The sequence below is a fragment of the Myodes glareolus genome, chromosome 2, assembly GCF_982192425.1.
Source record: "Myodes glareolus chromosome 2, mMyoGla1.1, whole genome shotgun sequence".
In the NCBI taxonomy this organism is placed as follows: Eukaryota; Metazoa; Chordata; class Mammalia; order Rodentia; family Cricetidae; genus Myodes; species Myodes glareolus.
In genome coordinates this window covers 34,146,110-34,218,198 of record NC_142027.1, presented here as the reverse complement: position 1 = coordinate 34,218,198, position 72,089 = coordinate 34,146,110, and the positions used below count along the sequence as shown (strand labels likewise).

The 72,089-nt window shown below is 35.6% G+C and overlaps 1 long non-coding RNA gene across 1 annotated transcript; it reads right to left on the bottom strand.

The window, feature by feature from the left end:
- Window positions 1–20,424: 20,424 nt before the first annotated feature.
- LOC146895684 (uncharacterized) lies at window positions 20,425–39,396 on the bottom strand. Its single transcript, XR_015735052.1, has 3 exons — window positions 39,290–39,396; window positions 33,040–33,147; window positions 20,425–20,809 (listed from the first exon to the last, which is right to left on the bottom strand). It is a non-coding gene; the product is annotated as an uncharacterized LOC146895684 (long non-coding RNA).
- Between the last annotated feature and the right edge of the window lie 32,693 nt (window positions 39,397–72,089).

The window sequence follows — 72,089 nt, the reverse complement described above, 5'->3', positions numbered from 1 at the left end:
TTCCAACCACGTAAAAGATTTCAAAAAAAAAAAAAAAACCCAAACTCTAGATGGCAATGAAGCATGGCCAACATTTTGATTTCAGGCATTGAAAGAAAATGTAGCTAATTTCTTTCCAGACCCTCACCTCAAGAAAGTATAACATTATTAATCTGGTGTTTGTCCAGGTCCTGAAAGAGCTGTCTATGTGTGCTGCTTAACTAATATAACAAGGGCTGGAAAGTTCATAATAAACAGACATGTGGGTCTCACACCTGGGCCTGGAAAGTGTGAGATCAAGGGCCTAGTAGAAGCAATTGCTGCTGAGGACATGCTTCCTTGTACATGACCACCATGCCTGTGCATACTCCCATGGGAGAAAGGATGGGAGTTTTGTGTTCTAGTATCTTATCGACATCCACTTGGGTCTTAATGACCTAATAATCTGAAAGAAACTTGTATCTTAATACCATCACATATATACACTTTAAGAATTCAGTGTATACATTTTGGAAGAACACAAATCCAGAGTCCGGTTTACAACAATTTGTTCTATAACTGAAAAAGATTGTGAAAAGAAAAATCATTTCATTTTTGGTAATATACAGACTTTATCATATATCCATATGCAAGCACTTATGTATATGATTTCTGATAATCATAGTGGCGAATAATCACAGTAAAGTTCAAATAATTCAGTTCAAAGAGGAATTTTATTAAAAGACAAATATGATTTTAAATGCATTTTTCTTCTTCTTACTCTACCCCATATTTTCCATAATATGATGTCATCAGTTCTTACTGTATGTATCAGGATGACAGTGAAGGCTGTGTGGGACACTGCAGCATATATCCTATTCTATTACTCATTTCTTTTATCCCAGAACAACCATCTGCATTGTTTCTACCTTCTTCTTACAGAGCAAATAATGATTTCAAGCAAAAGATTTATGTAAATGATATTTCTCCCATGCTTGCCACTATGGATACAAAGCTCCATTTGATCCATCTTCATGTTTTTAAAAACTTACATTTCTAGCACTGATTGTATAAATTCTGTATAATTATTACAGTTTCCATTGTTTCATCCACACTGTGCATTCCTAATATCATACTGACTTTAAAAGAAACCTAAGATAATACAATAACCCACTACCACAGGTACAAATTTATTGCTTCATAATTACAAATGAATTCCAGAGAAGCCTATTGTCTACAGAGTGTCCAGAATTTGGAGAGAAAAGTCATAAACTGAATTTGTTTTCATGCTATAGTACAATAGTGATGTTTGCCTTTAAAAGATGTGAATTTAAAATACTTGTGTCAGTCTGTCTGTCTGTCTGTCTATGTGCGTGAGTCGAGGGCATGGTGGGGGAGGGGGAGACTAGAGAGAAACTAAAGGCCATGAAATTAGTGAATAGACTTAGTGTTTCTGGAGTTTATAACGATTTTAGTGTGGAGTGGAAATCACAGCTCAGTGTAGACCTTTTCCATACAAAGGTTCTTGTAAACACTAGAAGTTCTTTCTCAAACATCCAATCCATTTTCTTCTCTAATTTCTGTCAGCTTAGATGAATGCCTTCTAGACATGAATGAATGAAGTACCCCTTAGTAATTTCCCAAATTGTTTGCCTTTATGTAGATCTATTAAATTTTATTTGATATTTTTCTTTAATATTTGAAATAAATGTCATTGTTTCTTTAGGCAAACCATTTTAGTCTGTTTTATAGTGACAAATAAAACATTTCAAATGAGATGAACAGTATCCTAATTGGGTTTGTTTTTTGTTGTTTTTGTTCTTTTTTGTCAGCTTAATAAAAGTTAGAGTTATTTGGGAAAAGGAATCCCAGGTGAGATAAATTACCCCCTCAGATATGTAGACAACTCTGTGGGCATTCTCTTGATTAATGTTTGATGTATAAGAGCCCAGTCCTCTGTGGGTAGTGCTATCCATGGACAGGTGGCCCTGGCTTGTATAAGAAAGCAAATAGGGCAAGCCACAAGGACCAACCCGGTAAGAACCATTACTCCATGGCTTCTGCATCAGTTCCTGTTTTGAGGTTCCTGTCCTGATTTCCATTATGGTAGACCCTGATGCGGATATATACTAGATAATTAACTCTTTCCTTCACAGGTTGCTTTTGGTTGTGGTCTTAAACACAATAATAGAAAAACAAACAAAATAATAGTATTAACAGTAGCCTCATGATTGCATAATATATATTGTGGGTATAAGGCTTTCACACTTAGTTCACAGATTAAAACTCTATTCTAAAACATAATCTAAGTCCCAATTTTCTTTCATAGAACACTTCCTGTCATAAGCTACTATATCATATTTTCTTTCTTTGTTTCTCACTTTCTTCCTTCCATCCTTCCTTTTATGTTGCCTTTGTTTGAGAGGAACTAAGAGCAACTTTCACTGCTTCTTTTTTTCAAGGAGAGTTCTCTGTCTGACAGGTCAGAACCACATTATTTTTCAGCATCGTAAGAAATTTACTGTCTTTTTACCTCACAGAAACCCAAGGATTCTTTTCTCTGATGGTTATACATAACCATCCCTGTCCCTGCATAGACCATTCAGTAGACATCATCTGCCTATTGCTTCTCTCTCAGTAACCTTCTTTTAGAACCTTCGTATCATCAGTTCAGTGGCATAACCATATACTTTTTGGTTTCTACATCCTTGCCCTGATTAAAAACAACAACAACAACAAACAAAAAACAAACTATTGAATTGCCTACTGGTGTGTGCTATGTTTACTTTCATTGTTGGAATATTGACATGGGTTTCTTAAAAGTTTTATATTTATCAATAGCTCACCTTTGAGCTAGGTGATGGTGGCACATGCCTTTAATCCCAGTACTTGGGAGGCAGAGACAGGCAGAACTTTGTGAGTTCGAGGACAGTCTGGTCTACAAGAGCTAGTTTCAGGAAAGGCTTCAAAGCTACAAAGAGACTCTGTCTCAAAGACAAACAAACAAACAAACAAAAAAACTAACCAAACAAAAAAAAACCTGCCATAGAAAAGGATTTGGAACTCTCTGTACTTATACTTCAGTTTTAAAGTATTAATGACAATTTTATAACCCTGACTGCTCTTAGGGATGGAGAGGGAGGAGGAGAGGGAATGGGGGGAGTGGGAGGGTGGTGGGAGGAGGGGCGGAAATGGAAACTTTTATAATTTAATAAAATTACAAAAAAAACAAACTCTGTATTGAATTTTGTTTATAGAAGGAAACCACCAAAGGTTATGTATTTCCTTGCTGTTTAAGATAAGAGACCATATTACTATTGGAACAATATATTTTGCCTAAAGATTGTAGAGAAAAAGAAAATAGTGATGGTTGTTGGAACAAGTTAATAGATTTGGTATATTAAAATAATAAGGGATAGTCTAAACAGCAACAAATTTTAAAAGCAGTCACATATTCAGTGTTTATTTTTTCTATATACCACTATTTGATTTTTTAATTCAGTATCAGAATCTGTTTGATATTGTGGTTTTCCATCTTACAAAACCATGTATTTGACAACCTAACATTCCTGATAAGTTTCTACAATGTTTTATAACAAAAAATATTGAAGATGAGTATTAAATATTGAGTGTTGCATATTTTAAGAAACAAGACTTAATTATGTTTCTCATCAACTGAACATTTTTGTAAAGGAAGCTTTGTGGTCAGACAGAGAAATTGGCACACTCCAATGGCAAGGACGTTGCACAGGGAACATCGTAGGGACAATGTAGGAGGAGAGAGGCAGCTAACTATCAGTGAAAGAAAGTGGTTTAAGGCAGACAAGAACACAGCACACACAGACAAAGTACTCTGCAGCTCACTATGTATAAGCTGTAAGAAGTGTGAAACAAAAACCCATGTCTCTTGAGATATGTCTCCAACAGCTTTGGTACCTCATTTGTAAAACGTTGTTCATTGTGCCTTGTTGATTGGAGGCCAACAGATATCTGGGTAAATCTTTGGTTGTATGCTATCAAGCATTTCACAGTGTAAATACCTAAATTTAAGTAGACACTTGGCTGTGGAGTTAAGCACACAGTTCGAGAAGTGGGAGCTATGTCCTTTGAAAGGCATTGCTATAATCTGGTGAGAAATCAAATGGGAACTTTTAAGACCTGCTCAATTTATTTACTCCTTTGGGAAGTTTCTCTCTTAATTAGAACTATTTCCACTTGTTTATTTAATAAATGTGAACATCACTGCCCCCTGCTCCTCTTCTTCTGCTTCCTCCTCCTCTTCTTCCTGCTCCTCTCTTCTTTAAATTTTTTCCTTCATGATTTCCAATTAATTTCTAAAAATTATAACAAATCAGCCACTTCTCATTTGAGCTAAGGAGTATACCTTAGGAAGAAAATACTTGCCTAGTTTGCACAAGGCCATGGGAGCGCAATAAGGAAAAACAAAAGCAAAAAAATGGAAAGTTAGCTCCAGTTTGACTCTATTTTTTTCTTCAAGTTGTAACTTCATAATAGAAGTATGATGGTCTAGGGAAATGGTATATGATAGCTCAATAGTTAAGAGCACTTAATTGTGAAGTAGACCTGGGTCTAGTACCCAGTACATAGATGGCCATTCAAAACTGTCTCAATTCCAGTTCCAAAGGATCTGTTGTTGTCTTCCTGACCACTATGGACACAGGGCATGCACATGGTGTGTACCTATGCAAGTAGGCAAGACACTCATACGTATAACATAAATCTAAAAAGTTGTTAAGAAAAAGCTTAAATAAAAAAATAAAACCACACAAGTGCCATTTTGATATATACATTATAACACTTTCTCCTTCAGACCTCTGTTAACTTATTTTAAGTTATTACTATTTTAAATATATTTATCAGTATTTTCCATAAGCAAGTCTGTACATAAATGACCATAAACCAGCATTTCAAAAGATATGCAATGATGTGATTAAGTTAAAAGTGCCAGAAATTCCAAAACTGCAAGATTATGTAAACTTCTGTTGAGTTCAATGAATGAGTATTTTCATTTTTGATGTTTTGTAACTTGGTCCTTGTAGGAAAAGACAGCTCTTTAAAACAATCGTTTTATAGGATTAAGAAGTTTGCTTTGGTGTTTCTACAGTTAATTTCAAATAACATAGAATCTACTACTCCAGCTGCTGATAAGTTCTGGGAAATAAGTGGATATTAATAAGATAGATCCTCTAAGACTGTGATTTTATACATACTGCATAACAGATAATTCAACAACAGAGGAAACTATAGAAATAATGGGACAAATCGTTCTATATTTCTCATTATTTTGAGCCCAAGTTTTAGTTTATTTAACAGAATCACAAGGACAGATAAAAGAGAGCAGAGAATGTCTTTTTAAAGAAACGTGTTTTCCCTAATTCATAAAATTTTAAAACCAAAAAAGAACAATTCAAGAATATGCCAGAATGTTCAAGGCCATTTGAATTTTAACTTCTTAGCAATGATAATAGATGAAATGTTATTTTCCATTCCAAACCTTTTCCAGTATTTACTAAGACAGCTTTTATACTGAAAATCTGACTTACATAGGGAAATAAAACAGACAGCTCATAGTTCATTATATTTTAAAAACCAGACACTCTATAGAAGAGGTTTATAATAATTTAAGTTTACCTAGTAATAAAATTGTATTAATTTGAATATTTTAAGATCAGATGAAATTAAAATTTGAATTTTATTATGTATTTTAAGTTTAATAGTTTTCCTCTGTGCATTTTAAAGAAAAAGAAACAATATGACAAACAGCTAACTGTACAACAAGCTCTTTCTTGTTTCTCTAATGGTAAAATACATATTACATAAATACTTTGTAATGTACAGTTGTATAGTCTGAGAAATGGATCTGTGCTTGTCATTAATTCACCACTAACGTCTTCAGAAGATATAGTGTGTTTGCCAAGGTGACTAATCCCTGTCCTACAGAAGTGTTTTTAGATTCTTCCAGGCTTTGCAAAGGAGTCTTTCTTCTCATGAGTTCAGAATCCTTTATTGCTATTACCTCATTAATCTTCACAGCATCCTTGGGAAGAAGACAACAGGTATTATCACTGCTCTACACACAGAGCCACAAATAATAGAAAGGTCAGCTGCTTTCTCTGGGCTGATAGTGAGGCAGTAGTGAAACTGAGCCCATATAGATGTTCAAAAAGAGCTGAGTGTGTGCTCTAAGATCAGTCTTTCAGTGCTCCGCTCACTGATATGGGGAAAATCATCAAGAAGGTTATTAGGGTGCATACTCATCACTCATAAACACTTTCAAGAAAAAAAGATTAGGCAGAAATAGATTGGGAAAAAAATAAAAAAATATAAAGATCAAAAATATTTTGTCATCTTACTACCCAATGTGATTCAAACAAACGCATGATGCTTTCAGATAGCTAGAAAATTCATTCGAAGAGTTCTGAGCTGTTTAATAATATGTGATCATTTTGGGTGGAGTTTGAGGTTTGATGATAGTGTAATGATTATATGTTCAGAGTAAGTCCTGTTTATGTGGTACACTCTGATGTAGATGGATGAGCAAAACATAGTGTTTGGAATTTATCTTAAAAATTGCCTAGAAGAGAGAGATTCTCTTATCTTGCATCAGCATGGATTGGTAATTTCATAGCTGATTGGTCAGTGAAAGTGACTTTATTAAGCCAAGCTTTTCATTTTTTAATTTGCATCTCAAATTTCGCTTAAAGAGGAAATATATTCTTCCTGACACGACTCTTGTGGAATAGATTTCTTAGCACATAGGTAATCTGAGTTCCAGAATTCAATTCCCACCATTCTTTTCCTGAGTTATGGAAAGACTGTCATAACCAGCCAACTGGAGGGGCGGTGGTGCTTCAGCGGTGCAGAGCACACAGTGTTCTTGCAAGGCACCCTAGCTTCTTGACGGTTTCACAGACACTTAGAACTCCATTGCCAGGGTAATGTGAAGCCTCTGCCACCATGGACACCTGCATCCACATATCATAACCCCTCCACATATGCATAATTAAAATGTGATAAATAAGTACATTTTAAAATTCAAAAGTTTAACATCTGTAATTTATTTATTTGCATGCAATTTTTACTAGTGGAATTTTGAGCAATGGAGGCTAAAATAACAAGAATTTTATGTTCTTTTTCCAGGTTAAAGACTAAATCATTGTTTTAAAAATAATGTAATAAAACACGCTATTTTTCTAAAATATTGTTCCTTGATGAGGATATGTGAATCTAAAAGCAGAATTTCTTGGGAAAAAATGATAGAAAGATTTACCTTTCATTAAAATTTTTCTACATCAAAGCAAGTTGCTTGCATAAGATTAATTCTATTGGAGTAGAATTTAGGTTGTCACAAGGCCTTGCATAAAATGATTGCAATTAAAAAAGGAGAAAAATGATGTAAAGAGAAAAGTCTGTCCCTTCGTTTTCAGTTACGCATGAGGACTTAGACAGCTGTGACATAGCTAATGAATCAGCTAGTTCCAAGACAGGCTCCAAAGCTCCACAGAGAAACCGTGTCTCAAAATACCAAAAAGGGGGGGGGGGGAATTATCTTGAATTATTAAGAAGCATATCTTAAGAAAGAAGCAGTCTCTTGTATTTACACAACAGCCACACCCTCACACTGCTGTCACACTGCTAACTGAAGGCAATTCCGCTTACTGTTTTGGAAATCTTACACATTAAATCAACCTTAGTAAATTAAACTGTAATTAACTGATGCTCACTTGGTGACAAGACTTCTTCACTTTACTAATGATGTTGCATATGATTTCCAAGGTCTTAGATTTTTGAAGAAATCATTCAAAGGGGCTCTACTACCACCAGATAGCCTCTCAATTTTATCACCATACTTTTATTTCAGATTTTACAATGTGTCTTAACTTTCATATAATTTCTAAATATATACCAGTACTATATTGTATTTCAAAAGTAATTATTATTTTTTTAAATTGCTTTATTGATAAGAAACTACGATGGACCATTAGGTAGAATATATTTTCAGTAAGTTCACTTTGACTAGAAACAATGATATGGATTAGTCTTATAATGCTTTTTGCATGGAGATTTATTGTAGACGTTTTATAGTGCAGAGAGACCGATTATCCTGCTTCAGCATAAATTGGTAACTTTTGTAGCTGAGCAGTCAATGATAGTACTTCCTGGAAACGTAGGAATTTAAATGACATTATTTGTGCATTTGAATCATCTTATTGTCGTGTGTTAGTATAGAGAGACTGCTTTATTCTCCCATACTTTGTCTTTTTCAAGCTAATTCTTCATGCTGTCCTACCTCTTAGCCCCATTTTGATCCTGTTTCATCATTTTGAATCAGGAGAGCTCTGCCAAGTGGCTGAAGTTGGCATACAGGGGGAAATGCCAAGTGCCTGTCTCTTTCTGTAGCCAAGAACAGGAGATTCTACTGTGGCTTCAAAATTAAATTTGCCTATTAACTAACCCTTCATAAATGTGTTTTTTCTGATAATTGGGTTGCTGAAAGTTCCATGTCTATTCTTTATATCCTTTGGCAACAAAAAGTTCCTAAGACTTAACATATTGTCAGTCTTGTGTTTGCCAAATGTTTTTCTCACAAGTCAGCTGAGATGATTCAATGGTGAGTTGAATCCTCAGAGTTCGAGAGATGTCAACATAACCAGTTTGTGTACTCATATTTATCTCCTAAAGGCTAGCTCTATTATGAAAACATTGGGAGTTTAGGATCATAATATAGAACTTTGAGAGGGCATAATTCATTCCATAGTATTTTTCATTTTTGTTAGCATTAATTTTATTGGTATGTTAATTGTACAATGTAAGATAAATGTGTTTCTACACTTGTGCATACTATTTGATCATTCCTCTGTTGCTTTTCCTTAGCTTTCTCCCTCTTATACCTTTTCCCTTTCCACATCCCTAATTATATCTCTTTAATTTTCATGTTCTTTATTTCTTCCTTCTTCTTAGTTGCCCATTTGAGAGAATATGAGAAGCACATGTTTTGTTTTGAGCCTGGATTATTTCACTTAACACGATTATATCCATGTCCATCCATGTTTTCTGCATCTGCTCTTCACCTACACTAAGATGAACTTTGCCTCAAAATAGTGGGAGATGGTAAGAACTGGAGCTGTAACATGTCTAAGTGTAAAATCAGAATGACTACTTGATTACAACCCAGCTTTATCACCATATTAATTTTTCACTAGTCACGTTGTCTACGACTTAGTCTTCTCACCTGAAAACTAAGATAATAATGTAGCTACAGATATATTTGACTACTGCTATTATTGCATTTATAATTAGGATTCTCTAAAACCTCAGAGCATTAATAATTTACTATAATGATCCAGTTCTCATTTTTGTAGATTATGTTCATATCAGCATTGTTAATAACAATTTAAAGTGGAAATAACAGAATGTCCTTGAACTGTATAAAAAAGTCTTGCATATGACAGAATACTGTTTAGCCATAAAAATGAATGAAAGTACTGACACACACTTCAATATTCATGAGCACTGAAAAAAAATCATACTTGGGGGAACTATATGTACAAAAGATCTTATGCTGTACAATTCTGCTATATCAAATACCCTGAACAGGAAAATCTATGCAGAAACTAGACTAGTGGTTTCCAGGGGCAAAGGAAAAGAAGAAATTGGAGCAACTGCTAGTGAGCATGATGTTTCTTTGTGAAGTGAAGAAAATATTCTGAATGAGATAACAGTAAAGTTGCATAGCTTAAAATTGAATGTTATTAAAGGACAATTTTTGTGTGCTATTTAAATTATATTTTAATAAGGCTATTATTTTTCAAAAGAGAGAACAGTGATCTAGAAATGTCTAATCTAATCCTTTGCCTTTCACATTTTTTTGTCATGAAGATTCAATTACAGTTTAAGATAACTCCCTATGTCAAATGGTTTAAAGTGGCCATGTCTAGAGTTTAAGTATGTTTACCATACTTAGATCAAAGGTCCTAACAGAAAGCATAAACATTCTATAGGCACCCTTCGATGCCAGCTACTGTGATTAGTAGGATTTTTAAACCAAGTAAAGGTTTCTTTTATTTTCAGATATAAGCATGTAACCAATTATATAATTTGCCAGAAGAAAACGTATCTTCTAGTCTGTCTTCGTGAATATGTGTGGCGGTTATACACAGTAGTCTAACAAAATAAAAGTATATCAAAGTCATGCAACTTGGTCTTCCATTCATCAAATCCTTTGACTACTACACAAACTTCTCAATGTCCCATACAATAATTACTGATACCTGTCTAATAATCTCTTAATGACATAAAGACCTGAGGAAACATGTGACTGATATGTAAATCTAACCAAGACCCCAAATATGAAAATTCACAGGTCCTAAGAGTGAACCTATTACTCTGATTCTAATCAAATAACTTAATACCAAATTGCCTTCTAGTTTGCATCTTTCCACTTGTAGTTTAGTGTAGCTCACTGACCCGCATCAGAGAAGTCTCTGTTCATTGGATGGCAATTACTCAGAATTATGAACTTTGCAACTGGCCAAAGTACACAGAATATGTGTTAGCAGAGTGTTAAACCATGAATAGGATATCTATACCACATCCTCTCCTCAAATTTAGAAACCATTATGGAAGAGGGGGCACAAAGATTATAAAAGCAAGAGGTGAAAGGGGAATTAAGTAAAACTGTTACTTGGACATGACAAGACTGCTGCCCCCATAAACTCTCAGCAGATGGGTTTGCTTGATAATATTAAATTAGTTGATGGTGTAAGTATGGAGTAGGAAGAGCGGTTCATGAGTCATGCCTCCATGACACACACCTAAGAAGCTATGGATGGCTTTTACTTCTGGAGAAGTAAGATTCAGAATTGTGTTGTTTTGTTTTAAAGTTGTAGTTGTTGGTAAATTGATCTTGCTCAACTGAATGTCCCACTTTCTAAGCACAGATGAATTATACACGGATAGTCATTTTCTACAGAACTTAATGGTCGCTCTCACTGTGACTTTCATTCCTCCCATTGACAATGAGGTAGAGAACAAGCAAAACTAGTTTCTTAATATTTTTGTGTTCTCAATGTCGAAGAAAGAAAACACAGTGAATATACAATTGCATTACCCAAAGGAGATGGCTTGCATTAATTTTTGAATATATGACTGCTTCGGATTAAGTGATCAGAGAATTTGCTTTTAAAGCATTAGCAGTAAAATTTAACTAAATCTGTAAATACTAAGCAATCATAACATTCAATGTAGAATATAATGTCCTTATCTTAAGTAAGATACATTTATTCTACCTCAGTTTCAATTATATCCATATTTTGGAGTCAATATATCCCAAACTCTTAATTCATTCCAGTGTCCACATTAACATTTCAAAAGTCCAGATTTATCTAAAAACCTTCAAAATCGTACTAGCCCTTCATATGTGCAAAGTACAGTAGTGGTCAGACATACAATAGATAGCATTAATCACAAGCAGAAAACTATAAAAGAAGGAAAGACTAATAGGACCCACATGACTCCATAACAGCAAAGCCAATTAATTCCCTGCAAACTTCATGCTCAAAAGAAATCTTTTTGGTTTGGTTTGCTGCTTGATAGGCTCACTAAGATCATACCACTATTCTATTCCCCTTTAAAATGTCATGTCACTGTTCTTTGTGAGGATATTGCTTTTGACACTGTGGAGGGAACTGCCTTGTCTCCTGGGTGTGTGGTAAGCCTGCACTGTGAAGGTGTGTCACCTTTGGGGTCTTTCTTTACTTTCTCAAGGATAAAGCATGCTCTTGGTACGTATAGCTCCTTCCTCGTTTCCCTCCTCATAAGGTCTCTGATGGCTAATAGATTCCTCCACTTTGCTCCTGTCTATTTTACTTCAAAATGGCATGTGGTGTGCTCAGGAGAGTAACTATAACGGCAAAATTTTCAACTCACAGTTATATGATTTATTTTTGTCAAATGGCTGTTAATCCAATCCCTTCAGTTTTTTTCCAGAACATGCCTTACCTTTTAAATCAAATTTTGATACAATCTATTTGATCGTCTTCTCTACGGGTAGAGGAATGATAATCATCTGAATCTCTAAATTCTGTATTCTTTGAGTTTGACAGACCACTGTCTCTCTCTCTCTCTCTCTCTCTCTCTCTCTCTCTCTCTCTCTCTCTCTCTCTCTCTCTCTCTCTCTCCTTTCTCATTTTCAATAGCAGAGAGTAAATCCAGAGCACGGATAGGTAAACATTCTATCACTGAGCTCCATCATCACACCTGTAAGTTCTTCAGCTCATCCCTTTCTTCCTCCACTGTTTGCTAAGGCCACAGGAAGAGTCATTCTGCGCTTCACATACTTTGGAGAGTAGTCTCCTAATAAACATGACCAACTTCATCACTGAAATATTTCAACTTCCTTCACACAACAAAACAAAAATCAGTTCACCCAAGTTCACTGCACTTTTATAACAAGGACTGTCTTTCTTATTTTCCTGTTTTCAATTATCTGGTTTGGAGAGTTTATATTCTTGTCTTAGACTTGCCATGATGGTGTGATAATATTACATTTCCACTAACATTCTGTCCCTGTTTATTTATGTGTTATGTGCTCACTAACACAATTGAGGTTAAGATATTCTTTTTGGCCCTTCTCTTTGTTTCAGGCCTCACCAGAAGAATCTATTTTGTCTCTATCTGCGATATGCATCTAAAATCTCCATTCATCACCTAGTTCCAAAGCCACTTCCATATTATTAGCACCCATTTTCACTGCAATATATGTAGATAACTATGTTCCCTTTCCTTTTACTGCCTACAGAGAGCTGGTTTCTTCCCCCAACAAACTCTAATTCAATGAAAAAAAAAAGTAAACAAGTCACAGTGGTGACTTTGAGTAGGCTAATGCAAAGAAAATGATTGCTTAGAAAATATTTCTGTATCATATGTTTAAGAGCCTGTTGAAACACTTGAAAAAAAACTCTACTCTTCTTTAACCTCTGCAATATATTTACCTTTCCAATATCACTAATGTATTTTCTTTTAGAAACATCAATAGCAATAGCAACACGTGAAGGAGGAAAGAAGAGATGGTGGGTAGTTTCCATATTTATATTTTGAGTCCTCCCCAGCATTTCTTATTGTGTGCTTATATAATTGTTCTTTAACACTAATTCTATTCTGTTAACATCTTCTTCAGTAAATATTCTGGGGTTTTGTTTAAGATGTGTGTTTAATTTACTTCATTGCCCACTCCATTCCATCTCTTTTTCAGCCTGGGAACTGAGCCTCTGATCATTGGACCTTATGTATCTACCCTGTGTGATAGGGTGTATACAGTAATTTCCAGCATCTACATTTCTGATCCTTTTCACATAAAACATAAACACTGAATATGCCACTGGTAATAAGAACTAATTGACAATATTTTTTGTAAAATTTAAAAATTACAACTATCGAACATATTGCTTTTAATGGTCATGTCACTATTTTAAGGAGAATTTAGTAGATCTCTGTAACCATGGCCAGTAAAGTAACAATCCCCAGGAGGCAAGATCAAAATGGTAGTTCTGTTCAACACAGCTAAGTAGCCAGTATGAATTCAAACGTTAGGAGTCTGATCCAAAGTGGTGCATTTTAGGCCTGTTTCAGCATAGCACAATTTGCTGAAAACTTTTCTGTTTATAATTATCTCAGTTTTGCACACACAATAAAGCTTAAGACATGACTATGATGTGCGATGCCCGTCTGTATGCTGTGAATACCAATGGTGAATAAAGAAATTAGGCATGTTGATAGGGTAGAGCAGAGCAAGGTGGGAAAAACTAAATTGAAAGCTGTGCTGGAGAGAAGCAGGATTTAGAAAGAAATCATGTAGATCCTGCCAGAGACAGACTCTGGATGGAACTTGACCTGGTAAACTACAGCCTCATGGCGATACACAGAATAATGGAAATTGGTTAAGTTAAGATGCAAAAGTTAGCCAATAAGAAGCTTAAGCTAATGGACCAAGCAGTAATTTAATTAATACAGTTTCTGTGCAGTTATCTTGGGCCTCAGCAGCCAGGAACAAGCAAGTGGCCCTTCATACAACAAATTTGTGCTCCAACATGATCAACTAAATCCACATAAAACCTGAGAAGGTTTGGAAAGGAATTCTATGCACAGAAAAGCAAACATTAGCCTTTAGCCTTTTTTTTTTTTTTTTTTTTTTTTTTTTTTTTTTTTTTTTTTTTTTTTTTGCTGGTGGCATGCTGCAGCTCCTCTATAAGAGGTTTTCCTGATTCACCAATAGCAGAAAATAAGATGTTTTGAACAGGCAGCTTCCTGAACTCTGCTGCCAGCATAAACATTGACCATTGACCAGGTCTGGCTACTGAGTATTTAAATGAGGTTTGTGTGCAGCCTGCTACATTTGCTTAATAGTAACATAGATCTGCTGTGTACCTGAAAATGGGACAATGCACATGGCTCTTAGAGGCCATGAACAGCTCAGCCATGCTGAACTGTGTGAAGCAAGCAGGAAGGTTTGTATTTCCCCTAGCATTGCCACAGTCTGGGTTTTTAAGAAGCACTTAGCATTTTAAGAAACACTTCTGGACATAAAATAATTACAGATATGCAATAGGACAGATTCAGACATAAAAGAACTCTAAATGAGTCATAGTGATAGATAAATGTATGTAGGCTTGGATGAGAGAAGAAAAAAGTGTAAACATATATAAAAGGAAGTAAATGGTTTTAAAAAATAAAACCAAATCTTTAAAGTGACAGAGTACAGACAGTCATAGATTAAAGGAGTAAAGATAATAAAATAAATATTAAAAAATAATAGAGTAAATCAAGCCACATAAAGATGAAATATGCACAGAGAGTCTGGATTATGTATTTTATTGTGTTTTATTTGAATTTTTTGATTATACATGAACTAAGTACAGAGAGACATTTCATTGTACAGACTGTTAAACTAAACCAGCATATATACTCTAAAGGTATCTTGGCTTCAAAATTTGAGTCTAAGGATTTGTTGCTTTGGAAAAGATGTCCTTCTTTTATTTCCACAGAAGATGAGAACCTGTGGAATCCTTCTAGACTAATGTGGTTTGATGAACCAAGACCCCCCCCCAAAAGGTCATTATGAATACCCCAAAAAATACTTTACCTTGGTATGGATCTTACATTACCGATATAAATTTAAGGTCAATCTGCTATGTGTGTATTTCTGCTCTTGATCACGGTATTGTGTTCATACAGCTCATTTAAAACTTCAATGTACAATTAGGAAATATAGGTTAATCGATAATCATCCAAGCTTGTAGTCATGTTAGTTAGGATTTATAGATGTATAGAGAAGTATTTCAGATGGATAGGTGTTCTTCAGACCTTTCAAAATCTACAGAATATGGCATTTAAAATGTTTTAGAACTTAGGACATTTTATAACACGAGACTCATCTGCTCCTGACAGAACCAATTACTTCAAGAGGAAGATGGGCACCAAAGAGGCTCTTTATGGCATTGGCCAGCCATTTGGTCAAGAAACTGCTCTTGCCTGAACTTCTTGAGTTGGCTTGCAGAACACTCATTGAAACAACTGCTGAATTTGCCTAACACATTCTTTTTAAATTTTTTTTTAATTTTTATTTTTCCATTCAAAAATTTTCACTACCTCCTCTCCTCCCAGTCCTCTCCCGCTCCCCCACTCATCTTTCTCTCTCCCCTCCCCCCAGTCTTAAGAGAAGGCAGGGTATCCTGCCCTGTGGGAAGTCCAGGACCCTCCCCTCTACATCCAGGCATAGGAAGGTGTGCATCTCAATAGACTAGGGTCCCAAAAAGCCAGTACATGCAGTAGAAATAAGTCCCAGTACCATTATCAATGGCTTCTCAGTCAGCCACCATTGTCAGCCAGATTCAGAGTTCAGTTTGATCACATGCTCGTTCTATCCTAGTCCAGCTGGATATGGTGAGCTTCGACTACAACAGGCACACTGTCTTAGTGGGTGGATCAACCCCTCGCAGTCCTTACTTCCTTGTTCATCTTCTCCCTCCTTCTGCTCTTCAACTAGACCTTGAGAGCTCAGCTAAGACATTATTTATTTACCAATGATATTCACAGGCCCATTGATAGGGTAGAACAGAGTAAGGCATGGAAAACTAAACTGAAGGCTGGGGGAAATAAGGAGGACTTAGAAAGAAGCCATGTAGCCCCTGCCAGAGACAGACTCTGGACGGACCTTACCTGGTAATCCACAGCCTCGTGGCAATACACAGGTTAATGGAGATGGATTAAATTAAGATGTAACAGTTAGCCAATATGAAGCTAGAGCTAATGGCCAAGCAGCGATTTAATTAATAAAGTTTCTCTGTGGTTATTTCAGGTCTGAGCAGCCAAGAACAAACAAGCTGCTCTTCATACAACATTACTACATCAAAACTGTTTTAAAACATTTGTGCCTCCTCCCATAAAGAAAGGTTCTGTGGATTGAGTGAGAAATACAGGCTTACAATCAGGGTCTGAGGGAGGATCCAGTATGGCCTTTCCCGAGATAGATAGCACAAAGAGTATCAGGAAATTTACCACTTCCTCTCTCAGCCTTCTTTGTTGACAAGAAGCTATGCATCTTGCAAAGGGTCAGCTCTGCATGTTCAATGTTCCAGGCTCCTTTAGTGGTGGTTTGTGAGCACAAAAATGTCTGTGCCTCCTACAGTAAATGTCATATTTTGTATTTGATAAATACCACAATTAGTGGACTGATCACAACATGATCAAATTGAATATTGCATTTAATCCTATGATAGAAGAGTGCTAGAAAAGTATTCTTTCTTAGAAATTAACCTCTCATTTCAGTAAATTAACTCTGATTGGACCCTTAATAGTGTTCAATTATGACCAGACTGCTTGTATCTTTTAAAGGAGTAATTTGCTTCAAATGAACAAAAATTTACTTTCAGACTCCAATGCTATTTTTTATAACTCAAATCAATTCTAGTATCACCTGGTGAAAGATTTGTATCTATGATATTTTCTTTAGGAAAATAGTTGATGTGTTATTTTAAGATAGTAATGATTGATACATATTATAAAGTATAACAATAATTTCAAAGTTCTCAAGTGTATATGAAGAAAGAGAAAGTTTGTTGATTATCATTATGTTTATATCTTTGTATCTTTCTTTAATCAGTACTTGAGGAACCAATTATTAAGTACAAAAGAATCTTTTATTTTGATAATTGTTTCCCTAATTTATCTTGATTTTTGAAAGCTTTGTAGCCTTCTATTATTAGCCATAACAGAACTAGACATTAAATGCTATGATCAGGGGACAGAAACCCAGCACTAGAAGAACACTGGCATGGAGGCTGTGAACCAAGATCTCACAAGCAGACACGTGTTTATGAGTTTAGACTGCTAAGGTCATCACAATTCTCATCAATCTGGTGATTCTCTTGGACAATACACCATCATCTTTATTGTCTCTAATTATGTTTGCTCAGACTTGTGGCTCAGACACAGGCAAAATGAAAAAAGAACAATGAACTCTCAGAATATCTACATATGCTAATATCAAGAGCATGAGAATCTAGAGTTCAGCTAGTGGGTTAGTAGGTTTCTTTATCGTATATTTTGTGTAGTGAATCTAAGGGACTTGGGATGAGGTTAAAACAAGTATATTTGAACAGACAAAATAGATTGAACTAATAAAGGCACAGTATACTTCTTGTTTTCTTATCATCCACTAAATCTGTTATAAATGACACTCAAAGCAGAATAAAATTGGAATAGCTATGATTGAGATTTATGGGAAACTTGAAAAGCAAAAGAGCTTTGGACAAGAAAAAAAATGGAGTTGAAATGACTGAGTAGGCTTCAGTGTCAATGAACCAGAGAAGGGCAAGAGAAGCCTGAAGTGAATGGCTAGGTAGTGAGGAAAACATGTCAGCGTTGAGGGGGTATTAAAGAAAAGTGATTGATATGAAATTTAGTGAAAACTTCCTAAGGAAAACAAGTCTTGTTTGGTGATTTCTATTCATAAGAAAAAGTTATGTGAAGTGAAGGAAGTCCAATATCAATGGTGCTAGACAAAAGGAGAGCGGAGAAAGTAAAATTTCACTGGCATGCAGAAGGACTAAAACACAACTGCTTCCAGAAAGAGAGCCAAAGAGAGATGTTACCCCGCTTCTTCCTTATTGCAGCACAATTACAAACCGAGTACAACAGGTGACAAAGTTGTAACTACTGTCAAAGGAAGACTGCAGAATTTTAATATCATGTGAAATAGAAAAGAAGTTGTTCATACTTAGATTTATGAATGAGTCTCATGGGAAAGGAAGGAAAGGAGAGCATCCAGGATAGGGAAGAGGAAGAATAAAATGGGACAATGGGAGAGAAAAGGAGAGAGGAGAGCTAGGAGGGGAGAGCTGCGGAGGACAGAAGAGGGGAAAGATGTGGGGTAGGGAAAGGGAAAGAAGTACTTAGAAAAGGATAGGAAGAAAGGAAATGTAAAATCATGCCTTTCACATTCATTACAAGTGCAGGTTATTTGGGGTTGAAAAAGACAGGACTATCAGAGGTCTTTACCTACGGAAGACAGTTTTTACTGTCATCCTTAAAATGAAAGAAATCTGGAGGGTTTTGAGAGAGGAGGAACTTTGATCTGAGTGGCTTTTGTTTCCTACGTGGTATAAAAAATAACTTTTATTAGAACGAAGTAGATATAGATTTGTAAGAGAGATGTGCAACTTAAATCATGAAATCTCACTTGAGAACAAATTCAAAACAAATTATCCAGTATCAAGTTAAAGCAAATTGCTCTTCTGGGTCTACAGTCTATCTATTGTTCTAAATTGTCCAATATTTACCAGTGTAAATGAAACAATTATAAACATTTTCTTGATCATATATCTTATTGTTAATTGAGTAAAAATACCTCTTCCAATTTAGCAGAATGAAAGAAAGAGAGAGAGAGAGAGAGAGAGAGAGAGAGAGAGAGAGAGAGAAAGAAAGAAAGAAAGAAAGAAAGAAAGAAAGAAAGAAAGAAAGAAAGAAAGAAAGAAACTTTGACCTGTGTGTCTGAAGGAGATTTATCAGTGTGGAAATATAATAGCAGTCAGTATTTAAATGCTTGAAGACCAACTCTTAGACCATATAAGGTACAGTTCATATTTTGAATCCATACCTAAGACAGGATGAATCCAAACTGTTCAGCTTTGAGATGACTTTGAATCAATTTCATGTAACAGTTGAAGCAGAGTTGAGGCAAATTAATATACTAAGATTTGTATTTATTCAAAAAGAGAACACTCTGTGGTTTAGGTTTATGACTAGTGAGTCTTTCACCTCTATTTCAGGATTCTCTGACAGGCATTTCAAGATCATTATTTCTCATACAATGAATTTCTGTAATTAGTACATACAACAATAACATACAGACTAGAAATATGTATTTTTATGTCCTTTAGGAAATTGGAATTATACAATGCAAGTTTAAAAATTCTTGTACATGTTACAGTTGTTTCTTGTAGCTATGGAAATAAGCCTACCTTTTCATGAGCAACACTAATGTAGATCTATTATTAGTTCTATTGTTCATAGGATGTGTGCTTTAAATTACTTTCCCCAGATCCACACATGCGTGCTCTGAACGACTTCAGTCTTCTCTGCTTCACACAGATCTATGGGATAATTTTACAAAACACTTACATTAAGAATAGCTTTTATTACCATGAGCAAAAATCACTTCTTAATTCAAAGCTAACTGGCCCTTATCTGGAGCTATGACCTTGACTTCATTGCAAGAGTCTTTAACCAACTACTCACACTGCTTCAGGCCAAAATTATTCATGATTTTCTTGCAGAAAAATTTTCAATCTCAATTTAAACGTTATAATAAGGTTATTTTAATGACTTTCTGATGCACCCTTCCCATTTCCCTAGCCCCCAAGATACTGAAGATTGTTTAGTCTCTATCTTAACCCAAATCTCTATGGAAAATAGCCTAATTCTAGGATAAATCTAGTACACAATACATTTTTATTCATTAGTCACCTGCATTATATGTCCTTTTCTGAAGCTGCATTTGAGTTTTCAGGTAAGATCAATTAAACCCTAATAAATAGGCCACAAAAAATCTGAATTATGACCAAAAGACCATATATACACATACATATTCATATCTCTCTCTCTCTCTCTCTCTCTCTCTCTCTCTCACACACACACACACACACACACACATATACATATATCATATATACATATGTATGTGTGTGAATATTAAAAGAACTCATGGGATTGGTCAATGTCTCAGCAGCTATCAGTCCTAATGACTTGGATTTGATTTCTGTATTTCACATGATGGAAAAGACTGCTCCCAGTTTGCACAAGTTGTCATGTGACCTCTACCTGCATGGTGTGGAACCAAACACCCACCGGCCTCTGTGATATAAACAAACAAACATATAAACAAATAAATAGAATTGCTAACAAGTACTTTTAATATTGCTGCTTTTCTTGGGAGAATAGTTTTCATTTTCTTATTCCATAAATTTTGTTTTCTGTTATGAATAGTATTACGCACAAGTGAGTAGTATTAAATACAAGGCAAACATCATCTTGGTGATAACGCATGGCCACATTACATTAAATATTTTTAAAGTGAAACATAATAAAGAACTAATATTTAAAATTATTTCCATGAAGCTTGTGAACATTTTTTAAATTAGAGTAGATTGAATAGTAATAACCAAAAAATATCCTAAAAAAATTCCTAGGAATCTTCTAAGTGAAGGCTTAAGAATGAAGGATGAAGTAGGAGTTCTATTACTTCCGGAGGCAATAAATCTTCTGGTCTGATTATCTGAAACCAAAAAGAATTTGGTGCATTAACATAAGTTAACATCTAATATAGAAGTTACTGAACTAGTAAAATACAAAAGAAAGCAATCCCAGATCTGTATAGGTTATATTAGAAGATTTGTGGGGAAGTCAAAGGCAAAAATGGAAAATGAAATTGTTTAATATACTTTGTTTCTAAGGTTAATAAGATACTTTTGCAAATAATGTATTGGGACCCAATTGGAACCGATTAGTAACAAATAATACCAATATTAATAAATAGTATACTGTTTTTATGAAAGTTAAGAAAGGAAACCAAAATTCCAAAGACTCAGCCAAAATTACATAAAATCCATATATAAGAGATATATAGGTATAGAAATGAGGTCTTAAATTTGAATCAAATTAAGTATTCCAACAATATTCAGGGTAATCCAAATCTCATAAAGAAGTGAGGGAAGAAAGACCATGAGACAGGGTAGAGAAGTTGTGATAAAAATATTACTGCATTTTTTACATCTATTCACAATGTTCTTTGTAGTATTTTACTTTCTGAATGTGTAAGGCAATAACAGTTTGCCACATATTCGGCAAATGTGAAGTGGTGTAGGGTAAACTCGGCACCTAACCAGCAGAGACGCTACTATTTTGTTTTTGACTGGAGACTGAAAGAAATCATGTGGCTATAGATGCTGGTATTGTCTGGAACACTGAGAGGCCAAAGGACAAGAGTTGTTTCCGCGGTAGAGAAGTATTAAGAAGGGCTAAGAAATATAGGACGTTTAGGTCTGAGCATTTTGACATTGATATACTGGAAATATTTTGCAGGTGAATTGTAGTAGACAATACTACATAGAAATAAGACACTCTGAAATACATATGCCATAAAGTTTTGGAAACTACCAATGTACAGGAAAGTTAAGGAAGGGATGATGCAGGAAAGTGGATGAAATGAAAGACAATGGAGAAAAGAACACCAATTTTAGAAGGACATCAAAGAGTGACTTTGATTCTTCTCCAGGAATAACAATAAAAACCACAATAGGCATCTTTTCTTTATACCTTAAATTACATGTTTATCTTTATATTCATCAACCAAATTCTGCACCCTAAGAACATTGGTATATTGCTAAACTTATTTTCCAGCTCTATTCACATATGTCTGCATGTGTGTGTGTGTGTGTGTGTGCTAAATGTCATATTATGCTCCACAAAAGGGTTACCTGGATTGGTGTGTCTACTTCACAAGTTTGACTATTTCATTATGGACAAATAATTGAAGAATTTGAGCTTATGGTTTTGTATCTAAAGACAAACATCAAAGGGGCTGTGTAGTGTTGTTATGAAGGTGAAATAAACAGTTCATGATGAATATAAGCTGTTGGGGCTTGATTGCTTATCACTCAAGAGTCATTTTTTGTACTGTATCTAAGTTTGTGTCTTTACAGAATATTCAATTAATGTTAGTCAGTCATTAGATATACTAATATTGGCATTTGATAATTATCTTCAATCTGCTTTAAAATGATAAAACACTATTTACATTGCATCAAGAATAAATTCCTCATTGTAAATTATTTCCAGTGTTTATTGCTTTGTAATAACTAAGGCCTATACAAAATAATGGAGTTGTGTTTGCTTATCTGTATTCATTGTGTTTGTAATAAGATAGGGTGTGGAAAACTTAAAACCTGTTGTAGTGTCTCCATGAGAATAATAAGAAATAAAAGAAGTAAAATGTAGGTGGTCAGTAACAAGACAGTTTAAAAAAACAAAACAAAACAAAATTTAGTGTTGAGTCAATAATAAAGGGTGGAGGTGATCAAAAGGAAAATATCAGGCATAAAAAGGAAAGTTACAAGTAAAACAGGGTTTTATTAGGTTCTGTTACTTCTCGTCAGGGTATGCAATTGGCTAAAATTAGACTTCTACGTATTAAAATATGTATATATTGAAAACAACACCCACACATACAGATGTGATAGTCGACTCCTATTATATAATTTTAGTGAACATTTTAAATATATTAAATTATTTTCTAACCACCAATTACAAAATAAAAGGCCCTTCTTTTGTAAACTACATAGGCAATTTTATGTCAGCAGGAATCTCTTCATTGCAACAAAGCTTTGTAATTCATAGGTGCCTGTTTTTATTCCAAGCTTCAGCATGGTTATCAGAAATATTTCTAATTCTGTATTAAGTACAAAACTATTCTATAATCAGTTTTTTACCTGAAGGATGGATTATGGCTTTATATTTTTATGGAGTTTCTAAGAGTATACATCCTTAGCCAAGAAAATACTTAGTTGAATTTTTTTACAATTTTGGAATATTACAAATTCTGCAGAACTTTAAAACTTCTGTGGTCTGTGGTACATTGACACAGACCCCAGACCCCAGATATTAAAACTAAAGGAAAGAAAGAATAAAAGTTTTATAATACTGGAAGGCATTCAAGAGGAATGCTCAACTACTAAGTTCAGTAGTGGGTTTCCAAACTTGACAAGTTAAAATAAGATTCAATTTAGGTTAAGACATTGGTCATCGGATTATGATATGAATATTTTTTTTCTATTTAGTAAAGATACATATAAATTATGCATTTTAAAAAATATTTTATGTTTTTCTTGCATCATGTTTATATATCAGTTGTATGCCTGATAACTGGAGTTAGACAGCTGTGACCCACCATGTGGGTTCTAGGAATTGTACCAGGGTCCTCTGTAAGTGTTCGTAGCTGCTGAGCCTTCTCTCCAGACCACTATTTATCTCTTATCCTTGAGCTTGGTGAAACAAATTGAAGCACTTGAATGTATGATATATTCACACATAATGTCATGATAATCTCTAAGGTTGGTAGAATCATAATGTACTATTAAAATGTGTGTTTGGTGGACATGCATGTGCGTGAGTTCATGGCTGTGTGTATACAACTGTATGAATGTGTTTAGGGGTTGGAGTTCTGTGATTTTTTTTAGATAGTCTCATATTGGAACTTGAGGCTTACTCTTTAGACTGAGCCGACTGGTCTAGGACCTTCCCATTTCCTGGTACCCAGCATTAGGATTGCAAATGCATGCCATCACACTGAGCTTCTGTTCTTTTCTTTTCTGTGTGGGGAAGGAACCATGCTCCTCATCCTTGGGTGGTAAGCTGACTAAGTTATCCTCTCAGTCTCAATACTGATTACTGACAATCTTAAGAGTTTATGCTTCTCTTTTCTGGCTAAAGGCTCATTGCCTATGGTTGTCAAGTTTTTATTTCCCTGAATTTTGTATGGATACCCACTTCTTTGGTAAAGGGAACAGTTAAGAATTGTGAAAACGATCCATGTACTACCGGCCTAAAAATTTAGGTATTTACAAAGTAGGTGCTTAAAACTCAGTTATACAGTTAAGCGGTGTTCATAAAATTGAAATGTTTACTAGCTTAAATAATAGAAGAAACACAGCAACTGTACTATGGTGAAGAAATGATTAATGATATGTGAATACAAACCTGGTGCAAGTGGTTTTAATATTCAACAATATCCTCTGTCCTTTTCTCATGAAAGGGTAAAAGGATATTTCTGTAGACTTCTGAATTTCCAAGGTTTGCTCTTTGTTGTTTTAGTTTTTTATTTTTTCTTCTTCTCCTCCTTTGGAGTCTTATTTACTAAATCCTGCTTTATCCTCAGTTGCTTGATCTGGATCTGCACATCAACCCTGAGCTTGAATTTGCTTCGCTATATAGGGGATGAGGGAAGTCTCACTAACTTAAAGTAGTTCTGTTTGGTCCCGCTGACAGATACATAAACCTTCAGATGATCACAACTGATGCCAGGTTTATGCAATCTCCAACTTTTACCTTGTAATTTTTTATATTGATGGCATTTCCCAATTTTATGTCCTCTGTTCTTGTTAGTCATATGCTTTCATTCTTCATTACTTCAACACAACTGCATAGCTGTCGTAAAATTATTTGATGTCATAATCTCTATGACATAAGTAATATTGTGCTATGCACTTAAATTTTTATTTCATGCATCTATTCTTTGAGAATCTCGTGCTTGTATGCAAGGAACTTTGGTCATATTTACCTATTTCCTGCCTTCAAATTCTCCCAGATTCCCATACAACTGCCTCCCAATTACATATTCTTTAGAATCTGTTGAGTATAGTTAGTTCTGTCCGAGCGCATGGAGTTCTATTGGAGCTTAGGAAAACTAAGGTGCCACATCCCTGCGACAAACTGTTTATCCTCTCCCTAGAAGTTATAAGCTGTCAGTACCCTGCAGTTTGAGGGGAGGCCTAGAGCGTCCCTTTCCCATTCATGCTGGAACTTTGATTGCCTTACTCTTGGTTAGGTTGTCTAGAGGCAACCACATTTTTTGTGAGTTCCTGAGTACAACAGGCCTGATACTACTAGAAGTCTCTATTTACCAACAATGTTCCCCAGCCTGCCCAAGTTTTTATTCCCTCTCTTCTGTGATGTTCTTTAGACATGGTGGCAGGAAGCGAGTCTCTAGTGTACAATAGAATACTAACCACCAAGCAATAGTTTAAAGAGTAAATGTGCCTAATGAGATATCATCAGGAAAAAATGCATTATGATTAATAAAGTAAATATGGATTATAAACTCGTTCACAACAGTAAAAGATGATGAAATTAGTCAAGCAGTTTAAGGGTAAGGAAAATTTTCTAATCCAAAAGGCAGAAATGTCCTTGATTTGTCCAGTCTGGAGTCCCAAAATAGCAGGAGTGGTTTTAATTTCAGTCCTCTTTCTTTTCTACTTCCCTTTCTTTCCATGCAATAGCCATAAGTAATAGTTATTGGAAGTTATGTGTGAGAATGTGACCAAAACAGAGAGATTCCTAGACAGATCATCAGTGGGTCAATTGGACTGATCAAATCCCCTGCATGCCTACCCTAGTTTCCAACATACGCCCTATAAACAGCCCTAGACTAGCATCTCAATGGCACCCCTATGGGACCCACTCTACCCAAAGGATCTCTGTCTTCAATCCTCATCTGAAGATTTTACATGTAATTCTATAATAAACGTCTTTAAGCTCATCTTTCTGTTTGCTAGAGTTATTTTTAGAATTTTTCAACACAAAAGACCTCAAAGTCATAGGCTTGAGTTGGCTATAGTGACCATTAATCTGTTCTTTTATACTTGAGATAAGAAAGCCTTGATCACCATCAGGGACTCCCACTTTTCCTCCATTTTATTAATAACTAAAATTTGTGATTCATTTGTAATGCACTTAAATTTCATGATAACCAACAAAAACTGTCAATAATAATTTGTATAATGAAAGCATGTTTATATCATTAAATACACATTTACAAATTAATTAAATGTTATATATAAAATATATGTATAATTGCTACACTTAATTTGCATGAAGTAAAGAGGCTATCAGTTGTGTCTTTAATAGTCATTAAAAAACTATAAAAATTGAATTCAAAAGCAATGAAGATTAATTAAAAATTGCATATAATCTATGTAAATATAAAGGCCTCTACCCCTTAACTGTGGTTAGGTTATCAGTTTTATTCCAGTGCTTTATTCTTCTTAATAGCCCCACTGTTAACCTGTTTAAGGTTCAGAGAATAGGCAATGGGAATAAATAGTGAGTCTACAGCTTGAAATGCTGCCCAAAAGACCTTAATCAACAACTATTGATTTTAAGTCTAGAGGGAGGTCAGCCACAGTCATGTGCATTAATATTTATTAAAAGTTGTAGGTGAGGCATAATAAAAATTAGATTTTCTATTTATCTGCATTTAGGTAGCAACAGAATTAGGCTATAAAAGCACCGATAATTGATTTCAGTTATTTTATTCAGTTTAGTGTGGCAGGCTTCTGCTGTGACTTGTATGTGAATTCGGAGGTGATACTTAAATGAATCAGTACTGAATCACAAAACTCCAGTACCTTTAGTACAAAACCCAAGTGAAGAGACAAGCGTTATGTACATAGCAGTCACAGTGCTATCTCAGTTCTTGGTGGTCCACTTTTGACTATTTCCTTCTTTAGGGGGTTTCGGGGGAATACTGATTTTGTTAAAAGACCACTATGGATGACAAAGGAAACTTAGAATGAAACCCCACTTTTTGAAGTCCTGTGCAATTTAAATATATTTCAATCTGCAGAGAAGACAAATATTCTCCTTTGAGTTATATTATTGAAGACTGATTTAAGACTAAAGGAAAGGGGAAGAAGGGAACAGAAGGGAAAATATAAAGCATGTTTCTATTGAAATTAATCCTATATTGTTAACCACTCTGTACTCATCAAAATTTGATAGACAGACAGAAACTGAACAGAAATGTACTATAAACAAATCATTACCAACTCATTCCTTTGGACTATCCTGTGGCCCCTGTTGCTACACTAGGGCAAGTGGCAAGATCATGGATAAAGGAGTTCTGTCCATTGCTACCTTTAGAGGAAATAGGTGCTTACGTTTCATCTCTATCACCTAATCTTTCTTCCATAGAGGTCGCAGTAGTGACTATTCTTTCACAGAACATAAAAATCATTAAGATATGTTTGGCAGTTCAAGTACATACAGCTGAATGTCACCTGTTCCTGTGATCAAGATGAGGTAGACTTTGAATATTCTATCCTTTGACGAATAGGAACTTAAACCTTTAGAGAAACTGGGGCTTTTCTAAAGTTTTCACCACGACATTAGAAATAAAGAATTATTTCCAAGCTGTAGGTTGATGATAGATATCATGTTCATCATTATGCTAGTCTTCTTTTTTTAATGTTTAATGTGAGAGTTTATTTAAGCTTGCTTCTAATAATAATCACACCTTCATGTAAAGAATTAATAAAATGCATGTGCATAATGTAGTAACAATGGTGTCTGCATGGTATATCTTTTTTATTGATTTTTGGAGCTCTTCATTTTTCTCTGCTTCCCTCACCTTCAACCCCCCCCCCAAAGTTTCCATGCTCCCAATTTACTCAGGAGATCTTATCTTTTTCTACTTCCCATGTAGATTGTATCCATGTATGTCTCTCTTAGTGTCCTCATGTCCTCATTGTTGTTTAAGTTCTCTGAGATTGTGATTTGTAAGGTGGTTTTCTTTGCTTTATGTTTAAAAACCATTTATAAGTGAGTACATGTGATATTTTCTTTCTGTGTTTGGGTTACCACTCAAAATGATGTTTTCTATCTCCATTCATTTTCCTAAAAAATTCAAGATGTCATTTTTTTCTGCTGTGTAGTACTCCATTGTGCAAATGTACCACATATTCCTTATCCATTCTTTGATCGAGGGTCATTTAGATGTTTCCAGGTTCTGGCTCTGACAAACAATGCTGCTATGAACATAGCTGAGCACATGTCTTTGTGGCATGATTGAGCATCCTTTGGATATATACCCAAAAGTGGTATTACTAAGTTTTGAGGAAGATTGTTTCCTAATTTTCTCAGATATCACTGCATTGACATTCAAAGGAGTTGTACCAGCTTGAATTACCACCAGTAATGCAGGAGTGTTCCTTTTACACCACAACCTTTCCAGGATAAGTTGTCATCAGTGTTTTTGATCTTGGACATTCTTACAGGTGGAAGATTGAATCTCAGAGTAGCTTTGATTTGCATTTCTCTAATGACTAAGGATGTCTTTCAACAATTTTAGATTCCTCTGTTGAGAGTTTTCTATTTAGATCTGTACTTCATTTTTTTTAGTGGATTATTTGTTCTTTTTATAACCAATTTTTTGAGTTCTTTGTGTATTTTGAAGATCATACCTCTGATGTGGGGTTAGTGAAGATCTTTTCCCATTCTGTAGGGTGTCATTTTGTCTTGTTGACCATGTTCTTTGCTTTACAGAAGCTTTTCAGTTTCAGGAGGTCCCATTTATTAATTGTTGCTCTCAGTGTCTGTGCTACTAGGGTTATATTTAGGAAGTGGTCTCCTGTGCCAATGCTTTCAAGTGTACTTTCCACTTTCTCTTTTATAAGGTTCAGTGTGGCTGGCTTTATGTTGTCTTTGATCCATTTGGACTTGAGTTTTGTTCATGGTGATAGAGATGGGTCCATTTCTATTCTTGTCCATGATGATATTCAGTTACGCCAGCACCGTTTGTTAATTATGCTTTCTTTCTTCCATTTGATATCTTTTGATTCTGTGTCAAAAATCAGGTGTTTGAAAGTGTTTGGATTAATAGTTGGGTCTTTGATTTGGTTCCATTGATCCTACTGTGTGTTCTTATGCCAATACCAGGCTGTTTTCAGTACTGTAGCTCTGTAGTAGAGTTTGAAGTCAGAGATTGTGATGCCTCCAGATGTTCTTTTATTGTACTGGATTATTTTGGCTATCCTGCTTTTTGGTTTTTTTTTTTTTTTTTTGGATTTCCATATAAAGTTGAGTACCGTTCTTTTGAGGTCTGTGAAGAATTTTGATGGACAGTGCATTGAATCTATAGATTGTGTTTTGGTAAGATTGCCATTTTTACTATGTTAATCCTACCTACCCAAGAGCCTGGGAGATCTTTCGACTTTCTGATGTCTTCTTCAATTTCTTTCTTCAAAGATTTAAAGTTCTTGTCATACAAGTCTTCCAGTTGTTTGATTAGAGTTAATCTGAGATATTTTATGCTGTTTGTTATGTTAGCCTTCTTAATACAGTGACAGTAAGAAGCCAGAAACTATTGTTTCTTGTTGTGTATCCAGGGACCATACACATAAAGTAATTAAAAGGTTGAAGGACCTTTCAAATATCGTGAGAAGTGGTAGATGATGACTTGACTTTTGCTCTACAGCTTGATAAATTTGTACTGACCAAAATTATCAGAAGACAAATGAGTTCAGTATAAATATTAAAATGCAGACATTCAGATGAATCCACGGAAGCCATGGGTCATAGAATAGATATTTGTAACAGAGACTTGCTAACTGTTTAATTATTCCTATTTGTTCTTTTTCCAATGTACATAACCTGAAAATGATAATTGAATCATTAATGGATAGGGTTGACTGTAAAATGTAAATACAATTTTTGCAGTCTTATAAGAATTAAATTTTTAGTATGCTTGGAACAGCATACATTTTTCATTATTCTACAAAAGACTAAAATGATCTTAATTTACAACATAGCCCAAGTGCAATTATCAATGTGCATTAATTATTCTTATTCCTTCTAGAATGTAACCTGATGAATAACATTAGTTGTTCTTGGCTTTGCCTTAATGGCTTCTACTCTGAGCAAGTCCTTTTGGGCTCAGAGATGAGTTCCATTTGCCAGCCATCTTCTACTGCAGGCTTTGTCTTCTGTGGTAGTTACTGTTAATGGATATTTGGTTCTCTTGAAAAAACAACCCAGCTTTGTGCCTAGAACACACTTGACAGTGATCCATTCACTGTGTGATGCACTGACCATCGTTGCACCCAGTATCACAGGTGTTACTCATGGCAAATCAGAGTAGAGAAGATGTGCTTCCTTTGTGGTGATGAGTTTCCATGCTGAGGCAGTGAAAGTCAACATGTAATGGCTATAACAGCAAAAACACAATTGAGCCCTATTGACACAAAAAAAGAGAAGACATGCTACATGTTTTAGTACCCAGAGTTTAGAAATTCAGAAAAGAAAGTATACTGATAATGCCAGGATTTTAAAATATGAAATACTAATATATTTTTCCAAATTATATTATGTGTATGTTTACTTATTATGAATTTAGTAACTTGATTCAGATCTCAACTCTTTTGATTAAAACAGAATAAATCCAAATTTCATAAGAAGTACATTGAAGTTTACAAGACTTGGTTAGGAGTTAAAAAGAAAAAGGTGTGAGTCCCAAGCATACTGAAGATCAGTATCCAGCAGACAAAAAGATAGGGAACATAGAAGGACAACAATTTGTACTAAACTCCCATTCAGCAAAGTCTGTGTACTGGCTATGTAGGGCAGCAGTTAAAATCTTCCATAAATGAGTCACAATAGGAGGAAACACATTATCAACTTTCACTTCTAAAATTCACAGTGGATATCCATGAACTGGAGGTATCTTCTGTAAGCAATACAGATTCATGAACGGAAAACCCAATAGTTCTTTGTTACTGAATAGCAACCACAGAGCCATGATAAATTCTTGCTTATCACTCTTGCTTCTTTTGTTACCCTCCAGTGGTTGGAAGACTTTATTTATCGATTCTAAGAGCACAGACAGTATTCACTGTCATGTTTTCTTTTGTTCAAATACCAGTTTCATAAAGTTTTAATTTTCTTGTTTCTGTTTATCACACTTAAGTACATGCATATAGAAAACAATGGCATTATCATATTCTCAATTTGTATTATTCATGAACAAACCGTATTTATTAAGCATCCTTAAAATAGTTTATAGTGACCTTGGTTTGGTATGCTTTCTTTCTATTCCAAATTATTACTTGTAATCTTTCTTTTTTATTGCTATAGCTTCAAATTTTTGAAAGAAAAATAGTGGTCTCATTTTTAACTTAAAACTACTGTCAAAATGTATATGACAGACATTCAAGTGAGGCATATAAAATGCGAAATGTATTTTGTTAACACAATCTTGCTTCATGTTTTAATATATTTCCAAGGACATTTGCAAAATTGCCATTGGAAAATGAATAGAGTAAATGGGAAATATCCAACTAAAATGATTATAGCAAACTAGCCAAGAATGTTATATAACACTTCAGCAGCAAATTGAACTCGTGCATACAAACTATAATACTTTAGACTTCAAGTTATTAATGAATGTGCTGATTTTCGCTCATGAAATCAGTGAATAATTGGTATTCAACAGAGGACATTTTAGCATAACTGGAAGGCAGCAATTCTAAATTAGGCCATAATCATTATAGTTGATGCACAACACTACATAATCCCTGTTTATCCCCATTATGATCTCTTATTTTTAATTTCTTGCTAACAAAGGGCAAACTACTGCACATACATTCTATTTCAAATGTATATGTGTCTGCTTTCAAGAAATTTTGAAGTATTCAGCTTCTGATTGACTATAACTTTCAAATATAGAAGAATGAAAATATCCTTATTATGCACAAATTTTGAAGAATCTTAGCATGTGATTTTCTATATTTTTCTTATATTTTTTTGTAAAGATACAAATAGATTACATAGGCTTATGTAACTATACATATACACACATGTTTTTAGTTCAGTCTTGCCCTTCATTCTCTTATGTGATATTCTTTAATTAAATTTTGCATTAATTATCCATGTTAACTTAGATAAACTCTTCAAAATATCTTACTTCCAGTTAACTGGTATTTGATATTTATTCCAGTGTACTACTATATTTTAATGACAATGAATATCCGAAGAATATTTTCTGCATTTGTGTCTTTAGCAGGGAAATCTGAGCATGAATATAATCAAAGAAAGGTTATAATCAAAGAAAGATCACCTAAATTCCAAATATATGACTAGGAGACAATTTGTGAAGATTTATGAGATCAAAAAGGTTCATAACAAATTCAATAGAAAGTTAAATATTAAAAAGATTAAAATGAACTAGTCTTACTCAATAGCCTCCAACAGTTCAGGATTTATGTAGTTCAGACTAACCTCTACCTCTAATCTCTCATGTCAGTTTTTCTAACCCAGGCACCTAAATGCTGGACTTGCATGTAAAGTCATGTAATTGAGTCTCAGTGTCCAGTCAACGCCAAAGTTTTAAAGTACAAGTGCAATCACTCTCCCACGTGAATGCCACTGTGGTAGGGGCTGCAGGCACCCCTTGGAGAAAGGAGGAATATGGAAAAATTGATAAACCAATGAGCTCTCAAGGTAATGTTAGAAAATATAATTAACTGCGAAGGCAAAAATTGTGACAGAGAAAAAGGACCCAGGCAATGAGCGGGCTATGAATGATGAGATATCTTTTCAAGAGAGTGGCTTTTGAAGGGTAAATGAAATATACAGAAAGAATCAGAGACAGTTGACTCTGGAGGAGGAGGGAACTCCAGAAGCTAGAATGAATTCATGATTTTCACATAAAGAAAATAAAAACAGGCCCAGGCCCAGAGCAGGACAGTGACAGTCTCAGAAGGCAGCGAAGGTGTGGGAAGCAGACTGATCAACTCGGGGGGGGGTGGCAATCAAAAGTTAGCAAACCTGGAAAGTTACTTTAGGATGAAGGACAGAGAAAAACACACAGCTGTTTTCACTGGTTCTTGGGTGGGGACCCAAATTTGCAATTCTAAGAAATTTTCCAGTGATGCTGATCCACATGTTCCAGAAACTCACCTGGTACAGAAGTGATCCACAGCTGTGAAACCAAGGGCAAAAAGTGTTGATTCATTTTGCTATTGCAAACTGTAGTGGAAAGTATCGAGCAGCTCTATGTAGCAGACTCTGAAAAAAAGATTAGTTTGTGAAGGTAAGGAGGATGGAAAACGAAGTATACTGCAAACCTGGTGACTCCTATTTCCTAAAAGCAGGATAGCATCCTTTTGTTTATTTTTAATTTTTCTTATCTTTTTAAAATATTTGTCTACTTTTGTATGTGCTTGTACATGTACAAAATATATTTATGCTGGTGTGTTTGGTGAGGTTCCATGGGTACATGTGTGAAGGGGCCACATGTCTTTCTAAGTTGCTCTCCACCTTGTATTTGGAGATAGAGTCTCCCATTGTTCTTGGAGTTTCCATGTTTGGCTAGACTGTCTGACCAACTAGCTCTATGTACAGTGCTAAATTATTTGACACAGAATGATTTAAAAAAAATAATGCTCTGATGTGTGTTTTGTTGCTTTTCTGTTTATTTTTCCCAGAATAAATATTTACTTACATGGTACTTCAAGAACAGTAACTTGGGAACTTATGTATTCATCTGTAGCACTTCTTAATCATCTGCTGGTAGACAGTGAGTAGTAAATTTAGACCAAAGGAAGCAACTGGCTTCCAACTACTTGGTCTGTAAACTAGCAATGTCTACTGGGAAGTATAACCCCTTTGTAAGAAACTATCACACTTCTCTCCATTGATGCAAAGAACTTTAAAAGACTATGCCAAACTGAGTAGGTAAAACATTTCTGTATGGTGGAAGGTGTGTTTCAATATGTAGTAGACTGTACGTCCTTTCTGCCACATAAGACATGTTGGAAAACTAGTTAAATAGTTTAATATGGAAACTAAAATGCCTTAGAATATTGCCAGAATAATGTAATCTACATGGGAAATAGAAAAAGACAAGATCTCCTGAGTAAATTGGTAAATTGGGGGTGTGGAGATCATAGGAGAAGGTAAAAGAAAAAGGGAGGAAAAGGGGAGTGGAGAAAATTCTATGGCTACAGTAAAATCTATTTAAAAATAAAGAAAGTAAAAGAATTTTACCAGAATAAAACACGTAAAGAATGGACAAATTCTCAGTGTATTATAGAGATAAAATCTATATAGTTGAGTTAAGCTGTAGAAGGTGAAACTACTCACTAAAAGGACAGGCAGAGAATAAAAATACAAGAACACTTGTGAAAGAAGAAAATTAAATTTTGGCTTAGTAACTTTTAGAAATGCATCAAATATCCAATTGAAACTACAAAACAAGTCTTCGACCATATGGAGCTAGTGTACAGTGATCTCTAGATAGCTTTAGAAGTCATTGGAAAAGAAGTAATATTTAAAATGGAAAGCAACAACAAGACTCTCAGCTTGGAATGTCAACAATAATGACTTGAGAATATTTCAAACTCAAAAGAGAAGTGAGACGCTAAAGAATCGGTCACTAAAGAATATCTGTGTCATCAGAGAGGGAACACCTAGAACACTAGGACATGAGTCATCACGAAACTCAAGAAAAAAAAACAATATTTGAAGAGTGGTCAAGTGTGTTCAATATTTCTATTTTTTTAATAAGGGAAGTAAGTGTTACCAAGGCAGTGTGAGACTTTGATAAGAGCATTTTTATCTCCCCTCCCTTTTTCTTGGTCCAAATATGAGAATGATGCCAATGAAAAGAATGTAAGGGAAACATTTTTGTTTGATGTACACTGATGAGACACACAAGGCTCACTCTTTCTTTCTTAACATATTAAATCTTGCAGTTCAGTCAACACGCAGTAAGAAGGCAGATCTATTTGATATGCTAGGTGCACATTTGGAAGGCCACACAGAGAAAAACAGTGCCCCAAGCTCTCTGTCATGATCAATTTCAGAATCTGTTAGTGACAAGCAGTTGGATGATTCCAAACCACAAGCATCATGTTCTCTAACAGTGTATCTATAAATTGGTTCCAAAGAAGTGACAAGCCATCCCTGCAGTGCTTACTTACCAAATTCATGACATAGAATCTGTAAGCATAAAAACAGTATGCTATGGTTCAGATGTATTTACACAGTATTTCCAGGTTAAACACTATGCTCAAAGTAGTAGGTGTTTTTTTTTTTTTTTTCAAGACATGGGCTTTGAGAAGTGAACAAGTCCTAAGGTCTCTGAACTCATAACTAGATAAATACCCTTGTTAAGAATATTTCCTAACCGAGCCACTCTACCGACACAAAATAAAAGAGGTTGAATGTGCTTTCTTAACATATCGTTTTTCTACCATTCTGCCATATGAGGATGTAATATCATGATAGCATTTTAAAATCAGGAAGAGCTGGCTCTACAGGCATTAAAATGGTGAATTCTTTTATCTTTACTCCTGACTCATTTTAACTGTGGAAACCAAATTTATGTTATTTATGCATTATCCAATTTCAGATGTTTTGTTATAATAGCAAAACCGAACTAAGCCAGAGTTGTTTTCCTCTGTGTTTTATACATGATAATTTGCTGCCACAGAAGCTGGAATGTAGAGTGTAGAAGTAAGCTTCAAGGAACGACTGAAGGGTGGATGTGACTGTGGCAGAGAGGACAGTGAAGACCTTTGTTGGAATGGAGAAGAGTTAAAGGATAAGGACCTTTGAAAACATTTGTGTGCTTTCCGGCTTTTTACTTTGTTTGAAATAGGAGATTCTGGAGAGTTCCGAATAGAACATTAATATGATTTGACTGATATCAAGACACATACTTGCTTTCTCTGAGGAGCCAAGATTCTGGAATTCTATGTGGGTTTTGTTTGTTTATTTTATTTTGTTTGTTTGTTTGAGGAGAACACAAAGCTGTTGCAGTAATTTGTTGCCTAGCAGTAAACTTATTCTTTTTTTCCCTGAAAATGTACCTTAAGATGGGTAGCAAAGAAACCATAAAACACAACAGACAATTCTGTGTTATCAAATAGAAGGAAGTTGCTCACAGAAAACTGTTAAGGGAGACATTTGCCTAGGTGGCATTTCTAACATTTATCTCTGTTTCCTAATTATACCCAAGAATAATGCATTTGAAGCAGAAAATATATTCACAGCTTTGCAAATTCTTATCTAAATTAAATACTTAAGAAAAGAAAAAAAATCTTTGCAATCTCAAAAGTCTCTTAAACTTCAACTCAAGTGTTTTGTTCCAGCGTACATTACTGCCTTAACAATGCCAGAGCAACTGAGACAAAACTGCACACACTGAAAGCATACTACTCTTGTTTCCAAGTGTATTTAGAATAGCTTGTGGCTGGTAATGCTTTGTTTGGAACAGGGTAAGTATTTTTCGCACATATGAAAGATCACACTGTCATATTAGTGGTTTTACTGACTCTTTTCTTAGCAGTCTTTTTGTTTTCTTTGGAGATGAGAAAATCTAAGGTTGTCATAACTGCAAATATTGAGTGCAATGATCGCCTTAAATTACTTATGTCTCATTCCTCTATGGAACTTGGTAAATTAAAGAAATATATCCTGCTATAATTACATGAAGTGCAGTCCTAATGCAGCATATGCATCCCATAAGGTACAGAGCACATTTCATGAAGGACGATGCAGTCCTCCATGGTCACCAAGGCTACTTAGATAAGTAAGACATTAAATCAAACATTAATAAAATGTGAATTACCAGAGACCATTTTTCATTTGGATGGTAAACAAATTATTCCATACCACAGTTAAACTAAAAAAAAGCTCACCTAAAATTCAAGCTGTAAAACAAATACACACATTTTGAAGTGGATGAAAGTGTTTTCAAACAACTATCTATATTCTTAAAAAGCATAGTTATTTTCCACACCACAAATTAATTCAAAGATTATCATACTTAGTAAGGGTACAATATGTTCACATAATTTTAATTCAAATAGCATATATATATATATATATATATATATATATATATATATATATATATATGATAGTCTGAGTCTTGAGTTATGTGTCCAAACTGCATGGTATCTTCCTCAATAGGTACTTACCTACAGAAACCATAGCTTGTAATATCTTGGGAGTATCTTGGGCAACTCTGACTGAAACATGAGTTTCTTGTGCCTGGTCTTGGGGATTTTGTTAGATCATCTATGGCTCTTGGCAGAATCGTTCTCAATCCAGATTGAAAATTTTCAGTTGAACTATATATGTATATGAATGCACAGAAACATGTTTTTATATGTAGATTTTGTAGAAAGATAGTAATGGAATGCTTTTTAACTTCTTAGACAACTTTGCCTCTATTTTCCCACCCCCTCCTTCTTCTGTACTTATTCCCTAGCCCACTGCCTAATACATTTATATCCACAGATAAATGCAAGAAATAAATGCAAGAAAACTACAATAGATCTAAATGAAGAGAACAAAAGATCATGAGCTTCCCAGTCCCCACTGATACATCTACAAACCAACTCTTGCAGCTAAGACTTAATGATTATTATGGAAGTATGGACAGAAAGAATATGAGAGCCTGAAGAGTAGAAAGATAGCTGTGAGAGTGTATTCCTAAACATGTGAGATTGCGTCTCCTTGAAATGACGAAGTGGCTACACCCATGAAATCTCATCAACAAAGTTGCCCAACCATAATCAGAACAATGGCAATAGACATGTTAAAATTGAAGGGGTAAGCGCATAAGTACTCAATGCTGGACGAAGAATTGTGACTAAACAACAACCAGAGAACTCTGAGTAGGAGAAATTTTCTGCTCCACAGAAGAGCTCCCGATTGGTTATCTATACTATGTGGTTTTTCCCTGAGATTATATACACACACAGATAACTATATGAACTGAGCAGGTTGTATTTGTGTATTTAGGAATTGTGCGTGTGTGTGTGCATGTGATTGATTTCACAACGCTTGTCTTTTATTTATGTCAAAGAGCAGAACTGTTAACTGATTAAAATGATTTCAATACTACAAATTTAATCAAAAAAGTTGAGAAAATAAACTTGACATTTGTAATTGCTTTTTAGTATGACAATATAAAAGCTCTGGAAATTCAATGTCTTTTATCTAACATTTTAAAAGCCATAAGAATTGGCTACTATAGTTCTTATATAAATGAATATTTTGGATTTTATGCATATTTATGGATATATTAGGTCTTCTCATCAGATGGCAAACATCAAGATAAAATATAAATTCTATTATTGGTTTATATCACAGTAATTCAGAATCTCTCTATCTATTCTATTTGCAGGCTTATTTGTTTCCTACTTGGCCCTAGAAGACTTTATTGTTATGCTTTGATAATATTCATTTTTTAAATCACCAGTGGATTGGCTTATTGAAAGAAATTGCTTTCTCTATATGTAAGTGCCACAGCTCCCAACTATAATAATCCTATTTAATGAAGCACTATTTTGTTATGAAAATGCAATGTAATTTTAGCAATGAACTTGTTAATATTTTTCTAAATTGATTTTTATTGAGCTCTACATTCGTCTCTGTTCCCCTCCCCGCTGCACCCTGACCTTGGCAATCTATATAAAATTGATTTATACAATCTCTTGGCTTATTTAAAACACACATGATTCTCACTAACTAAGGCATCTTTGAATAATTCTAATATGTGAGGATTTTTTTTTCTGGAAGTAAAAGAATTCTGTTACAAAAGAATACTTCATGAATACTACAACAGATGCTACATTCCAAATATGAAACCATCTCTCTTTCTGCCTGTTTTAGTTTATGGAAGATGTAAACTAACTTGAAGTAAACTAATGGAAAGTACCTTTTGTTAAACAATGGTCAACAGAGTGTTAAAACTGTTCTACTTTCCTTTCCCCAACAAGGATTCTATGTATTTAATTATCTCCATACTCTATATTCTTTTCTAATAAATGATACTTCTGTTCCCAATTGTTGTAAGCATCCACATTCCAGAAAGAAATAAAATGATGTTCTCAGGTCATTTGGAATTAATACAATTTGAAATTTAGCTTTTCATTTTTTTTTCAGTTCAATCTAGTTCTTTCTCATTCTACTTTCAAAAATAAACTGTAACATGAGGGGCTGTTTGTTTGTTGGGGTTTTCTGTCCCGCCCGGTCCCCCAGCTGCTATTTCGTCCCAGAGAAAAATCAATCACACAGAGGACTCTAAAAGTTATAATGCTGATTGGTCCATTAGGTCAGGCTTCTTACTGGCTAACTCTCACATCTTGATTAACCCATTTTTCTGATCTATTTTAGTCATGTGGCTCAGTACCTTTTTCAGTGGGGCAGCTCACATCCTGCTGCTTCGGTGATCTGGGCAGGAGTGGGAGGAATCAACTTCCTCCTCCCTAGAATTCTCCTGCTCTCCTTGCATCATTTCCTCTTCCTGTCTGGTTTTCCCGCCTACACCTCCTGCCTGGCCAATCAGCGTTTATTTAAAACATGATTGACAGAATACGGACAATTCTCCCGTACCACTTCCCCCTCTTTTTTTAAAAAACAAAGGAAAATATCCATAGTCCATTTTTGGGAATGTGGGTGTAGTGTTCCAGACTACTTTCAGCTGGTTGGGGGCGCTGATAATCTTATGGGGAACTAAAGAAAATTTAGAGTTATGATCAAGTCCTGACTGAAGTATTCTGTGAGTCTTGATCACCTCAGGCAGCAGTCTTGAACCTGTTCTGGATGAAGAATTCAGACATCTGAGCCATCTGTTCCTACCAGAGATTGCTCAGGTGGTCTCCCTTGGTCAAAGATGATTTTTCTTAACTCTGAATAAATCCAGAGCCTTTCATTTTCTGTGGAAACAAAAGCAAAATCTCTTCTCCAAAGTAACATACCTTTTGACTTCAATTCTGAAGCCAAGGTATTTTTAAAATACTTATTTTGGGTTAATTTTGCAGCATTTATAAGCAACTATCTTTTAGTAGCTGTTGCTCCTTCCTCAGAATTTAAACAATTTAAAGAGAGCATAATAGCATACAATATCAAGATTCTCTGTGTATTTTCCATCTTTACATGGCTTTATTTTAACCTTTATTTTTTTATTTTTATTTTTAACTTTTGGCTTTTTGAGACAGGTTCTCTGCATATTTTTGTCCTGGAACTCCCTCTGTAGACCAGGCTATCTTTGAACTCCCAGAGATCTGTCTGTCTCTGCCTCCCAGGCTACTCATTCTTTTTTTTTTTTAACTCTGAGAACTTTAACCTTTAGTCTGTATATATTTTTAACACAATGTAAAACATTTAGAGGTTTTTTTTTTACTCTTTGAATCTCTATTTACTGTATATCTCTCTTTTTGTGACCACATGGGTCTTTAATTTGCTAAGGAATATGGAGAAAATAACAGTCAAAAGCTCTTAATGCATTTCAAGGTCTTTGCCAAGAAGCAAGCTGCAGCAGTGTTTCCATAGTCTGGACTGCCTGCTTGAAAGAGTCAGAGTTTTTTCTGGCCTGATGGCTGGCATTTTAAAACAGCGCAGCTTTTTTCCTGGTTCAGCTGAAAACTGAAATGCTTTACTCTAGTCTTTCCCAAGCTTTGCCAGGCTTTTTGTGGATGCAGTTATCCAGGTGGGCTCCATTCTGTAACATGAGAAGGCCGGGCCTGCTTGTTTGTGTTTTTCTGTCTTGCCCAGTACCCACACCCCAGTTGTTTAGTCCCAGAGAAAAATCACACACAGATCTCTGTAGTTATAATGCTGATTGGCCCATTAGGTCAGGCTTCTTACTGGCTAACTCTCACATCTTGATTAACCCATTTTTCTGATCTATTTTAGTCATGTGGCTCAGTACCTTTTTCAGTGGGGCAGCTCACATCCTGCTGCTTCGGTGATCTGGGCAGGAGTGGGAGGAATCAACTTCCTCCTCCCTAGAATTCTCCTGCTCTCCTTGCATCATTTCCTCTTCCTGTCTGGTTTCCCCGCCTACACCTCCTGCCTGGCCAATCAGCGTTTATTTAAAACATGATTGACAGAATACGGACAATTCTCCCGTACCAATAAACAAAAAAATTGGCCTTTTTTTTCTTCTGCTAAGGCAGAATACCTAAAATGGATTACTTATAGGCAACAAAGAATTACTTGGTTCATGGCTATGGTGTCTAAGAAATCCAAGAACAGATTAAAGGGTTTTGGTGAAGGAATTCATACTGTCTTATCCTAAGGCAGAAGGACAAAGAAAAGTGAGTATGAATTAACAAGAAGGGGATAAGCTACCATTTAGGAAATATTCACTCTTAATAACCAATTTGAAACCACAGCAATGATATATAACTTTATTTGTGAGGACAGAAGCTCTGTTCATTAAACTTCACATCACAACATTTGAAAGACACCACACAGTTACACTACCAAGACTTGTAGGGTGGGTGGTGAAACAGAAAATTAACGTGTAAATTGTAGGTGGCTACTGCTTTAGTGCTAAATTAATGTTCTGCTGCTTTAGCTCTAAATTCAAACATGGGCATTCTTTTTTTTTTATTCTGAATTCAACACATGGTCTTGCAAATGCTGTTTTTATTTACTCTTCTTCATTTCATGAGATACATGAGAAAATGTATCTCAGGGAAGTATTAACTTTAATTGTATTGGTTCTTTAAGGAATTAAAATTTATTATCCACAATTTTTCATATATTTCACTTTAATACTTCTACTCTGAAAACTGCAGCAATACAGCAACTATAATATATTCGGAAATGTTGAGTACTACTCAACACAGGTTATTTCAGCATGCAAAAATTAGATATCAGAAGCCAATATTAAGATATAAGAAGAAAATAAGGGAGGGAACGAAGAGAACACAGGTGGGAAAGATGGGTAGTTGTGATACCCTTGAGTTTAATAAGTAGATAAATGGTAGAGAAACAAAGAAAGCTATTGGTATGGGTTTAGCATGACAGCTATGTAGCAGTGGCAATACAAGGAAGGTGACAACTGTGGGAAGAGGGAAGAGCAGTGAAAAGAAGATGACCAGAGAGAAAATCACTCTGCACCGTGTGTTCCATTAGGGGAAATGGCTGCAAAGGCCAGGATGTGATGTGGCATTCCCCTCTGTGTGCTATGAATACCATTGGTTAATAAGGACAGAGTAGAACTATGTGGGGAAAATTAAACTGAATGCTGGAAGAAAAAAGCAGAGAGAGGAGAAGCCATGTAACCCTGCCAGAGATAGATGCCGGAACTTTATCTGGTGAGCCACAGCCTTGTGGCGATACACAGAATAATGGAGATGGGATAATTTAAGATATGAGTTAACCAGAAATATGCTTAAGCTATTGGCCAAACAGTATTGCAAATAATATGGTTTCTGTGGGATTGTTTCAGGACTGAGCAGCTGGGCACAAACGAACGGTCTCTTACTACAAGAATGGTTTAATTTAGAAAGCAAAAGTGGTCAGAGGAAAGGTAAAGAGGAAAGCATTGGCACCAGGGCGGCTGTTTCTCAGAACAAGTTTGTTAAGAACTTTTATTGTTTAGAATGAGCTAGTCTATCCATCGCTAATAGAAATGTGTCTATCCTCACTCTCACTCTTGGACTCTCCTTACTTTTCACCCCCTCTAAACTATTGAATCAACAATTCACATATGTTTGGCAAGTCTCATACCAGTGAGCTACATCTTATAGAATATAAAAAATTGTTAATGGCAAGAATGAACCATTCAATAAGCATAAAATGCAGTTATGTTCACATTGCGGGTACTTGGTTAATATTTGCTATTTGTAATGATAATCTTAGTTTTGTAATTTAATTTGTATCAGTAGAAGGGGAGTGAGGTAGACTATCAATAAATGATATATGGTATTGTAATCATAAATGCTTATATTTAGTTTATAAATGACTTTTTGATGCTTAATACTGTACTTGTACTTGCTGAGAGAAACTCCCTTGCCAACCATGTGATAATAATGTGAAAACCAATGCAAACTCACTCATCTAAAATTAAATGTGACATAGAAACAATCACATTTAAAACGGAATTTTAAATTAACTTGCACTTATATTTTGGCATGCTTACAAGTAACAACAATAAAATACATAACCACTTCAAACTCTAGAGGTATTTGGGGGGAAAGTGCATTCCAATCCTCTGATGTGAAATATGCATGTATTTGCTTCTGTTAGAAGATTTGCATGGGTGCTTGAACAAATGCAATATCCAGTATTTCCAGCACCTCAATAGCAATGATTTGTCAGCTACCACGGGCATGTAGATATTCTGATCACCCAAGCATAAAGCAAAAAACAGAGCCGTGTTTATAAGGAAAACAAAACATTGTTAATAAGCAAGATTAAACAATGAAAGGCAGTTTTCCAGAAAAAGTAAGCTTGCAGAATATGTATTTTAACATCTGCACATGAAGAGGTAAGGAGAAAAAGGAAGAAGGAGAGTGAGAAATTATGGGAGAGGGAGAAGAAAAGGAGAGGGAGAGGGAAGAAGCATTAGAAGCAGGTAGAGTAGAGTAAAGAAAGGGCTCTTACTATAAGTCAGTCTATTCCCTACTCCCTGAAAATTCAAAGTGCTTCTAGTACAAAATTATCCATTACCAGCCATTCTCCAGCTGTAATTAGGGAGCTTTGCTAACTTTAAGATAAAAAGAAGAGCTTCTAGAAAGTTTTGTTTTAGTTAGATTTTTTAAATGGTCTGTATAAAACTACTTTTCCAAATAGCATAAATCTATAAGTTTAGTGAGAAACATCATGCTTTAATGATCAGTCTCTTTTCTCTACAATTTATTCCCAGTTATAGATCACTTTACATTATTTTTTTTACCCTTCACCATAGGATTTGTAGTGTTTTAGTTTAATACCCTCTTAAAATTTGTACTGAGTTGATATTCATTCTGGAAGGCATTCTTGCTTTTATGCACCACAGAAACAAGAAGAAAGGACATCAAAGTTTTTATAGCCTAAGGAGATTTCAGAATCCTTTTCTAATTGTCCGTGTTATTCAGGGCACAGAGGTGGCAAATGGGTGAACAATAGCAACATAGATTTTTGTTGTCACAATGATACTTTGCTAGTTTCAGTTTGAATGTATGGAATATCACACTTATTTAAATTATACTATTATATGAAAATCTTACAGATCTTTGTAGCTTCCTCAATATTTGCTTTAATTCTTTAAAATTTCAGTATATAGGCTTTTCTTCCTTTACCCAGTATTAAGCTCATGGATGAGACACTATAATAAAACAGATCAACAAGAGAAAAGCATGCTATTTTTATTCAGTGTGGGTTTTAGGAAATAGAAGCCTTTAAATACAACGAATCAAAGAAATGTGGAGATATATGTTTGTGTTAAAAGTTCAGAAGTGAGATTGACAGGGGAGGGAATGAGCTCTATAACAGGCTGGGGAAGTCATCTGGTAAAAACCTGTTTTCACAATTTCTTCTCGAGAACTTTGTCTCTTCCTTGCTCTGTTCTGGGTGTGCAAAGGACCTGTCTCAGGAGTCTTACCTAAGTCATAAGAGGGTCACCAGGTTCTCCTATGGTCTACTTCAGTGGAGAATGACAAGGTGAGGTCTAGAAATTTCCTTCTGCCCCTGTCTCAAATGCGAGTGTGTTTTCATGGAGGGTAGGTTGTTCTGAAACTTATAATATTGTCATCCATTTCCCCTACTCCCTTAATCTCACATTAGCAATGGCTATTGATGTATTCACTGTACCATAAGATTAAAAGACAAATGAAACTTGAGAAATAATAAATCTGGACGCAGAACTGCAGAGCTTTTTTGATCATTTTCATAACAAGTTAGAATGATGTTTGTATTCCTTTAGCAAATGAAGCAAAGTAATTATTTAACATGTAAATTAGAGGAGCTTGATAAACTACGGAATGTGGAAGGCACTCAGAGGAGACTCAGCCCAGACGAAGGCACTTATTCATCAATTCACCCAATTCACCGGCTACTGCACTGCTTCAGATAGGTTGCGGAGCTCCTGAGCATCACATTCCACTTGTCTTTCAAGTTAACACATAAGACAGGCAACGATGGCTTCCATTTATTAAAGTTTGTGTATTAGAGGTTGGAAAAGTTGAAGTAATTTTATGTGAAAAACATATCCAATGATACTAAATATTTTTCTTTGGTTTTTCAAGACAGGGATTCTTTATGTAACAGTCCTAGCTGTCCTGAAACTTGCTGCATAGGCCTGCCTCCTAGGTGCTGTGATTAGAGGCATGCAGCACCGCCCCAAGCTGATACTAAATTTAATATATGCTTTATATTCAAAAAATATTTTAATTTGTACCCAATAATTAATAAACATCTCAAAGAAAATTTCTATTTTCTGGATTTTTATTACAAATTAACCCATCACATAAAAAGTATAAAAAAGACATAGGGTGCAGCAAATAAAATATGATATAAACATGCTACTAAACCTTGACCACACATACTCATATATCTCAACAAATCTCTGTATGTTTGTGTATGTATGATATGTATAACAAAATGTGCGCATAAACACGATGGCATGCATGTGGACATCATAGGACAGCCTTTATTATCACATCACTTCTCACTTTTCACATTTTTTGAGACAGGTTGCCCTGCCATTCCCCAGAAATGTATTCCAAACTGCCTACCACCCAAGTCTCTTGGGATTCTCCTTTCTCTATCTCTCATCAAACCACTCTGACATCTCCCCAGTCCATTCTTTTCCCAATCTCTACTTGTTTTTATATCCATTATTTTCTTACATAGCTTTTTGAGAATTTCGTCCAGGTTTATATTTATATAATTTCTACCCGCTCTTTCTGTCCTCCATCTCTTCTATGTTGTGTATTTCTGTAATGGTCTCTGTCCACTGCAACGAAAATTTCTTTGATGAGAGATGAAGGCACCAGTTATTTGTGACTATAAGGACTAGTGTTTAGAATGCATTTGGGTCTTATACTGGTTTGGGAATGTGGCAGTATTAGGTTCTTCTCTAGGGTCATTGACCTTATCAGCTATGAATTGCTTAGTAGCTTTGCAAAATTAGATATGAATTCTCTTCTACTAAGTTGATATTGGTTGCCCCTAAGACATGGGTATATCTTGCCTTTCTAGTCATGCAATTTATAAGCTTGACAGTTGGCTAAGACTGCTGATGCCTTTCTCCCTTGGCAGCTTGCACAGCAGTATCAGATACCATGAGAGCAAATCCTCAGGGGAGGATTTCCAGGTCACTTTCTGCTGTGTTTTAACAAGTTGTTATTCTTCAATAATGGGTGTAATATAACTTTTCTAGCATTTTATATTGCATCTAAAGATGCTGCTACTCAAAAGAGATACAGTAATTCCCTTTTGAATGAATGATGTCCATTCTGTGGAATTCCATCGTGTACCTCTGTCATCTGTCAAGAAGCAGTATGGCAAGGAAAACAAGAAAAGGAACAAAGGGTGTACTGCTTCTCACCACGATGATGCTGACAGTAAAGAATGGAGTTCCTGCTTTTCCCAAACCAGAAGCCAGAGAAAGGGCACTAAAAGCCAAAAAAGCAGTACTGAAAAGAATCCATAGCCCCAGAAAGAAGGTCCACAGGTGGTCAACCTTTAGGTGAGCCAGGTCCATGAGCCTCTCAAATACCGTTTTAAAGGTGACCACTGTTTTTTAATGATGTTTCCCCTTGGCCACTGAGTCAGCCATGAAGTAAATGACAAAAACACACTTGTGTTCATGTTGGACTTCAAGGCCAACCGAAAGCAGAACAGACAGACTGTACAGCAACTCTGTGACATTGATGTGGTCAAAGTCAATACCTTAATCACACCTGAGGGAGGCAAGAAGGCATATGTTCAGCTTGTTTGTGATTATGCTGCTTTGGATGTTGCCAATAAAATTGAAATCATCTAAACTGACTCCAGCTGGCTAATTCAAAATACACATTTTTTAAGCATAAAAAAGAAAGAAACAGCATGTCAAGTTAGGTAAGAATATAGATTTTGTATGCTGTTAACTAGTTTCAAATCCCACCTTTGTAGTTAGTGTGACATCTACCTGTAGTCTCACATCTTTAAGACAGTGAAGTAAGAAAATCATGAATAAAATTAATCAAAAACACCTTATTGAAATTTATATACTATAAATTGTGAGGCTTTAGAGAAGAAATCTGAGCTCTTAGTGTTTGAGAATGAGAAGAAGACACAGTATCGGGAAATCCATATTAGTGACAAAATTTAAAATATCTGAAAAAAAAGAAATCAAGGAAAGCAGGACTGAGAGGAGATGGCCTAGAAAAAGAGGAAGAGAATACAGAGAAAAAAAAGAGTCAGGTTGCAAGGGAAGCTAGAGGTGAAAAGAGGAGGCACATGCTTCCCTAATCATAATTCAGCAGTTTTATATCTACAACAAAAGTATTATCCTTGAGAGATTACTTGCTCCATTGGTTTTAATAAGTATTTTAAAGAAAGTCAAGGTGGCATTATTCTTCCACTAAAATTCAAAGCGATGGAGGAAAACAATTTTCCCATGGAAATGAGCAATTTTGTGAACCTCCTAAAGAGCATATGGTCCCCACTAATCTAGTGACTTAATCCTCTCCTTCGGGTCTCTTATTCTATTTCAGGTTATCTATCCTTAGCCTCAAGCCAGGACTAGCACTAAGCCATGTAAGACAGATGGGTTGCTACCCAGTCAAGATTTCCCGTGAAGTCATTTCCACAGCCTCTAAACATTAATCAAAGTAAACAGCCCAGGCCTCAGAAATGGCAACATACCACACAGAGGTGAAATTTACTACACTTTTCAATGGACAAGATACAATGCTTCCTTTCCTTTCATGAAAAATGTATTCAAACTGGTGGAAAGCTTATATCAGTAAACCACTAACTCTGTGTCTTAGGATACATCTTCATTAAATATATATTCAACCCAAATGATAATTATTAGCATGAAGAAAAAAGAAAGTATATAAGTCCCTGGGGCAGAGTGGAAAAAACTATCAGTCCAGGTGTCTCTTCCTCACCTTGTGCATTTGTTACCCCATTTGGCCTCATGTTCTTGATAGATCTCTTAAAGAAGTGATCAGACAGCAGGTTCACAGCTATTTATCCCAAAATCCCAAGATGACACACAAAAGCATTCAAGTCTGGAAACTCATTCAGGCACTTGGTTTCCAATGCATGACTCTGGTTAAGATATCATAGGTGACAAAGACCACAGAGTTGAGATTTTCTTATTCTTGTAAACCATGAGAAGTTTCTGGGAACACTGAGAATTAATTTTATTGTGTCCCAAGTAGTCAGACTTCAGGAATTTATAGTCATAGGTGTAGCAGAGGCGTGCCAGTAGCATTTGGAAATCCTTTAGCTGGTTCTCCATAGCATCCCTAGCTTCTGTTCTTCATCATCACCGTATATGTATTTGAGAGTGATAGAGCCCACAGTTCCATTACTCTGTGTGAGACTCTTCTTTACATCCATAAGATAGGGCAGCTTAGAAAAACATTAGTCAAGCTTGAATTTCACACCCAGGCACAGGCTTTAGTCTTAATTAACTCAGCAAGAATTTCACATGTATATACAATGTGATTTGATTATATTAACTTCTACTCTTCCTCAACGCCCCTCATGTCTTCGTCACATCAGCTTCATGTCCTTTATGTTGGTTTATAGCATGCCAAGTCTAGTTTATGTCTGCCCATAAACTCATGGGTATGGGACCATGCCCTAAAATACAGTGGATATACTGGAAGCCACATCTTTAAAGAAAACTGATTACCTCTCAAGCGGTTGTCCACCCTAAATAACTTTTCAGGTAGGATTTCAGGCTTATGACCCCCTTCCACTTCTAAGCTAAAATGCTAATTGGATATATTTTACTTAGGTCTTGTGGAAACAACCACAGTTGCCATGAGTTCTTTAGTGCAGTGGTCCAATCAAGTCCAGGAGACAGAGCTTTACTCTTTTCTCCCCTGACCTCTGCTTTCATAATGTTCCAGAGCTGCTCTTACGAGATAGTTCAGTAGCCTTGGAGTAGAAGGAGAAAGTGTGATATAATTGTTCCATTTATGGTTTAGTACTATATAAACACTTATTCTCATAAAACAGAACTAAAATAAAATACAGAAAATCCTCTGCACACTGTTTTTTGTTTTTTTTGTTTGCTATTGTCTTATTGATTTTTATTGAGCTCTACATTTTTCTCTTCTCCATTCCCTACCAACCCCCCACCCCCCTTCAACCCTCACTCAGTTTTTAAGAATTCCCATCATCTGACATAGTGACAAATACCTTTAATCGTAGAACTTGGGAGGTCAAGGTAGGTGGATTTCTTAGCTTTGTCTAAAGAGAAAGTTCTAGAACATCCAAGGCTATATAAAGAAACCTTGTATTGAAAAACAAAATAACAAACAAACAAGCACAAATGACTTCTAATAGTTTTTCTTTATCCTACTGAACTTTTACAAATCATCAAAATTGCATGCATCAAGTGTTTTATTGCAGAAAAATCTGGTAAACTAAGTAATAATACCCAAAATTTGGAAATGGAAAAAAAACAGCAATTCAGAAATGCATGAACTGTATAATTCAACAAATGGTGCTGGTATAACTGGACATCGGCATATAGAAAAATGCAAATAGATCCCTATCTATCACCCTGTATAAAATTCAAATCCAAGTGGATCAAAGACCTCAACATAAATTCGGTTACATTGAAGCTGATAGAAGAGAAAGTGAAAAGTAGCCTTGAATACATTGACATAGGAGACAACTTCTTGAATAATAACACCAGTAACACAGACACTGAGATTGACAATTATTAATGGGATCTCCTGAAACTGAAAAGTTTCTGTAAGTCAAAGGATACTGTCAATAAGACAAAACGGAAGCATAGAGAGTGGGAGAAGATCTTCACCAACCTCACATCTGACAGAGGACTGATCTACAAAATATTTAAAGAATTCAAGAAAATAGACATCAAAATACCAATTAATTCAATTTAAAGATTGGGTACAGATTTAAACGGAGAATTCTCTACAGACAAATCTCAAGTGATTGAGATACACTTAAAGAATTATTCAACATCCTTATTCATCAGGGAAATGTAAATCAAAATGACTCTGAGATACCATCTTACACCTGTCAGAATGATTAGGATCAAAAGCACTGATGACAACTTATGTTGGAGAGGATGTGACATAAGGGAACACTCCTTCACTGCTGGTAGGAGTGCAGGCATGTACAGTCACTTTGGAAATTTGTTTGGTGGTTTTTAAAGATAATTTGGAAGTAATCTACCTCAAGAACAGTTGTAAGGAGGGCCATTAGTTTGTTCCTGGCTGCTCATCCCCAAAATAATCACACAGAAACCATATCATTTAAATCAATGCTTGGCCCATTAGCTCTAGCTTCTTGTTTGTTAACTCTTACATCTTACATCTCCATTCATCTGTGCATCACCACGAGGTTATGGCCTTTCAGCAAAGTTTCAGCATGTCTGTCTCCAGCGGGGTTACATGGCTTCTCTCTGACTCTGCCCTTCTTTCTCCCAGCATTCACTTTAATTTTCCTTGCCTGGCTAAGTTCTGTCCTACTATAGGTTCAAAGCAGTTTCTTTAGTAATCAGTGATATTCACAGCATATAGAAAAAAATTTCACCTCAAAGTACTAGCTATAGCAATCTTGGTCAGATACCAACAGCATGTTCAATCATTCCACAAGCACACTTACTCAGCTAGGTTCATCGGAGCATTATTTGCAGTAGCCAGACCCTGAAACAACCTAGATGTCCCTCAACCAAAAAATGGATAAAGAAAATGTGGTACATTTACAAAATGGAGTGTTACTCAGCAATAAAAAATAATGATATCATAATATTAGCAAGAAATGGATATTACTAAAAAATAATCATCCTAAATGAGGTAACCCAGACTCATAAAGACAAATATAATTTGTACTCACACATAAGTGGATATTAGTTGTAAAGTAAAAGATAATCAGTTTACAATTCACAGTCTGAGAAAAGCTAGGAAACAAGGAACATGCAAAGAGAGATGCATTGATTTCCCTGGGAAGGGGAATTAAAAGATATCTCTTGGATAAACTGGGGATTTTGAGGTAGGGGTTGAGGGAGATGGTGGTATGGGAGCTTGAGTGATGGGGTTGTGCGGGTTGGAGCAAAGATGGAAGGCGACAGTAATAATAGAGATATCCTGATGGGGATATTATGGGGTTAGGGAGACACCTGGTGCCAGGGAACTCCCAGAAAACTAAGACTCCAAGCAATAGTGGAGAGGGTGCCCTAACTGGCCTTCTCCTGTATTCGGAGAACCTTCATCTAGTACATGATGGAAGCAAATACAGAAATCTACAGCCAAGCACTGGGTCAAACTACTAGAGTACTGTTGAAGGGAGAAAAGAAGGACTTTAAGAATCAGGGGTCAAGGCCATGACAGAGGAACAAATAGAGACAGCTTACCTGAGCTTGTGGGAGGTCACTGACTCTGAACCAATATATGGTACCAACCTAGACCCTCTGCTTGTGTGTGGCAGTTGTCTGTTGTGGGGCTATTAGCAATGGGATCAGGACTTGTCTGGCTCTTAAACTGGCTTTTGGGTACTTAATAACCAATTTAGGCTGCCTTAAACAGCCTTGATGCAGGGGGAGGACCTTGATCCTGCATCAACTTGATGTGCCTTGCTTTGTTGAACTCCATGGGAGGCCTGTCCCTTTCTGAGTGGAGAGAGACAAGGAGTGGGTGAGGAGTAAAAGGGAGGTTGGGGAAGGAAGGGGAGGAGAGGAGAGAGGGGAAACTGTGGTCAGTATGTAAAATAAATAAAAACAATAAAAATATAAATAAAATAGAAGAACAAAAGTACAGGATATGCAAATACTTGTTAGGATGTTTTGCTATATTTAAAGCATTACTCTAAAAATGATTCTTCCTTTTTCTGTTACACCCAACTATTTATTATTCAATTAAACATTGAGTTAGCTATCAACCCTTAATTTCAATGTAGCATTTGTTTTTCATATCATTATAAAAACATGTGCCCTTTGCTATTAGAACGCTTAACATGTAATGAGAACAATGATATTTTTCTATTAAGAATGAACTTGTGTCTTATGAATAATTACCAGCACAGAGTAGAGGCTCATATTTAGAATACTTTACTGAATTATTAAAAGAATATTGATTTTATAATGAAACATCAGTAATAACAGGAACATCCAAAACTTGTTGTAAACAATAATATGATTCAAGATATATTTAGAGTACTCTCATGAATTTTGTCTCAACTATGATACTATAGTTAATTCGAAATAACATGTGGATACGTGCTTACACACACAAAGGTATATAGACAATCATTTATAGATAATTAATAATGCATATTCACACATAAATACACACACTTAATACTCAACTACCCATGTGAAGTCTCATTTTAAATAAACTGGATATATGATCAATAATTCTAATATTCTAAGTTATGGAGTAATCTTATTAAATATGTCTAAACTAATGAATTTGTCAAGACAGTCGTTAAATCAGTTAAAGATTAATAGTAAACTATTCACTACACTTAGTAAATTCTTATCAAATATGTGCGATACTTTCATGATCTTATAATAGAAACTAAATGATCCACAATGCCAAAAGAAAGAATAAACAATCACTCTTATGCAAATAAAAAAATTAATTTCTGGCATTGTTTTCCACTGTTAACTTATGGAAGTAAATGTTTTGTGTATTTTAGTATTTTTCTGTGCATACATTTTAATTCTTTTTATGCATTGCCATTGTTTTGCTTCATTGTTTATTTCCTTCTTAGTGAGTAGTGTTATAAGTTAAATGTTTATTTTCTTCAATTTGATTGGTGAACATTTTTAAGGTGATTTCATGACTATTTTTGTCCTCCCCTAAAATATCTGAGTGGAAGCAAGAAAAAAAAAAAAACAGAGAAGAGAGTTTCTCGTATTCAAGCTTTAATTACACAATGTGAACTAGCATTTTATTGAAGAAAAGCTCTCCCTCATGTTTGTTCATTGCAAGAATTTTATATTAAATATAAAATCCTCCCTCTGGGATTTGATGGACTTTAGCTGAGTGTGATACATTTTCTTCCTTAGAAATTGTTTTGAGATTCTTTAAGATGAAAGATCTATATAAAAGTTATTATTATTGGTTACCTGTCTTGGCGCCTTGATTCCTATATTGACTATTTCCCCAAAGTAATTTTCATTAAACCTTACACAGTTACACTGCTGGAACCTCACCTCTTTGTGTTTCTTTCAGTCAGCATGATCGGATTCAGAAATGCATAGGCAAAGGGCATGCTTTCTTTGATTGATTTAAGGAAGCAGGTGGGAAATTTTGTAACCTGACTTTTTTTTTCCCTGCATGTCTTTCCTTTCAAGTTTTTCAATCTGATATAAAAGACATGGTAGCCTCTAATCATACTCTAATCTCTACTGGTCTAAATCCAAATAATTTCTTCCTACACCCTGCTCAGTTGATACTTAAATCCCTTATTATTCAATGATCCCATTTTAAAACTCTGCTTGGGAAAGCAGTGGTGACTTTTGATGCTAATCCTATTCAGTCCACTGACTATATCCCCTTCAGGGAAATGACCAAGTATTTCTAATGGGGTAAATATACAGCAGGGCAGATCATAACATAGAAAAGAAAGCAAAGTTAGAATTTTCAAAACTATAGATAACAATAATAGAATTCTTTTAAAATTCCAGCATATTTACTATGATGAGCTATCTAATCATTCCATTAAAAATAACAAGTCATACCTTTTATTAGCAGATTCACTGGAATGATTGTAGAAGAAACATTTGGTTTATATTCAGATACAATACTAACAAATCCTGAGTTCACCCCTTCAATGAGAATTAACTTTACCATATTTTATACTCAAAATATTAATAAATATATTAATTAGATAATGATCTTAAGATTGTATCTCCTTGCATTTATATTTGGAAGATTTAGAAGGCCAAGGGAACAAATGAAAGGAGAATCTGTTACATAGAAAGCTTCAGGTTGAGTGTAAGAACATCTTTTCATACATGTAAGGACTTCAGTGCTGGGTTCAAAAATAAATATACAAAATATAAAGACATATATATATATATATATATATTATATATATTATGGACTCTAGCCATAAACAAAGGTCATTATGTCTATAGTTCACAAGCCTAGAGAAGCTAAATAACAAGGTAAACCTAAAGAAAAACATGCATAGATCATCCAGGAAATTGGATGCATATAAGATTGCTGGGCAAAAGTTGGGAGCATTGGGGGTGAAGGTAGGGGTGGGAATAGAATTGGGGGAAGGGGAGAGGGGGCAGGGAAGGGAGAAGGGAAAGACTGGGGAGAGCTTGTGGGAATGGGAGGGTGGAGATGGAGGAAGGGCAGATATAGGAGCAGGGAAGATGATATCTACTTTAAGGGAGCCAGCCATTGCAAATCCAACTGACCAGGACTGAACGAGCACGTGATCAAACTGGACTCTCTGATTGTGGCTGACAGTGGGGGCTGTCTGTGAAGACATTGATAAAGGCACTGGGACTTGTTTTTACTGCATGTACTGGCTTTTGGTACCCTAGTCTATTTGGATGCACAGCTTCCTAGGCCTGGATGTAGGGGGGAGAGCCTTGGACTTTCCACAGGGCAGGGTGCCCTGTCCTCTCTCAAGCAGGGAGGGGGAGGGAAGATGGTGAGTGGAGAGCAGGAGGGGAATGGGAAGAGGGGAAGAAGTGAAAATTTTTGAATGGAAAAATAATAAATAAATAAAAGCCAAAAAAAGAATCAGAAGATGGAATGTTTGCAATGTATGCAAATATTCTCTTTCAAGCTGAAAAACATATACTGATGAAGAGAAAGCAGAAGACCAATATCTGTTTCATAGACCATAGTTTGAAAAAGACACCAAGTTAGAATTGTGTCCATTGGCCTGCACTTAAAGAACTTTCAAATGAGCAAAAATATCTTTACTGAGGAAGCACACAGGTTCATGTTCCTGCTTAATAAAAGGTCTTGTGTGTTTAAAGAATTTAAGCACCCTTATGACTATTGTGCCTTTAACAGAAAGAAAAAAACTCTCCATTATCCTTTAAGATACAGCTACTTTCAAGTCAGCATTCCGATAATGTTCTGTCATAGTTCAGTAGTATGATTAATTTTCTGTATCAATTTTTCTAGGTTATAATATCCAGATATTTGTTCAAACTTTGAACATGTTGTCGTGAATTTTTTTTTTTGAATGGGATTACCAGTTCTGCATATATACATTCAGGAAAGCTAATTGTCCTCCATGTTGTAAAGAAGGATTATGCAGTTTGGCAAATGTCTTAAGGAAAAGATTCATTTCCCTTGATAAAAACAAAAGTTTTGTTGTTGTAGGTTTGAAAGTACAAGGCCTTTCTGGGTCACCACTCTGCTGGCCTATTCTTCAAAGGTCGGTTCAGTTGACCTCTTCAATCACTGGAGAAAATTTCTTAAATAAAATTTCTGTATTTGCACAAAGTCCACTTTCTGCAGAACCCTCCTTATAAACAGGTGATTTAACTGGAAATGTTGAGAAAAACATGCAGACCACTGCCAGGACCACTTGCAGGACAACAGAACAACGGAACTACAACTTACACTTATGTACTCTGAAAAATATCTTGATGCACAAGGAACAGAAAAACACTAAAAAAAACAAATGAGGCTGGGAAGAGCACAAAATATCAGTTACAGCAAAATACACATTTTACAAAATTAGCAATCTGAAATGGAACCTAATATAGTTATATTTCATATTAATAAAGGCATAAAGAACATGAATTCTTACAAGGAAAAGACACTATGAAGGAGATTCATATTTCACACAGAATAAATACAAATTAAAATAGAGAGAATAGAAAAACAGGCAGCTATATATTTGTTACACTGTATGTTATAAATAGTTGAACAGAGAATTGGATAACTGGGTCACTGCACTAATTCGCTTGAAAACAACACATAGAAAGACAGAAAATGTGACAGGATAATGAAAATATGTTAACAGTACACTCATGTTCTTCAAGAAAAGTATGACAATAACACATCAGCTCAAACAATCCCCTGTAACATCATATATTCTTTATCACACCATAGTGAAATGACAAGATAATGAAACTATGATAAAGAGAAAGAACATTCATTTGTAAAGAAAGCACACTTACATTCACACTTGGGTTCTCATTCACAAGATTATAGGAGGAATACCTGTCTATCTTCAATGCGTCAAATGAAAACATATGTCTATTCATCTATATTCTGAGAAACTTCCAGTCCACACTATCCAAAACAGAATATCCAATGGAAAAGAAATAGTATTAACTTTTTATGAACTTTGATCTATGATTCAGTTAGTATATGTCAAAAAATCATATCACCTTCAAATGCTAAAACGAATACATACCAGTTAAACATTAAGTAATTTTCTAATACCTGGGCTATTTATATCTAAATGATAGGGAACTGTGAAGCAATGTTAAATTTATAAATTGTTACGCTCTTGTTTAAACTTTTCAAAAGCTCTCTATACAAGCAGAACTAACTACACAAAATGAAAGATATTACCAAACAAAGATTTAAAATGATGGAAGATAACAATGGACAGAAGAAAACATATTTATTAGCATTATAATATTCTTGTATTTGAGTTAATCGTATCCATGTTCTTCATTTGCTGCTATTTTAAGGATGTACATTAAATATTAATAAAGATTGACCTTCAAAAAGCAAATCTCAACAAACTGCAAAAAGTCATTACCATCCTGGCAATATCATCTGGCCACAGAATAATTAAGGAATCAATAATGATAAAAATACACCATCATCTTTGGGAATTTGCACAACACATTTAAAAATTACTCATCTATGAATGCAGATCTTAACTTAGAAATGAAAGAACATCCAGTATACAACAGTTATCTCTGTACACACCTGTATATGTGAAATGCTGCTGCCAATACAAGGAAATTCCAGTAAAAAGAGTCAAGAGACTAAAGCTATGTAAATAAAAAGACAAAGAAATTTTTAAAGTATGTAATGTGTTAAAAATAGAAGTCAGCTAGTCCCTGGAAGTAATCCCACATGCCTCAACTATGTGAAGAGTTCCAGAAGGTTTTAAGTCTCATGTTGTGAACAGATCAACTTACTGGTAAATATTCTTCACCTTTATTGACCACTATTCAAAAGTTTCTAGGTCCACCTGTTTTAAGAAAATATCTCTAGAACTGTACTATATTCTTCACATATGAACTCTTTAAGACATTAATCTTCTTATGACCCTTAAGAGTTAAGTGAATAATTTCTTTTTTTTTCCATTAGACTTGTTTATTTAAGTATCCAAAAACACTCTTTCCACTTCCTCCCTCCCCTCCTCCCAATACCCTCCCACTCCCCCCACTCCCTCTCCTTCTCCCTCACCATTCCCCAGAGCAGTCAGGGTTTCCTGCCTTATGGGAAATCCAAGTTCCTCCCCCCTCCCTCCAGGTCCAGGAAGGTGAGCATCCAGACAGGCCAGGATCCCAAAAAGCCAGTCCATGCAGACAAAACAAGACCCAGTGCCATTGTCAATGGCTTCTTAGTCTTCATTTGGACCTTGGGGGCTCAGTCAGCCCCCATGTCAACCACATTCAGAGAGTTCGGTTTGATCTCATGCTCGTTCAGTCCCAGTCCAGCTAGTCTTGGTGAGCTCTCATTTGATCAGACCCCTTGTATCAGTGGGTGAACGCACCCTTCGCGGTCCTGACTTCCAGTGCTCCAATGTGGGTCTCCGTTTCTATCTCCATCCATTGTCAGATGAAGGCCCCCTCTGATTGTGCTTTCCTTGCTCACGATCTCCCTCCCTCTGCTTCTCATTTGGGCATAGGGAGTTAAGTCCATTGTTCCAGTATGTGTCTCTGTCTCTATCTCTATCCATCGCCATATGAAGGTTCTGTGGTGATATGCAAAATATTCATCAGTATGGTTATGGGCCAAGGTCAGATCAGGCACCCTCTTTTCTGCTGCCCAGAGTACAATCTGGGGACCTCTTCTTGTGCCTGGGAACCCCTCCAGAATCAAGTCTCTTGCATACCCTAAAATGGCTCCCTTAGTTGAGATATAAACTTCCCTGCTCCCATATCCATCCTTCCTCCCTCCCCACCCATTCTCCCAATTCATCCCCGATCCTCCCCCTCTCCCCTCTCCCTAACCATCTCCCCGTACTTCCACTCCCCCTCCCCCGTGCACCCAAGTTTGCCTGGCAATCTTGCCTACTTCTAATATCCAGGAGGATAGCTATATGATTTTCTTCAGGTTCACCTTCTTATTCAGCTTCTCTAGGATCACAAATTATAGACTTAAAGATCTTTAACTATGGTTAGAACCCACATATGAGTGAGTACATACCATATTCCTCTTTTTGGGTCTGGCTTACCTCACTCAGTAAAGCGTTTTCTATTTCCATCCATTTGCATGCAAAATTCAAGATGTCATTGTTTTTTACCGCTGAGTAAAACTCTAATGTGTATATGTTCCACATTACCATTTTTAACCATTCTTCTATTTTTTAACCATTCTTCTATTGAGGGGCACCTAGGTTGTTTTCAGGTTCTGGCTATTACAAATAATGCAGCTATGAACATAGTTGAACAAATACTTTTGTAGTATGATAGAGCATCTCTTGGGTATATTCCCAAGAGTGGAATTGCTGGGTCCTGAGGGAGGTTGACTCCCAGTTTCCTGAGAAACTGCCACACTGATTTCCACAGTGGCTGCACAAGTTTGCATTCCCACCAACAATGGATGAGTGTTAGAAGAATGAAAGTAGATCCATATCTATCACCATGCACAAAACTCAAGTCCAAATGGATTAAAGACATCAACACTAATCTGTCCATTTTGAACCTGATAGAAGAGAAAGTAGGAAGTCATCTACAAGATATAGGCACAGGAGGCCACTTCCTAAGCAGAACCCCAGTAGCACAGACAATAAGAGAAACAATGAATAAATGGGACCTACTGAAACTGAGAAGTTTCTGTAAAGCAAAGGACACTGTCAGTAAGACAAAAAGGCTACCTTCGGACTGGGAAAAGGTCTTCACCAACCCCTCATCAGACAAAGGTCTGATCTCCAAAATATACAAAGAACTCAAGAAACTAGACACTAAAACTCGAATTATCCCAATTAAAAAATGGGATACTGAACTGAACAGAGAATTCACAACAGATGAACTTCGAATGGCCAGAAGACACTTAAGGACATGCTCAACCTCCTCAGCGATCAGGGAAATGCAAATCAAAACCACTTTGAGATACCATCTTACACCTGTCAGAATAGCTAAACTCAAAAACATCAATGATAGCCTATGCTGGAGAGGATGTGGAGTGAGGGGAAGTGAATAATTTCTAATCAATGGTAACACAGATGCCCTGGTTACCATCACTATGTCACACAATAAATTAGACAGTCATTAATCTGGGCAAAGGATAAGTTGGTGATGGGAGGATTGACAGAGATGGGAGCAATGGAAAGAGTGTCTAGGTGAGACAGTAATCGTATATGTGAAATTGTCAATCAAAGAGCTTAAAAAGAAGAATTTTTTGTGAATAGAATTTTCACATTAAAACATGAAGTTCTGCCCCTACATCTTCCTTCTTTATGCTCTCTTTTCTGAGCATGAGTAAAATTTATACTGTAGGCTATTTTTTTCTATTTGAAAAATTATGCATATATATTGGTACTAGAAATTGCTCAGTGGTTAGAGCACTGGTTTTTCTTCCAGGTCTGATTTCTAATACCCACACAGAAGCTCACAAGCATCTGTAACTTCAGTTTCAGATCACCCAATGACCTCTTCTGGTCTCCATATGAACCAGACTCACACACAAAGTCCACATGATACGTGGAAGTGAAAAGGCCATATCATGAACATAAAATGATTATGAAAACATAATAAAAATCAAACTATTTCAAACACTAAAGGAAAAGGCCAAATAACCAAGTTATAGTTATTTGTTAATAAAAGCTAGAAGGACATTTTGAGGAAAATGCGTGTAAAATCTACCTAGAATACTTAGAAAAGTCCTAAACAATACAAATATAAACTCCTGAAACTTTGAGCAAGTAATCATTAAATCAAAATTATTGGCTGAACATAAAATCGTACACTTAAAATATATGTCTATCACCCCATGATCTCAATAGGTGAAAAATTTTTAAGAGTATGTGTTCTTTGTTAAATAAAAGTTCATTGTAAAAGTAATTTAGTGTGAAAATAGTTGAGTTATAATCCCTGAAGTGTATGACTTATAGATACATAAAGTAGATGGAAAAATACGCAACCAAATACAAACATACAAAACCTTTTCAGTTGTGATCAAATTATAGATTTTGAGAGGATATGATTATACTCTCAGACAGGTCTTGGGTGCAAATGTACATATTCTCAGGAAAGGAAAAAAGGGGTTTGTTACTACAAAGGAAAATCTCTCTGAAAGGAATAAACTACATAACATACCAAGATCTTGAAACATGCTCATTCACAAACAAAATTATATAAAGTAACATTGCGTTAATATATTTAAATGTAATGAGAAACATTTGATGCATGTATTTAACACTTATACCTTGCTAAATGTAAAGAGTGAGAATACAGTCAGCTATTAATTATTGGTTTGCAATAATTCACATAGGAGCTATTTTTCTCATTGGTATATGAAAATACCTGAGAGAAGCAAAGGTAAAGAGGGAGGATTTATTATGACTAAGTTTGACAGCACATCACGACAAGGAAAGAAGGAGAGTGAGTTACCATCTCATCCTGTGGAAATGAGGAGCAGAGAGTTTGGGCTAGAACAGGGTTAGTTTAGCAGTCCTAAGTAATGTGGCCTCTGTGTTCCAATCTTCAATTGGTTGCAAAAGCTTCTAAAACAGTACCACACACGTTGGACCAAGTACTCAAATCTGAGCCTGTAGAGATTATTTCACTCAAATCATATCATTTTCAGCTTACATTTTAAGGATTACTTGAAATGTACCAAATAAACAGAAACCACTGCCCACAATGAGTAAGAAGATGGAAGAAAACTGTGAGATACGCAGCACTTTAAACATAGGTAATTATTTGCAAGGAAGCAAAAGGAAGAAAAATCATGAGAACAAAGTTTCAAATTTTCATGCTGAAATTCTGTTTTTTTTCAAATATAGAAAATAAAAGAGTGAAGTACAACAACAGCCAAATGGTAAAGTGTTTCAAAGTCATTTAGTACCTACATGCTTTTAGGGTTTTTTTATGTTTAAAATTGGTCATGGTTTCTAAAATTTTTAACTGTTTTGCATACCTTCCTCTAAAGTGAATAAATATATAATTTTACTAATTACAACTTTCATGTCAATTTAATATGAAAAAAAGTAGGTATGTTCTTTGTGGCCAGTTATTGGGTAGAAAGCGTGAAATGACACCCACCTTCTGAATAAGCAATCCTTTTACACATAATCTTCATTAGGAAAATAACAGAAGGATGAATAGAGTGCTGCAGAAGAAGATGCTGGCTTTGGTATTTCTCCCAAGAGCAAAACCTGTAAACAACTTAATCATAAAATGATTATTTAAATAAATTATTGCTAAGAAAAGCAATAACATATTGGATCACTGTAGAATGAGTTACATTTCTCAGTACCAATATGCATGGTGTACCTGTGATATATTGTTGTGTGAAAACAATGCATCCTAGAACTATATGAACAGAACAAGGCAATTTTAACTTTAAAGAAACTACCTGTTTATATATTCATAGAAAATGTCTAGAAGGATAGACACAAAACTATTTATAGTAGTTACCTCAGGGAACAGGAATTGAAGTGAGTTTTAATGTGAATTTGTTTATTCTAGTGATACACTCCTGTATCATTGAATGGACAACCAGTATTATTTAAGGAATAACACTATTAGAATAAGCAGGCACTATATCAATAAATTACTCATAAGTAATAAAATTATGGAAAATTGGTAACTACCATTTATCTTGTGGTTTGGGAAGTCTTTTATATGTGTTGCTTTTATTGGTTAATAAAAAGGATGCTTTGGGCCAATGACTTAACAGAATATAGCCAGGCTAAAAAGGATATATATATAGAGAGAGAGAGAGTAGGCAGATCAAAGAGACACCATGTAGCTGTCAGAGAAGAAAGACTCAAGCCACCAGCTGGAACTTTTCTGGTAGGCCACAAGCCTAATGGTAAAATATAAAATAATAGAAACGGGTTAACCAAAGACATAAGAGCTAGCTAGCAATACACTTAAGTGTTTGACCAACCAGTGATTTAAAGAATATAATTTTTGAATGATTATTTTATGGTCCGAGCAGCTAGGAACAAACGAGCAGCCCTCCCCAACAAATTTGGCACTCCAACATGGTCGACTATATCCGTGTAAAACCAGACAAAATTTAAAAAGGAATTCTAGACACAAAAGAACAGAGTTGAGCACGGCTTAACAGCATGGATCCTTTAAGAGAGGTTTTCCTGACTCAGAAGAAAAAAAAAAGGAAAGAAAACAACAAACACAGTTTTGAAATGGAAGCTTCCTCATTCTGCTACCAACACAAACTCTGACTCTTTTGGGAGGTCCAGCTATGGGACATTTAAATGGAGTTTGTGAACTGAGTGCTACAACTTGCTTAATGGCAACACAGAACTGCTGCGACCCAACCCTGGATCAGGTGTGGAAAGAATGGCTCTCTGAGGCAATGAACGGACCTCTGACATAATGGACTGGGCAGAGCCAAAAGGCAAAGCAGCCTTAGTCCTAATTAGGCTGCAGCTTAGCATTTTAAGAAGCACTACTACACAGAAGAGAATTTCAGATACACATCTGAACAGATTCAGACATAAAAGATCTCTAAACAAGACAGTGTGTAAAAAAATGTATGTAGGTACAGGAGAGAGAAGAAAAAGAATAAAGAGACAGTAAATGTAATATAAAATAGCACAGACAGTCATGGATTAAAGGAGTACAGATAAAAATAAATATACTTTTAAAAAAGTAAGAGAGTAAGAAAAATAAGTCACACAAACATGGAATATAAACAGAGAGTCTGTATTATATATGCTATTGTGTTTTCTTTGAGTTTTCTTGACTAAAGGTATCTGGATTTCAAAATACAGGACTAAGAATATGTTGTTTTGGAAAAGAGATCCTACTTTTATTTCCACAGAAGATGAGAACCTATGGATTCCTTCCAGACTAATGTGGTTTGATGCATCAAGAGCCCCTGAACAGTTGCCATGAACACCACCAAAAATATTTAACCAAACAAAAGGCAGGAAGCAGTTTGAGGAGAATTATACCCATATTACCAAATATTGTTTATAAATGTTGGTTTACATTTAAAGGGGGATATGCTATAAAGATTTGCATTTGTGTGGATCTTGACTTATTGATACAATCTTAAGGTCATTTTATTATATGTATAATTCTGCCCTTGATGAAGGAATTGTGTTTGTACAGCTCATTTAAAAATATAATGTATAATAAAGTAATATATGTTAATAGATAACCATCTATAATAATCAAATTTGTAGTTATGTTAGTTAGGTTTTCTAGATATATAGAGATATATTTCAGTTACATAGTTATTCTTCAAATCTTTCAGAGACCTTCAGAATTTGGCAATTAAAATGTTTTAATAACTTAAGACTTTTCATGATAATGAGACACATTTGCTCTTGCCACCACCAATTACTTCAAAAGGAAGATGGACATCAAATCGGATCTTTATGGAATTTGTTAGCCATTTGGGCAAGAAACTGCTCTTGCCTGGACTGCATGATGTTATGTTGTATGAACTAGATATGCAGGACCCACAGAAATATGACTGCTAAAGTTGCCTAAAGAAAGGCAAGACAGTACTTCAGGGTCCCTGCTTCATGAAAGAGTCTGACAGACATTCTGCAAGACACAGAAGAAAGCAACGATGGACTTTGCCTTTATAAGGCAGTACAGATCTTAAGATTACCTGCTTCATGGAAAAGTCTGATAGATACTTTTGGCCTCTGGGCTGAAGACTGGATGCCCAAATGATACAAAAGAACTTTGGGTGTCTGTCCAGGCAGGGAGATGTCTCTGTCAATTATAGAGTTTTGGAAGTTGATACAATGTACTTCTTGTTTACTTAGGTAATTTTATATTCTTCTGGAGTCTTTGATGGAGTTGAAGAATAGATAGTTATAATTATAGTTTTCCTTAGTTATGATAAAGGTAAAGTAGATATAAATTTTGTAACTGTATTTCTTGCTTGATAACTTTTGTTTTATGCAATTTTTCTGCATTACAGTTAAAACCTTCCTTTTTATTTAAACTGAAAATAGGAAATGATTTGGGAAGTCCTTCTGCTTTTATTTGTTAATAATGAAGCTGTTTTTGGCCAATGACTTAACAGAATATAGCCAGGCTGTAAGAGATATACAGGTAGAGAGAGTAGGCAGAGTCAAGGAGACACCATGTAGGCATCAGGTGGAACCTTGTTGGTAGGCCAGAGTCTCGTGGTAAATATAAAATAGTCGAAATGGGTTAACCCAAGATATAAGAGCTAGCTAGCAATACACTTAAGTGCTTGTCCAAGCAGGGATTTACATAATATTGTTCCTGTTTGATTATTTCAGGAGTTTGGGTGACCAGGAATTAACTAACAGCCTTCTCCCAACAATCTCCCTTCTTTTCACTGTGTCCTCCAGCTTAATGCAACCACCATATCATCCAATACCCAAACTCAGTTGAGCATGCCAAGCAAGTGACTTGTCTCTAAAATTTTAAACTGATAATCACTTGTTACATGAGTGATCTTCAGTAGTGCCCAGCAATTAAACACATTTCCTTATGGCCATCAATATCCATGATCCTGGAAACCCATTCCTTCTCCCTTTCTATCCAGCTATCCAATTCTGTCTAAGCACCACTCAGAAGTGAGAACTTTCTCTCCTGTTTCACTGAGTAGGGAAAAAAGAACTCAGGAGAAAGCCCTAACAGCTACATCCGATCTAGCTGCCTATGTGTGCTCTTTCTTTCTGGTTACTAGAGGTGAATTTTGTTGAAAGCTCACCTTCCCCATATGCACTGCATCCCCTTCTGTTTCATTCTCAGAAGGACAGAGCTCCTGCAATACTCATGCTGCATCATCACTAGTGTCTACTCAGTTGTTTCCAGCTGTGTCCCTGTGAGCTCTCACTTCCCTTACCTCTAAGCAATGAAATTAAAATATAGTTGTCTTGGCACTACCCTCCTCTGACTGTGATCCATCTTCCTGGTCTGTACTCACAGCAAAGCTTCTCCATATTCATCCCCCTACTCTTTCTGGGCACTCTCCTCCCTCTTTCTTTGGAGCTCACTGCAGGCAGCCTGCTATCCTTACCTATTCACTACCTGACTGCCCACAGTAACTTCCCACTTGCCTTGCCACTTACTTGACAATTTGGATTTGCTTCCCGATAATAGCTTATCTTTTCTTTACCTTCTAATCACATCTTCCCAGTGATATTGATGTTCATTATTCTCTAATACTGCCAAATTGGAGGACTTTAGGGGTTAGCATCTTTTTTGTTTTGTCTTGTTTCACTGGCTGGAAAATTTGACTCATTTCTGTGGTTTTGAAATGCATTTTCATGCTGACAAAGCCCACACATGTTACTAACTCAGATGCTGCTTCTGATCCAATTACTCACTCATTATTTCCATTTACAAATATCATACTCATCTCCCACTGTGCCTCCACCTTCTAAAATCCCCCTTATTATAATAAGCAGCAACTGGAACTGAGGCTGAAAATATGTTCCACTTTATTGCCAACTCATCTGAAAGTGTTGTGTTCCTCTGCAAGCATGCTTAGAACCTAAGCATTTCACATATCTCCATCTTGGTCCCATCACCCTGATTCACATCACCATCTGCTCACCTAGACTGCTGGCCTAACTTGTCTTCTGCTTCTCTGTCTCTCTTACTGACTATTCTGAGCAGTCCAGAGTATTTATTTTAAAGCAGAGGTACACAGCCTGTACTTTGCAGTTCCCATGGAGGTGCATATCACATAGTTGGTATATCAAATATTTACAATTATGATTCATAACAGTAGCAAAACTACAGTTATGAGGCAGCAATGAGACAATGTTCTGGTTGGGGGTCACCACAACATGGGGAGCCGTATTAAAGAGTCACAGTATTAGGACAGTTGAGAACCACTTTTTGAAAACAATCCAGATCGTATGTTACTCCTCTCACAAAGTCCTCAGACAGTTTCCTATCTCGCTTACAGTTTTATTTTTTTTAAGAGCCCAGTTCTTACAATGACCAAGAGGTCCCTACATGATCTATTTTCCTTTTTATTACTTTCCTGACCTCATCCCCTTCTGCTCTCCCCTGATTCTGTTCATGACTTGCTACTTATTGAACACACTAGACAAATTCCCCCTGGTGTGATCTTTCTGCTTTCTTCTTTTCCTCCTAGAAACAGTCTTCCAATATAGATACACAAAACTGATTTTCCTATGTGTTCTTTGCTGAACTTCAGCTTTCTGTTGTCATCCTGTTTCGTAATGGTCCTCAACCCTGTTCACCACGCTCACATTTCTTAATTCCTTTTCTGCTTCATCTTTAGCCAAAATACTTAACTGTTATCAGAAATGCCAGGTTTACATATTTATGTTCTTATTAATTATTGAACACAAACTACAACAAAATCCTTGACTCTTACTTTGCATCTGCATTCAGCTCCTGGAATATGTTTGAAAATAGTACAATTTCAGTAAATACTGTCATTTCTGTTGTTGTCTACCTGCTTTGACACAGTGTCTCACTATACAGCCTGAGCCAGACTCCAACATTTAATCCTCTGCTTCAGAATCCCTTTCCCCAATCTGCTTAGTGTCTGCTAAGAAGCATCCAGCATCATACCTGAATCAATAAATAGCATTGGTTTCATAACTGTTTTTTTGGATGTACTTATTTCATGACTGCGAGTGTTATCCCTGCATGTGTGTACATATGCCAGGCACCAGCCTGGTGCCTGTGGAAACAAGAAGAGGATGTTTCATTCTCTGAAACTTGAGCTGCAGAAGGTTTATGAGCTGCCATGTTATTCCTAGGAATGAGACTCAGGTTTTCTGCAAGTACTTTTAACCATTGTGCCATCTTTCCAGCCTCGACTAAAACTGTCTGAATGAACATCTAAACATCTGGCTCTGTCAGATGCATGATGAATATTTTGAGACAATAAAGAAAAAATACGTAATTTATAACTATTAATGCCTTTTGTAATCATCAAAAGAACAATAAATAAACCTTATGTATTAGAAAATGTTCCGTTTACCTACTGAAATCAATAGTGTAAAGTCATAAACATTAAATTGCTTAATCAATAATAAGTAGAAGATATTTATTAGCAGGATTTGATGTCTTACTGAGGATTTTATGTGCATTTTTAAGTAATGAACTTACAATTAATTATAAATTTTAATAAATTATCATTTATCAATTGTTTGAATGTAAAAGTGTGAAGATATTGGTTATCATCAACTGTGCAGTAATTACTCTTGTTTGATTTTTTAAAAATATTTCTCTTTTTCAGTGATTTTAATAAATGATTCTGTAGATACATAAAATACTACCTGGACCTAACCTTTATATAAACTCTGCCAGAATCTTACTGGAAGTATCACAGAAAGTTACCAGACATGGAGAAACTAAATAATAGCTAAAGATATTTAATTACACTTAAGCCACAATTTCACTCAGATTTTGGAATAGAACACTTATTCATGAAATTGAAATTAACATAATATTGAGTGAAAAGATCTAAAAGTACACATGGAAATAGTGCTGATTCGAAAAATGGTATCGTGGTTTGAAGGAAAATGGCCCCCAAAAGGAGTGGCACTCTTAGGCGATGTGGCCTTGTGGAATAGTTGTGCTCTTGTTGGAGGATGTGTATTACCATAGAGATGGGATTTGAGATCTTATATGTTCAAGATACTGCCCACGTCTAAGTCCACTTCTTGTTTCCTGCAGAATATAAGAGTTTCAGTACCATGTATACCTGAACACGGCTGTGTCCCACCATGATAATAATGGATGCAACCTCTGAACTGTAAGCGTGCCACCTCATTGAAATATTTTCTTTCATAGAGTTGCCTTGTTCATGGTGTCTCTTCATAGTCATTGAAACCCTAACAGAACTGAGACAAATGGACAAGAAATTATAAATGGATGTGCAAATAATATATGTTTGTGTGTGGTGTTAGTGTGGTGTGTGTGTGTGTGTGTGTGTGTGTGTGTGTGTGTGTGTATGTATGCTCATGTTCCCTAACCTGAACACAAGCATGTGGAGTTCAGAAAAGGGTATCATTTAGCTTCTTGCTCTTTTGCTTTTTCTTGTGAACCTCAAACTTGTCCTATTAACTGGACTAGCTGTCCAGTGAATTCTGCTGATCAGCCTCTCTGCACTTAAGCAATAGAGGTCCAGGCACAGACTGTCATGCCTGGGTTTTATGTAGGTGCTCAAGACTTGAGCTCACATCCTCATGCTTGCGCAGCAAGCACCCCTACTCACTGAACTGTTTCCAAAGCCTCAAGAAACTATGTAAAATGTAAATGTGCATTCAAATTGAATACCAGAATGTTTTCTTAGTAGTTAACATTTTGTCTTAGTGATTATAAATTTTCATTATATTGCTTAACAGAATATATTTGCACAGGAAAAAATTATTTTGTATCTTAGATTTCAATAAAAAAGAAACTGTGGACAGGAGGTGGATGTGTATGCCTTTAATCCCAGCATTTAGGAGGCAGAGAAAGGCAGACCTCTGTGAGTTCAAGGCCAGCCTGGTCTACAAAGCAAGTTCCAAGACAGGCTCCAAGGCTACAGAGAAACCCTGTCTCGAAAAACCATAAAAAAAATTGTAAAAGCTAAAATTAAAACTTATTCCTAAGTCATTTCTTTCCCCACAACATATGTGTATTACATATTTGATAATTTTGTACAATACACTCCTATCAGAATAAATTTCCATTCCTCCCAGGTCTACCCTTCCATCTTTGCACACACATACACACACACACACACACCAAAAAAAGACAGCAAGTGTAATTTGTATTGCCCATATACTCACTGGAGCCTGGCCATACTCCCATTAACTAGCCCTTTAAATAAAATTGAGCTCTTCTCTGTAGTAAGGAGGCTGCTTGTTGGTTCCGTGCTACTCAACACCAAAATTACCACACAGAAACTGGATTAATTAAATCACTGCTTGGCCCATTAACTCTAGTTTCTTAATAGCTAACTCATACATATTAATTTAACCTGTTTCTATTGATCTGTGTATCACCACATGGCTGTGGCATACCCCCTAACGTTCCAGCATCTGTCTCCAGTGGGGCTCCATGACATCTCTCTGACTCCACCCTTCTTCATCTCAGCATAGAGCCTAGCTTTCCCCACCTAGTTCTGTTCTTCTCTGCCATAGGCTCAAAGCAGTTTTTGTCCATTAACCAATAAAAGCAACACATAGACAGAAAGACCTTTCACACCACTTCTCCACATCCCTGCCAGAAACCATCTACTATGAAGAGCTGCACTTCAGCATCCTTATCACAGTTTTTAAGAACACTCCCTTTTTTGGTGGGGGTGGGCATTGTCACAGAAGTCTACAATATCTTTCATTCTCAGGTGTGTGTTTGCAGTGATCCATACCACTGCAAAATAAAAGCTTCCTTGTTCTTAGATACAGAGTGGCAGAGTGGATTGTGGACTTCAACATGGTCCCAGAGCATTTTGGATTATGGACATCAGCATTCCTCCTGACGACAGCACCAGTCATGTACAACAAGGCTTCCAGCTGTAGCACAAATCTCAGACATCAACATGGTTTCTGGTGGCTCTTATACGACTATGATTGTGTGTGTGTGTGTGTTCACACAGTGGATATATAAATGAAAATAAAAGAGCAGATTATTAGCATCACAGAAAGTGGAATTGATAACATATTTTTTAAGGATTGAGGGTAGAAGTTTGTGGGGAAAGTTAGTACTAAGATTTAACAAAATTCTAAACAAAGAATATTCAATCCTTGGCTGCCATATAGAAACACCAGCTCCAAATCACATAAATCCAAGTGAATATTTTGTCTTCAAGTGATACCCTAGGGAAGGTAGGGATTATTCAAATTTGCCTTCTCTGCTGCTCATATTCACCAGTGGAATGGATTCAGTGCTTTTAATGCAACTTAGTAATAAATGTTTGGAAACTATAAAATAATGCTGTTTTCTTATGCGATCTTTTGCAACTCTGAAAGCAAAATAATGCAAAAAAATGGCTTGACATTAGAATCTTTTAACAGCCCTTACTCTCCAGTGTCGAATCATACTTATTTCTCTACGTGCTATTATATTTCCTAAACCAGAATTTCCTTTAGTTTCTTGACGTTCGAGGACACGAGTCCATCATCTGTTTACATTCATGGGTATTTATAATGACCAAGACTGAGCTTGTAAACTGTCCAAGATAGTAAATCATTTCATACCATCTCTTAAATATTGCAGGAAATTACCAGTACAACACAGAGCAGCCACTCTCTAGAAAAGCTGTTTATATACGAAACCAGCAAAATTTCAGTTTTTCTGTGTCATAATTTTTAAACCTTCGAGTTTTATTTTTATAACATTTAAAACGCTTATCTGAGCCTCTCACAAAACAAAAAGCAGATGAAGGAATTATTTGCAGGAGGAGCTTTTGTTTCTTTTAATCACACTGACACTATGCTAGAGCATGTCATTTGAACATTAATGTAAGAAATACAGTAACAATAGACGATTATTCATGCCTAAAAAGAACATGTCATATTATTATATTGTACCTGACTAGCACAACAAATCTGAAAGAAATAGGCTAAACTACAAAGCAAGCAAACAAACAAACAGAAAAACAAACTCAGAGAACCCAAATTTTATTCCTCTTTCAAATATCATGTTTAAGCAAATTGTATTATTCATTATGTACAATTTGCACTGATTTAATATTATCTATGGGTTTTATATGTGGTTCTGCATGGGTCTTGCAAGTGACAGCTATAAGCATAGCAATTGTAAAGCTAGATTTTGTTTTATTGACCTCATTAAAATGAGGCAGGGAAGAATGGGAGAAATGACATAACTGAAACTATAATCTTAAAAAATAATAGATAATTTTGAAAAGCAGAATAGCATTTAATCAATAACTGCATACAATTTTAATCTCAAAATGACATCTTGATGATATTTGATGAATTAGATAGACGATGAAAACCAATTTCACCATTTTTCACATATTTTAAGGGCTTCTAGAAAAATTTAACAATGTATATCTTCTATATGTTTTATTGTGTTATTTCTCCGTTGCTAAGACTACATATCTGAGATAATGAACTTCTAAAAGAAAGGATTATTTCACTTGAGGTTTGGATATTTCACTCCATTGTCAGTTGGCCCATTGATTTTGAGACCGTGGTCAGAGAGCAACTCATAGCCGAAGCACAGCGCAGTGGAAGAAAGTCTCACTTTACTATGGCCAGAAAATGAAAGAATGGGAAAGGACCAGGGTTGAATGTTCTCTTTACAGAAATGCCTCCAGTAGCCAACTTCCTTCCACCACCATCCATCTACATCCAGAAAAGACAATGCCGTCCCAATATTCCTCAAGTTGAAAAGCATTTCTTCAATGCCTGAACATTTCAGAGTATTGCAGATCAAAATCATAGCATTTACATTTCTGTGAAGCTGTGACACTCTACATATAAGTAAAAACTGGCAGTCAATCTCTGCTTCCACATCATCTATATACCTTATAATAAACTTCTAAGTCATCTTGAATTCATCATTGTTTCTTATTCTTCTGTACTTTTGCACAGTTATTTTTATAAAAATTGACTCCCTTTTTCTATTCCTTTTTCTTTTTTTAAGATTTATTTATCCACTGATACAAGGGGTCGGATCTAATGAGAGTTTACCAAGGGCAGTTGGACTGCAACTGAACGAGCACGTGATCCAACCAGATTCTCTGAATGTGGCCGGATTCTCT